Source organism: Myxocyprinus asiaticus, chromosome 42 (genome assembly GCF_019703515.2).
Source record: "Myxocyprinus asiaticus isolate MX2 ecotype Aquarium Trade chromosome 42, UBuf_Myxa_2, whole genome shotgun sequence".
Taxonomy (NCBI): Eukaryota; Metazoa; Chordata; class Actinopteri; order Cypriniformes; family Catostomidae; genus Myxocyprinus; species Myxocyprinus asiaticus.
In genome coordinates this window covers 14098218-14170306 of record NC_059385.1, presented here as the reverse complement: position 1 = coordinate 14170306, position 72089 = coordinate 14098218, and the positions used below count along the sequence as shown (strand labels likewise).

At 39.0% G+C, this 72089-nt stretch overlaps 1 long non-coding RNA gene across 1 annotated transcript; it reads right to left on the bottom strand.

Annotated features, from left to right (window-relative positions):
- Nucleotides 1–18252: 18252 nt before the first annotated feature.
- Nucleotides 18253–71040, bottom strand: LOC127432534 (uncharacterized). Its single transcript, XR_007895761.1, has 3 exons — nt 70913–71040; nt 29808–29868; nt 18253–18274 (listed from the first exon to the last, which is right to left on the bottom strand). It is a non-coding gene; the product is annotated as an uncharacterized LOC127432534 (long non-coding RNA).
- Between the last annotated feature and the right edge of the window lie 1049 nt (nt 71041–72089).

Genomic DNA, 72089 nt, shown 5'->3' with positions numbered 1-72089 from the left:
CAGTGTTTAAACAAAGATTTTGTAAGAACTGTAAGATTAATGACTAATGTCTTTGAAGTTCAACATGGATTAACTGCAAAAGTCCATACAGATGCATTGTCCTTTGTTAGTTGGCTGATGAAGGCTTTTGTTGGCAATTTATTGATAGTCTATGTATTCCATTTTAAGAGTGCAGTCCATAATTAGACCAAGGTGATGCAGACCGAGATCAATGAGGTGCTTCGCAGTTCAACCAGCCGGTTATTTCGGTGAGGTCTATCCTAAATCCAAGGTTCAGGCAATGGCATATGAAGTATCCCATGTCTTATGGTTGGAGTTGGCATCAGTTCATCCTCTGAGGTCCATTGTAATAGACTGAAGTGATGTCTGGCTAGCACCAGCTGCATTTTGTTGTCATCACTCAGAGACATGTAGCAGTGGAGTCCAATACCAAGCAGGAATGTAGCTGGATCTGGCCGGTTCTGGTGACCTCGCTAATATTAGCGTAGATGCCATTACATTTTTTGCAGAGTTATAGATCATGATCAATGTTTCAGGTTCCGGCAGACCTAACTAAAGCAGCCTAATTCACTTCACTTCACTTTTATTGTCACACAACCATATACACAAGTGCAATAGTGGGTGCAGTTCCGAGCAACATAGCAGTCCTGACAGTGATGAGACATAGATGAGACATATACCAATTTACAATAAACAAATTTACACATCACAATTTACATATCTAATATACACATAATTACACACAACACAATATACAAATAATAATATACAATATACAGTATACAATATACACAATATAGAATATTGTACAGTATACAATACACACAATATAGAATACACATTATACAATAAAAAAAGTATATATAGTATAAATAAAATATACAGTAGGTTGTATTGTACTGTATTGACATTCAGGCTGTCGGTTGATAGTCAGTTGCCAGTGTGTTGTTAAGAGAGAATATAATTTAAGACAGTCCAACCTAATTGTGTGGTGAAAAATAAATTAGGTCGATGCCTGGCTAAATAGATGAGTCTTTAGTCTAGACTTAAACTCAGTGAGTGTGTCTGCATCCCGAACAGTGTTAGGGAGACTATTCCATAGTTTAGGAGCCAAATAGGAAAAGGATCTACTTCCTTTTGTGGATTTTGATATTCTAGGAACTATTAACAGGCCCGAGTTTTGCGATCGTAATGAACGTGATGGAATATAGCATGGTTGAAGGTCACTTAAGTACTGTGGAGCTTGACCATTCAAAGCTTTGTATGTAGTTAACGGAATTTTAAAATTAATACGAAATTTAACAGGTAGCCAATGTAACGATGATAAAATGGGGCTAATATGATCATATTGCTTGGTTCTAGTCAGCACTCTGGTAGCTGCATTTTGAACCAGTTGAAGTTTATTTATTGAACTTGCTGGACATCCTCTCAGTAATGCATTACAATAATCTAGTCTTGAGGTCATGAACGCATGAATCAGTTTTTCGGCATCAGCAACAGAGAGCATGTGTCGTAACTTAGCAATATTTCGTAGGTGGAAGAGTGCTGATCTACAATCACTGGAAATTTAATTTTCAAATGACATACTGGTATCAAATAATAATACCTAAGTTCTTTGCTGGTGAAGATGATGTAACAGTACATCCATCGAGATTCAAATTATATTTTAGCGGCTTATTTTTAGAGGTTTTTGGTCACTCTGCTAATTTGGAGAATTGTGAAATTTTGTTGGGTATATAAAGTTGGGTATCGTCGGCATGACAGGGGAAACTTATCCCATGATTCCTGATAATATCTCCTAGGGGAAGCATGTGTAAGGAGAAAAGCAGAGGCCCTAAAACTGATCCCTGTGGCACTCCATACTTAACTTTTGTTTGATTTGACAATTCCTCATACACAGACAAAGTGGTAGCGTTCTGCTAAGTAGGACTGAAACCATACTAATGCAAGTCCACAAATGCCAACATAATTCTCCAGCCTATTCAAAAGAATGTCGTGATCTATTGTGTCAAAGGCAGCACTAAGATCTAAAAGCACTAAAAGAGAAATGCAGCCACGATCAGATGATAAGAGCAAGTCATTAGTAACTCTGATAAGTGAAGACTCTGTACTGCGGTGTGGCCTAAATCCTGACTGAAATTGTTCATATAAAATATTTCTAAGTAGAAATTAACATAATTAAGATGACACAACTTTTCTAGTATTTTTGACATAAACGGGAGATTTGAAATCGATCTATAATTAGCCAATTCTCCAGGATCACGTTGTGGCTTCTTAATAAGCGGTTTGATAACTGTCATTTGTAAGTTTCTTGAGACATGTTCTAAGGATAGCGAGGAGTTAATAATATTAAGAAGAGGTTCTGAGATTACAGGGAATACCTCTTTTAAGAGCTTAGTTATACATGTTGTGGCTTTTGATGTTTCAATAAGTTTTGTTAACTCTTCATGACCTATTACAGCAAAGGATTGAAGTTTCACGTGTGGAAAATTATGAGACATTGTTTTCTGAGGTACTGTGACAGATGATTGCATAATTCCAATTTTATTTCTGATTATTCCAATTTTATCAGTAAAGAAATTCATGAAGTCATTACTATTGTGCTGCGACGGAACATCTGGTTCAGTCGATGCTTTATTCCTAACCAATTTAGCCACAATACTGAATAAACAGCTAGACTTTTTGTGGTTATTTTCTATGAGTTTGCTAAAATATGCTGACCTGGCAGCTTTTAGTGCCTGTCTGTAGCTACAGACACTATCCTTCCATGCACAGCGAAAAACCTCTAATTTTGTATTCTTCCACTTGCGCTCCATTTTCCGAGCTGCTCTCTTGAGAGCATGATTGTGATCATTGTACCAAGGTGCGGGGCTTTTTTCTTTAATTTTCTTTAGTTGAAAGGGGGCAACACTATCAAGAGTGCTGGAGAAGACTGTATTTATATTTTCTGTTATTTCATCAAGTTCTTTGGGGCTTACTGAGTGTATGAGATAGATCTGGAAGATTATTAGTGAAGCTATCTTTAGTGGTCGAAAGAATTGTTCTACCTGAACGATAGCGTGGTGTAGATTGAGTAACATTAGCTGATCGCAGCAAACAAGAAACGAGGTAATGATCTGAGATGTCATCGCTCTGCTCTAGAATTTCTATAGTATCAACATCAACTCCATATGACAGAATTAAATCTAGTGTATGATTATGGCGATGAGTTGGTCCTGTCACATTTTGTCTGATTCCAAGAGAGTTGAGAATATCAATAAATGCTAATCCTAATGTGTCATTTTCATTATCTACACTACTGTTCAAAAGTTTGGGGTCACTTGCCTGATAAGTTTCTCATGATCTTAAAAACATTTTGATCTGAAGGCATGTGCTTAAATGTTTGAAATTTGTTTTGTAGACAAAAATATAATTGTGCCAACATATTAATTTATTTAATTACAAAACTATAATTGTATAAAAAAAAAGTTTTGAAATGGATGACTTGGACCGAATAATTAAGAAAAGCAGCCATTAAGTGCCCAGCATATAGATGGGAACTCCTTCAATACTGTTTAAAAAGCATCCCAGGGTGATACCTCAAGAAGTTGGTTGAGAAAATGCATTACATTTGAGTACTTTTGAGTACATTTCTGCAAAATCTAGGCAAAGGGTGGCCACTTTGAAGATGCTAAACTATAACACAGTTTTGGTTCATTTTGCAGTGATAACTTTACTATTATTCTAAAATGTGTGTTTTTTTTGTTTTTTTTAATTAAAAAAAATAAAAATAAAGAATAAGTAAGTGACCCTAAACTTTTGAACAGTAGTGTATGTGAATGTTGAAGTCACCAACAATTAAAGCTCTATCTACAGTAACTACTAGATCTGATAGAAAATGTGCAAATTCACCACGGAAATCAGAATAAGGCCCGGGTGATCTATATACTGTAGCACGGGCAAAAGACGACAGAGATTTTTTTATTTATATCTGATGGTGTTTCACTAAGCATTATTAGTTCAAAAGATTTAAACTTATATCCTGTCCTCTGAGTAACACAAATAATGTCACTGTAAATTGTAGCAACACCTCCTCCTCGATCCTTCAGAAGAGGCTCATTTTTATAACAATAACCTGGGGGAGTAGATTCATTTAAATTAATATATTCATCCCGTTTAAGCCAGGTTTCAGTCAAACAGACCACATCCAAACTATGATCTATAATAATTTAATTTACAATTAGTGCTTTGGTTGAAAGAGATCTAGTGTTTAGTAGCCCTATCTTTATATGATGTTTATCTTCAGTTATTTAATTTTTTTCAAGTTTGAACTTAATCAATTTTTTTCTAAATGATTTAGTGAAGGGTTTGTATTTAGTAGTTCAAGGAACAGACACAGTCTCTATATGATATCTAGGTGATACAGTCTCTATGTGTTGTAGTTCATGTGACCTGTGTGATGTCTCAAGGCAGCTTGCAGACATTCGGTGCCGGTTTGTCTGCTTCCTGACCTGGGCCTCAGTTAGTCAAATACTATAACTATAAAGATTATGAGCCAAATTAATAGAGAGGAGAGTGGCACCTTCCCTGGAGGGATGGAGTCCATCTCTCTTTAGCAGGTCAGGTCTACCCCAAAAACTCTTCCAATTGTCTATAAATCCTATGCTATTCTCTGGACACCACTCAGACATCCAGCCGTTCAGTGACACTAATCTACTGTAAATCTTGTCTATAAACCTTGTCACCACAACGAGCAGGGAGGGGGGCAGAGCACATTACGGTGTCTGTCATCATTTTTGCAAGTTCACACACCTCTTTAACATTATCTCTAGTGATCTCCGACTGGTGAAGCTGGACATCATTAGTACCGACATGAATAACAATTTTATAAAATCTACATTTAGCATTAGCCAGCACTTGTAAATTTGAACACCGTCTAGTTGAACTCGTCTATTCTAGAATATTTTCATTTCATTTACATAATTAATGCAGAATCTGTATGTATTTCTTTTTCAAATAAGGTAATGACTGATCTCATTGGACAATGTAGTTAGTGTACTGCTTTTCCTGTTCCTACAAAGGTATATAATGCTGTACTGAACAATAAAGTACAAGAAATCTCTGATGCATACTTAAGTGTCTGTGTCATTTCTCCCCTCATGAGGATTCGGATTGAGACAGCGACTGCAGACCTGACTTGATACTTAGGGGCCCATCCTGAAAATTCCTAACAGAAACCCTAACAGGAATGGGAGAGTGGTGTTGCTTAGCTGAGCGAGTATGCCGCCGAGACGTCACCCAATCGCCCTGCTGCGGGGGCTCTTCAGCTGGAACCAAAGTGTGTGTGTTGCTTGCTGTACTACCCACATCCGAAACAGTATCTACCAGGTTCTCTTTCTCACTGACCTCAACTAGCGTTCAGATGCAGGTCTCTAACTCATTAACCTTCTCCATCAGCCTGACTAAATCCTTACATTTATCACATGTGAATCCCTCACTGCTTACGGAAGAAGCTATAGTAAACATGTGGCATGTAATGCAGGAAGCAATAATATGAGCGGATGCCATGACTCACTGCAATTGTTTGTTGTTGTTAGTTGTTCCTGAGCGGCGAGGGTTTGAGATCAATGTGAATCCCTCACACAATTTGGTTGTTCTTGATAAGTGGTGCTTTGAGATTGATGCAATAATATATGTAACATAGAGGAGAAAATGCACGCAGTTTAATCACGATAAAAAATATTAAAAGCTGAAAACAGATAGATAAGCGACGATTAAAAGCTGAAAACAGATAGATAAGCGATGCTAAATAAGCTAGCAGGCTACAAACACAGACTCGAGCTAGATACCAGCAGCAACCAAGATGAGCACACAAATCTACAAATAGGTGGACTCCACCCATCGTTTAGTCAAGCCAATCAGATAACGGTCACATTACTCGGACCAGTCATAGCACATTCTATTTTCAACCAGTCACGTTTCATTTTACTATCAGGGTGGGATCAGAGTCACAGCGCTCTCATGAGATGGAATCAAGCACATAAAGATATGCTCCAAGGCTGCAAAATTTTAAAGAAACTGTGACTTAAGGTTAGTGTAATTTTCTCTCAGTTATAAACGTGTTGTGTCTTGTTAAATGTCGACAGCTGAAAACTGTCCATTTGTAGTGTGTCCTGATCATTAGCTTTATAGCTAACCTGGCTGACTGTAAGAGTCTGCTAATTTAATTCTAACCAAGTTTCTTGACTGAAATGTGTCGTCAAAACCTTTACTCTTAATGTTACATGGCAGATCCAAACAGACACACTACTAGACACTACAAAATATCAGTAGTACAGATAGTGCCTTTAAAAAACATTAATCATATTAGATGATATTAGCAGCACAAACCATAAAATGTATACCCTATATTACACAGTGTACAAAATCTGCTATGGCATTAGTGATGGGAAGATTGGATCATTTTATTGACTTGAATCTTTGAGTCTCATTCAGCAAAATAAACGAATCTTTATTCAAGTCATTTCGTTCATTTGAACAGAATTAAATTAAAATGTTACATTTTCAATAGCCAAATCCAACCCCCCCCCCCCCCCCCAACACGTCTACTTACGCAAACTTTGATTATAGTCCCAATAAGGAAAAACTGATAATGCAGCCAAAGACAAATTATGAGAAACAGAAAACCTCTGGAATCTTCTTGTCCGAGTCGTTTATTCTTTTGTCACATGACAGCCGTATGTGCATAGTGTGTATGGTTGTCACGTGATAAAAGAACGAATGACTCGGACCAGAAGACTCCAGAGGTGAACTAATCATTTCTGTTTCCTGTGTGAGCAATGCATAGCATATACGGCTGTCACGTGACAAAAGAACGAACGACACGGACCAGAAGACTCGAGAGGTGAACTAATCATTTCTGTTTCCTGTGTGAGCAATGCGTATATGGCTGTCATGTGACAAAAGAATGAACAACTCGGACCAAAAGAGTTGAAAGGTGAACTAATCATTTCTGTTTCCTGTACAGCACCTATGCGGTTTTATTTATTTATTTATTAGTTTATTTAACAGGGACAATGCAGAAACATTGCTACAATTTCAAACAGCCGATGCTCCACGTACAGGCTTCTAGCCAAAGGCTAATTTGCAGCCCCAGTCCATGGTTAGGCTTTTTTTTTAACAACAATAAAACAATAATCACTCAAAAAACTAAGCAAAACATTAAAAAATATATCAATAATAAAAGAAAGCTGAGACTGTGCATGACCATCAGTGTTCACAAACCGTTTTTTTTTTAACCACTTTTTTAGATTTCTTTGAAAATTGTTCAACTCTGTTTGCATTTTCAGTTCAGCTGGTAGGCTGTTCCAAAGCAGTGTACCTTGAACTGAAAATGTGGATTATGCAAATTTAGTTTTTCTCCTCAGTACTGTGCAATTCTGATTAGTTGCACCTCTTGTAGTGATCCCCTTACTACTCTGTTTTGATATTAATTGGCATGTAATATCTGGAGCAAGATTATTTACACATTTAAAAACCATTTTAATGAGAGACAAATTTATACAATTTTCAAAACTAAGCAAACTATATTTTTGTAAAATATTACAATGATGCCATCTAATTGGTTTATTGTCCAAATTTTTTAGTGTTTGTTTATATAGAGATCTGACAGGTTTGATGATCAGTTGAGAAACCTGACTCCAGACAGTCACACAATAAGATAAATGTGAGAAGACCATTGCCTGCATGTATAACTTAGCTGCTTTTAGGGATAGATATGGTCTAATCATATCAGAATCAGAATCATGCTTACACATACAAGGAATTTGTCTTGGTGACAGGAGCTTCCAGTACACAACAATACAAAAACAGCAACAAAATTGTATAAAAAATAGATAAATGTTGAAAAGAAAAAAGTATATATAGAATACACAATAGACAATATATATATATATATATATATATATATATATATATATATATATATATATATATATACATATATATAATATAAAAGTCTAAGCTGTGTATTGCACATTAATTATTGCTCAAAGGGGCAGTTTTAACTGTTCATGAGATGGATAGCCTGGGGGAAAAAACTGTTCCTGTGCCTGACGGTTCTGGTGCTCAGAGCTCTGAAGCATCGGCCAGAAGGCAACAGTTCAAAAAGGTAGTGGGCAGGGTGAGTGGGGTCCGTAGTGATTTTTCCAGCCTTTTTCCTCACTCTGGAAGTGTATAGTTCTTGAAGGGGGGGCAACCAATAATCCTCTCAGCAGTCCGAACTGTCCTTTGTAGTCTTCTGATTTCGTAGTTGAACCAAACCAGACAGTTTGGACAGACTCAATGACCACTGAGTAGGACTGTATCAGCAGCGCCTGTGGCAGGTTGAACTTCCTCAACTGGCGAAGGAAGTACTACCTCTGCTGGGCCCTTTTCGCAATGGAGTCAATGTGGGTCTCCCACTTCAGGTCCTGTGAGATGGTAGTGCCCAGGAACCTGAATGACTCCACTGCTGCAACAATGCTGTTTAGAATGGTGAGGGGGGACAGTGTTGGGGGGTTCCTCCTAAAGTCCACAATCATTTCCACCGTTTTGTGCGTGTTCAGCTCAAGGTTGTTTTGACTGCACCAGACAGCCAGCTGTTTAACCTCTCTTCTGTATGCAGACTCATCATCATTTCGGATGAGGCCGATGACAATGGTGTCGTCTGCAAACTTCAGGAGCTTGACAGAGGGGTCCTTGGCAATGCAGTCATTGGTGTAGAGGGAGAAGAGTAGTGGGGAGAGCACACATCCCTGGGGGGCACCCGTGCTGATTGTACAGGTGCTGGAAGTGAATTTCCCCTGTCTCACAAGCTGCTGCCTGTCTGTCAGAAAGCTGGTAATCCACTGACAGATAGATGTGGGAACAGAGAGTTGGCGTAATTTAGTCCGGAGAATAGCTGTGATGATGGAAAGACGAACTGAAGTCCACAAAAAGGATCCTTGCATATGTCCCTGGTCTGTCCAGATGTTGCAGGATATGATGCAATCCCATTTTGACTGCATTATCCACAGACCTGTTTGCTAGATAAGCAAATTGAAGGGGATCTAGAAAGTGTCCAGTGATGTCCTTCAGGTTGCCAACACCAGTCACTCAAATGACTTCATGACCACAGACATCAGGGCGACAGGTCTGTAGTCATTAAGCCCTGTGATTTTTGGTTTCTTTGGGATGGGGATGATAGTGGAATGTTTGAAGCAGCATGGGACTTCACACTGCTCCAGTGATCTATTGATCTAAGACATGCAGGTGAAATGCTATCTGGGCCCTGTGCTTTCCTTATCCTTTGTTTTCGAAAAACGCGGCTCACATCATCTTCACAGATCTTAAGTGCAGGTTGAATAGCAGGAGGGGGGAGGAGGGGGGTTGCAGGAGGTGTTGGTGTTTGTGTGAAGTGAAGGTCAGAGTGGGTGTGGGGTGTGAGATTGGGCCTTTAAAATCTACAGTAGAACACAGTCAGGTCGTCATCCAGTTGTTGGTCCACCACAGGGTTGGGGGTAGGAGTCCTGTAATTCATAAGTTGTTTCATGCCACTCCACACTGATGCAGGGTCGTTAGCTGAAAACTTGTTTTTCAGCTTCTCAGAGTATCTTCTTTTAGCCACTCTGATTCCCTTATTCAATGTGTTCCTGGGCTGATTGTACAAGACTTTATCCCCAACTCTGTAAGCATCCTCTTTGTCCTGACAAAGCTGCCTGAGTTCCGCTGTAAACCACGGTTTATCATTGTTAAATGTTAAATAAGACCTAGTAGGAATACATATATCCTCACATAAATTGATATATGATGTAACAGTATCTGTGAGCTCGTCCAGGTCTGTGGCTGCAGCCTCAAAAACACTCCAATCAGTGCAGTCAAAGCAGACTTGTAGTTCCAGCTCTGCTTCATTGGTTCATCACTTTACAGTCCTTACTACAGGCTTAGCAGATTTTAATTTCTGTCTGTAGGTTGGAAGAAGATGAACCAGACAGTGATCAGATTAAGAACACTTATACACTGTATAAAAACAGTTAAGGTTTGTTCTGATCTACACAGCCTCTTTACATGCACATCAAATTTCAATTGAGAATCTAAAATAACACATAAATATTTAAAATCATCACTGTCTCTGTTGCCTTTTGATTGATCTTAATTATAAAACCATTAATTTCCTTCCTTCTAATTGAAAAACACATTGAGACAGTTTTTAAACAATTCAAGGTCAAACAGTTGTTTTGCAGCCACTGTGACACGCCAGTCATTTCATTTGCTAATATATTTGCAGCTAAGCGTGGAGTCTGTGCTGATACATAAATGACTGTGTCATCTGCATATAACTGACATTTAGTTTCCGTACAACAATTTGGTAAATCATTGACATATAAGGAAAACAACAGTGGACCTAAAACTGACCCCTGAGGGAGACCCATCTCATTGTTTCGTAAAGATGATCTTGAGTTATTTATTTTAACACACTGATCTTGAGATTCTAAATATGATCTAAACCAATTTATTGCCTGCTGTGAGAAACTAAACAGATTTAATTTATGCAGGAGTAATTCATGATTCACAATATCAAATGCCTTTTTGAGGTCTAAAAATACTGCACCTACCACATTACCATTATCTAAAGTTCCCTTAATAAATTCTGTGAGAAAGCAGTTTGCCATTTCTGTTGAATACTTAGGGTTAAAACCAAACTGTTTAGAGTGAAGTAGATCATTTTTTCTAGATAGTTGATAAGTTGTTCAGCTACCAACTTTTCCAGAATTTTAGAAATTGCAGGGATTATAGAAATTGGTCTGTAATTCTGAACCTCATCAACTGATCCTGCCTTAAAAATTGGGGTTATAATAGAAGTTTTCCAATTTGCCGCACAGTCGGTGCTGACCTGTTTGAAGGCATTCAAACAGAAAACAGCGGTTCCACTGAAACTCTTTCAGAGGCTCCTGGGGCATATGGCATCCTCAGCGGTGGCCACTCCACTCGGGTTGATGCATATGAGACCGCTTCAGCACTAGCTTCAGACTCAAGTCCCAAGATGTGCATGACGCCGCGGGACACATCGCGTGGCCATCACGCCGATCTGTCACCGCTTCTTCAGCCCTTGGACCGACCTCACGTTTCTACAGGCAGGTGTTTCCCTAGAGCAGGTCTCCAGGTACGTCGTGGTTACGACAGACGCCTCCAAAACGGGCTGGGGCGCTGTATGCAATGGGCACGCAGCCTCCGGCTTATGGACGGGCCCGCGGCTGCGTTGGCACATTAATTGCCTGGAGTTGCTGGCAATTCTGCTTGCCCTGCGGAGGTTCCGGCCGTTGATCCAGGGCAAGCACGTGTTAGTTCGGACAGACAACACGGCAATGGTAGCATACGTCGGCGGTCTGCGCTCCCATTGCATGTCACAACTTGCCCGCCATCTCCTCCTCTGGAGTCAGCAGCACCTCAAGTCGCTGCGAGCCACTCATCCCGGGCGACCTCAACACTGCAGCGGATGTGCTGTCACGGCAGGTTACCCTCAAGGGAGAGTGGAGACTCCACCCTCAGGTGGTCCAGCTGATCTGGAGTCGATTCGGACAGGCACAGGTAGACCTGTTCGCCTCCCAAGAATACTCCCACTGCCTGCTCTGGTACACCCTGACTGAGGCACCTCTCGGTATAGACGTGCTGGCACACAGCTGGCCCCCTAGACTTCGCAAATACACATTTCCCCCAGTAAGCCTACTTGCACAGACCTTGTGCAAGGTCAGGGAGGACGAGGAGCAGGTCATCCTGGTAGCACCCTACGGGCCCACCCAGACGTGGTTCTTGGACCTCACGCTCCTCGCGACAGCCCCCCCAGGCAAATTCCCCTGAGGAAGGACCTTCTTTCTCAGGGACGGGGCACCATCTGGCACCCATGACCAGACCTCTGGAATCTCCATGTCTGGCCCCTGGACGGGATGCGGAAGACCTAAGCGGTCTACCACCCGCGGTGGTAGACACGATCACTCAGGCTAGGACCCCCTCTACGAGGCGCCTGTATGCCTTTAAGTGGCATCTGTTCCCTAAGTGGTGTTCTTCCCGACGTGAAGACCCCCAGAGAAGCGCAGTCGGATCGATGCTTTCCTTCCTGCAGGAGAGGTTGGAAGGGCGGCTGTCCCCTTCCACCCTGAAGGTGTATGTAGCCGCTATAGCAGCACACCACGAAACAGTGGACACTAAGTCCTTAGGGAAGCATGACCTGATCATCAGGTTCCTGAGAGGCACCAGGAGGTTGAATCCCTTCAGACCGCACCTCGTTCCCTCATGGGACCTCTCTGTAGTTCTTTAGGGTCTACAGAGAGCCCCCTTGAGCCTTTGCAGTCAGCTGAGCTTAAGGCACTCTCCTTGAAGACTGCCCTCCTGACTGCGTTCACTTCCATCAAGAGGGTAGGAGACCTTCAAGTGTTCTCTGTCAGCGAAACGTGCCTGGAGTTCGGTCCGGGCTACTCTCATGTGATCCTGAGACCGGGCTATGTGCCCAAGGTTCCCACAACCCCTTTTAGGGACCAGGTGGTGAACCTGCAAACGCTGCCCCAGGAGGAGGCAGACCCAGCCCTGACGTGGCTGTGTCCGGTGTGCGCTTTACGCATCTATTTGGATCGCACGCAGAGTTTTAGAGTCTCTGATCAGCACTTTGTCTGCTTTGGTGGACAGTGGAAAGGAAGCGCTTTCTCCAAGCAGAGGATCGCCCACTGACACTGACACCATAACTATGGCATATCACGTCCAAGCCGTGCTGCCCCCGGTAGGTCTACGGGCCCATTCTACCAGGGGTGTAGCAGCCTCCTGGGCCTTGACCAGGGGTGCCTCTCTAACAGACATTTGCAGAGCAGCAGGTTGGGCTACACCCAACACCTTTGCGAGGTTCTTCAATCTCCGGGTGGAACCGGTTTCATCCCGTGTACTGGCACGCACAAGCAGGTAAGTCCGGGACAGCTGGCCAGGTATGCTTGCGCATAGTGCCTTTCACCTCCTCTGAGCTGAAGATGTGCGCTGTTAACTCCAGTAGTGTTCACAAACTGTGTTCCCTGATTGATTTCCTCCGAGCCCTGTGGCAGACGAGTTTGCGGAGAGACTCGCTGCCGGCTCAGTATACGTGCTAACTAAGCCCTGTACTGGGGTAGGTGCTCCGCATGTGGTGGTTCCCCGTAGGTAACCCCATGCGACGTATATCTTCCGCTAATTCCCTGTTGGTAAACTGCGTCTTCCTTGGGCAGAGGCCCCTCTGCCCCAGTCACCATGCTTGTAGTAACTCCTCCCCCGTAGGGCAGGACCTACCTTGGGACTCCCCCACATGGCATACTTCTGACATAGCTTGGCAAGACCATGTGACGTATTTCCACTTAAATACCCCCCCCGGGCAGGGTGTGGTCTCCGTGGTGTCTTCCCCTTGGGAGGGACACCCCCCCGACTAGACCTGGTAGGCCCAGTCGGTTAATCCCCCTTTTTTTTGGGAATGGGAAAAAAAAGGGGATAAGAAGCCACCACTGGGCTAGCCCGTCTATATCTTTTGGGTAGTTGACTTGTCTTCAAAGGGCCATTCGACACTCATAACTGTGTTGGGGGAGGTTACGTGTCGGCCTGGTGCGCTGGCTATGAGGCACACAGTGGTCTGCCCGTCACACACCGCCAGTTCACGTAACACAATTCAGCCAGTTGTGGCATTTTTGTATAGGGACCCCTAGTGTCACTACATCGACACAACGTCGAGTGAGTGACAGATAGGGAACGTCCTGGTTACTTGCGTAACCTCCATTCCCTGATGGAGGGAACAAGACGTTGTGTCCCTCCAGGACCTTGTCTCGGCTCCTCAGCACAAAACCTGAATGAATGGTTGCATACCAGCTCCTTTTCTACCCGTATGTCCGGGGGAGTGGTATGCAAATACCACTCACCTATTTTCATTGGCCTTTTATCAAAGACCAGAGGTGTCTCGGGCTCCCAAGAGTGACCCCTAGTGTCACTACATTGACACAATGTCTCGTTCCCTCCATCAGGGAATGAAGGTTATGCAAGTAACCAGGACATTTTCTTTGTATACCTTCTCGTTTAGAAAGTTTGTTAATGCACTTCCAAAGAGATGAGCTATTTCCTGATTCTGCAATCAATTGCTCAAAATATGCAATTTTCACTTTTCTCATTTCACTAACTACTTTATTTCTTAACGATTTAAAGCTTAGAATATCTGCCTGTGTTTTTGTAAGCAAAGATTGTTCAAAGCAAGATCTCTCTTTTTCATTAGTCGATGGATATCTGAATTTAGCCATAGTAAGGATGCACTATTTTGTCTACATTTTAACGGTTGTGTATAATTTTTTCAATGGATCTCATCACAATTTCACAGTTTTTGTCCAGGTCACCAATTTGTAATGCATCATTCCAATTAATATTTTTTTTTATATCATTTTAAAATGTTGTAATTTTACTCTTGGGGATGCCTACTACTCCTGGTTTAAAAGTTTGACGAAAATTACTCTGCAAACATTTCTTTGTCAATTTTCTAACAACCAGGATCATGTTATGATCGGACAAACCTGTCAGCAGATTATATATTTTAATTACCCTTTCAGGTTTATTTGTAAATGCAGGATCAATAAGAGTTTTACTTGTTTTTGTTATCCTTGTTGGACCTTTTATTAACTGGTTGAATTTCTGTTTGGCTGTAATTGATTTCAGTTTTTGCTTACTACGTTTATCTACCCAATTTATGTTAAAATCTCCAAATAAAATAGTTTCAGTATGACAATTTAAAAACTTCAACAATTCCTCTAAATTATAATAAAAAGAAGAATCATGTGAGGGTGGATTATACAAAATCACAACATTAAAATTCATTTTTGGGGACATTATAACATTTAACGGCAAACATTCTAATCCAGCAATATCTAGTTTCACTTCAGAACATTTAAAAGTATCCTTAATATAAATCATGACTCCCCCTCCTCTTTGTGATGGTCTATCCTTTCTGTAACAACTGTAACCAGGAACATCAATCATGCATGTTGGTGTATTGGTAGAAAACCAAGTTTCACTCAGTGTTAAAAAGTCCAGGTTTGAGTTCATAAGCAGATGCTCAACTTGATCCCTCTTTGATATAATACTTCAGATATTCAGGTGCCCCCCTAAAATACTTTGTGGTTTGAGTCTTGAATCCCAAATCACTCTGGCATGGTTTACAATCTGAAATAATTTAAACTGTTTCTGTTTCTGTGCAGCATGGTTGATGGCTCCTTTTGTCTTTGAGTTTTCATAAAGTACCTGTTGTTTGTTTGTTTGCTTTACTCCAGACAACACATTATATTGTTCACAGATAAAGGATGGTTTAGACTCACCAAAACTCTCTGAATCAAGGACAGGACTAATACAGAGCTCTGATGTTTCAAGTATGGGCACATCCTGTAAAATATCCAAGGGGAGTTTGACCAAACACCCAACAGCTCCCAGTTTACACGCAGATGGTCCACTGATCTCTGCACTACAGTTCACACTCCAGCCTGGATTACACTCAGTCGATCCACTTACTTGTTCAGTTATATTCACGTAACAAACGAACGGAGGTTGCGCCATGCACATGCGTGGCCAACACAAAATGAACGAACCACACTTTGAGACTACTCGTTCACATAAAAGATTTGTTCAAAATGAACAAATCGTTCATGAACGACCCATCACTATATGGCATTAATCTGGTTTCATATTATGTTAATGTATTAAAAAAAACATTAATTGAATTCATATTTCAAAGGATTTATATTTTTAGCACTTAGTGGTATGGCAGACCAGTCCAATGTTATTCACAAGAAATAATTATGTTAACCCTGTAAAACAATGCGTGTCACTTATATACTCAGGAAGTATATGGGCTGTGAGATACAGGAGGACAATAATAATAATAATAATAATAATAATAAAAGAGTTGCGAGGATACTGGAGAACTGGTGCTCTCTGCTCCACATCACACAAAGATGTGCTGCTGGTGGTAAGACATCACAAAGCTCCATGGCCCAGTCTTGTTTGTGGAACATGTTATTTTCTGTACAGTAATAGACTTGTTTTTATCATCTAACTGTTATTTTTCCAGTCATTTGTGCAGAATGATCTTACCCTGACTAGGAGTATCCATCCCAGACAACTGATACAACACCATGACGTGGCAATAAGGACGTTCATGTACAACAAACTTGGGCAAAATGCAATCACTCCAGTTGTAATGTTCAATTCCAGTGTTTGTGTGTGTAAATACATGTACTCAGATGTACTGTCTTTTGTAGTAACATGCATGACAACCTGTAATTTGTAACCAAGAAAATCATACCTTTTAGCCAACAGACTTGCTTTAAAGTGTTAAAAAAAAAAAAAAAAAAAAAAACAAACAAAAAAAAACCAGTGTGGCGGAGAGAAAATGTGCCCTCTCACTTTAAGGATCCGCCACCAATCCCAAACCTGAGAGGATAAATTGGCTTCTCATTTGAGTGCACCAGGTGTGTGAGACAGAAGTGTGAGACAAGGTGTGAGACAAGGTGTGAGATAAGTGTGGGGTGAACAGAGTTAGTGCTTGGAGAAAGTTTGCCCAGTGTACGTGTGATATCAGGAGCGCAATTGGAGTGAGAAAAGAACAAAGAGGACTACGAAAAGGTACTAAGTAGTGCTTAACATTGTTTGCCTGGATACAAAGAATGGACCAAACCATCTAACCATTGACTCAATGTTTAAAATGGAGTGGCGTGAGTATCCGAGGACTGCTGATCCGCTGAAGTGCTCTGTAGCAGAATTAAGTTGGATACACGTGTCTGAAGTGCCAGGTGATCACTTAGGTTTGCTGACCTACTCCATACCCTCATTTTTGACTCTCCCTCTGCATCCTTGAAGCCTCAGACCACACCAAGGTACATGTGATGTATTTAACATATTGTGTAACAGGTGGCTTGGAGCTATCCAGGGCCAAATTACACTTGGTGACAGGCCTAAACCTGTCTGGTGCCCAAATGTATTTGTTCAGTTATTATTATTTAATTGAATTATGAGTTACTGTTGTAACGGGGGCCACCACCATTACAACAGATACTATTTAACTCAAAATGCCTTGATAGAACTCAAAAGATTTGTCAACTAAATGATGAAAAATATTTTGTCAAATGAGATGTCATCATTTATACTCATAAAAATGTTGTTCCAAACCCAAACGACTGACTTTCTTCCGTGGGAGGAACTCAAAAGATGTCAGGAATAATGATAAGAACTGACAGCCTTGCTTTCATTTCAGCCTCATTAGAAGCATTTACATTTTACAATGTATTTTCATATTCCACAGAAGAAACTAAATGGTACAGGTTTTAAAAAAACATGAGGGTGAGTGAATGACAGAATTTTCATTTTTAAGTACGTCAACCCAAAGACAGTGTTACGGTTTATTTCAATTTTGTATTGCACTTTCATTTCAAGACATAACATTGTAACTTAAAAGAAATCTGACATAACAGAATATAACATCTCGTATTACACATTTTATAAGGTGTCCTGTATTGGAGCTGGAACCACTGAGTTTTGGAGCAGGTGAGTCAAGTGCTCAAAGTTGATGGGCAGTACACAGGGGAAATATCTGAAAAAGATGGCAATAACCGAGTCAGTTAACACTGTCAGAACATGATGCTGTATTTTATGAAGGGACTCTGTAATAGTACCTCCTAAAACATTCATACAAAAGTGCTAAAATGCAAAATTCTAATAAATATTATCTTACAACTGCTTTTATTAAATACATTAACATAAAGTTAAACCAAATTATTGGCATAGCAGATTTTGTACACTGTGTAACAGGAGCACAAACCATAAATTAATACCCTAAGATCATCTAATATGATTCATGTTTTATAAAGGCACTATCTGTACTACTGATCTTTTGTAGTATCTAATAGTGTGTCTGTTTGGATCTGCCATGTAACATTAAGAGTAAAGGTTTTGATGACACATTTCAGTCAAGAAACTTGGTTAAAATTAAAATGGCAGACTCATACAGTCAGCCACGTTAGCTATAAAGCTAATGATCAGGACACTCTACAAATGGGCAATTTTCAGCTGTTGACATTTAACAAGTCACTACACATGTTTATAAACTGAGAGAAAATGATACGAACCTTAAGTCACAGTATTCCTCTGATGACGTCCATTTCTTTAAAGGTTTGCGGCTTTGGAGCTTATCTTTATGCAACTGATTCCATGTTCATGGGAGCGCTGTGACTCTGGTCCTGCCCTGATAGTAAAATGAAGCATGATTGGTTGAAGATAGAACGTGCTATGACTGGTCTGATTAATGTGGCTGTTATCTGATTGGCTTGGGTAGACGATGGGTGGAGTCCACCTATTTGTAGATTTGTGTGCACGTCTTGACGCTAGATTAGTTTTAAAATCGGCAAATGCGTGTAGTGATCCGCAAATGCACAGGAAACGATTCACAAATGAATGCTGGACAGAGTTGTGTTTGTGAGTTAAAAAATATATTTGTAAAAACAATTTTTTATTAGCAAATCTTTATTTGTGAATTCACTTTATTTTTGTGAAACTCCTTACATTTATTTGTGGATCTCATTCAATTTATTTGTGAACCAACTTTCTAATTGTAAATCTCTTTCCATTTGTATGTTGATATGCAACAATTCTATCTCCATACTAAATCGGTTTCATGTCCAACTGCAGCTGTGAACATGTGCACGTTCAAAATAAACTTCATTCTTGATGAGGGGAATGGACCACATGGCTGAGAAAGTGTTTAGTAATACCCATCTATCATCTACAGAACTCAAGATGATAAAGTCATAAACCAAAGAATACAATGATGGAAACATAACTTATTGGACTAGTTAGAAAGCTGTTGTCAGTGTTTGTGTTTAAAGTGAACCATGTCATCATGTTCAACATCTCAATTAAGTTTATTTGGGATTCACATTTGACATTTTCATTATTGAAGAAGGAAACATTATTCAGCATTTGTGTATGCAAAACTCTAGTAGCTTTATCACTAACAGACAGCTGAACCACCGGAAATGATTTAGTTTGAATTTTTCACAACTAAAGTGTAATATGGGACAATTGAAAACAGAAAAGGCCTCCTTATCTGTCTTCCAGGCATAACGAATGGAAGACTAATTATCTGTCTGGCCTTTGCAGTCTAGTGCCATTCTAAGACCAAGACTTGGCAGCATTTATAATTTATATCCTCTATTTTTAATACAAGATGTGTTTTGGCCCATTCTCAGCATGCATGTTGTCAGACAGCAAGAGTGTCTATCACAAACTTTCAGGATATAAACTTTCTCAGATTAATGCACTTACCAAAAACACTTACCATTTTTTTTGTTTTTAGGAGGTGACATCGGTAACTTGAATGCTTGAATTTTAATGGATAGTTCACCCAAAAGTCATTTACTCACCCTTGTGTCATTCCAATCTGTATGACTTTATTCTGCAGAACATAAAAGCGGATAATTTAATGATCATTTAATCCAGTCAAACTTAATGGTGGTAGACAATGACTCAATTTAACACTTAATAAAGCAACACTTAATAAAAATGTCTTAAAAGTAGTCCATGCATCAAATTCCAAGTGACAAGTCATGCAAGAACCAATAAGATTTGATGTTATTGACTTTGCTGCCATATTGCATTTAGCACTGTTAACGTAGTTTATCAGACAAAGTAAATGTGGCAGAACTCACTTCCTTCCCTACGAAGGAGGAAGCGGGAACCGGGTGAACACTTCACGTAGGACTTTAATTACAAACAGTTCACTCAGACACAACATACAAAGTGCTATCTAGCACACACGCCGGCAGACACACACACAGCTCTGTGTGATGCTCACACAGTTGACCTTCCCGGCCCAATGCAGAATGCACACATTTGCGAGCTGTGTGCAACTCTCTCTCTCTCTCTCTCTCTCTCTCTCTTTCCTGAACTGGCGTCTCTGGCTCCTCTCTATCCCTCTCCCAGCTGATTGAGGTAATTCAGTGCCAGGTGTCCATCCTCACGGACTGGCCATGCCCTCCTTGTCACAGTAAATAAGTAAAATAAGTAAGGTAATGTAAGTAAGGACAGTGAGTTAGTACAATAAGTACATACATAATCAGTATGTTTACATGCACAATTAAAATTGAGCTACAGTGGATTTTTGCATATTTGAGCAATAATCATTGAATTAATTCATTGTGTTCTGCAGAAGAAAGAACGCCATACTGGATTGGAACAAAATAAGGGTGAGTAAATAATTACATAATTGTCATTTTTGGGTGAACTATTCTTTTAGTGATTTAGGCATACAGTTCTCTTTCTAACACTCGTTCGGTATCTCGCTAAGGGAACGCCCCAGGCGTGACCAATTGAGGAAGCACCAATGATGCAACGTCTGTCAATCTTGACAGACCAATCGCTACAGCTTTTAAAGATTCCATATGCTAATTTACAGGTTCATAATTTTATTTTGGGGGTCTACTAGAATATGTTTACATGCTTTAATGTTAAAAAAACATAATTTTTCTCATACTGTACATTGCTGCAGCACCTCTTTTCACCCTCTGTCTGAAACACTCCGTTTTAGCTCCTGTCTCTTTAAAGCCCCCTTTCAGAAAAGCCCAGTCTTCTCTGATTGGTCAGCTGGCCCAGTCTGCTGTGATTGGTCAACTGCATTTCCGTGTGTCGGAAATGTAACGTCCCTTACCATAACCGAATTAGCCCATGGGCAGGCATTATGCAAATGTGTTACATAGTGACATGGCTAAGTCACGGAAGTAATAGCTGGACTGCAAACCAGATGTTTCAGGCAGTTCAGGAGCAGTGTTTTCTGTGGGAGAGAGTAACTCCCTTTGGCATGGACATTGTGCTTTGTAACTTTTCAGACATTTTACATGCATAAACAGCTATATTACACACTTAAGGAAAGGTAAAATCCCAAAAAGCATAATAGGGCCTCTTTAAGGAGTCCCACCTCCCTAAAATAAACCATAGCTACCTGTCGCTGCCTCATTCTTGCTCTCTTCTGCATGGAACATTTTTGGAAGCAGCCCTCAGCAGATGCACTAGGATTTATTGTTCAACGGTTTGATGACAAAACCACTGGCAATGTCCAAACGTAATAAATATTTTTTCTGCGAACTTGTTAGAGTGAACTAACGCGTCACGGCAAGTTTATCTCTGCTTTTGTACTCTCTGCCCTTTTCAGTGTTTTTCCGACTTTTTGCGGTGCTCACTAAGCTTCAAATAGAAGTAAAATAAGAGTTATTCATGGCTCATTGCATTTTCTGTGTACGTTTTCACATTGTGGTGGACTTACCTCAGAAGTATGGCAACCAAAGAGCCAGAGAGTTCAGGTGGGAAAGGCCGCCCTCCTTATGTGCATGCGGCGCATGGATCTCTGTAAAAGATTCTCATCCGTACTGCATCTCGTGCCTGGGGGCTAAACACGCTCTGGCCGCGTTGTCCTGCCTGGAGGGTTGCCACCATTGTTCATCCTTCTTGACCAAGGTTCAGGAGAGAAGACTGAGGGTCATAGTCATGGGCAAGGAGGACGCGTGCCTCTCATCTCAGGCCAGGCGAAATGATGGACAATGTGTCTCCAGTCCTTCTCCTGCTGTTCGAGGACACATTGGTGGGAGAGGAAGATGATGATGGGTATGAAGTTTTGTCTGACATCCTCGAGGAGGACATGGATGACAAAGAAGATGCCATTTTGCCCATCGATCAGTCCTGGCTGCCGAGCAGGCAGGAGGAGTGCTCTCCATCTCCGGTTCTGTCTGAGTTGGATTTGTTTGAGATCTGTCGCAGGGCCGTGGCTAAGCTTTCGATCGGTGGTAGGTGAGAGAGCCCTATGGCTGAATTGTCAGGGCTCTCTGACAAAGAGAAATGGGAGATTTTGGACGCCCCCATAGATCGGAAGGCCATTTTCGGCACCACTTACGGCTATGTGCCAGCAGTGCGACCTGAGGAGAAAGGAGGGAGATGCGTTTGAGGAATGTTTCCCATGAAAGCCATCGGATTGTCCTTATCAGCCAAGTCAGACTGGTTTCATTCCCTCTGGAAAGGGAGGTCAGCCTGATTTACAGCCCCCCCGCCTACGCCGCTCGGAAACACGGTGCAGCAACCCAAGCCAGCCATTCAAAAGATGGGCCAAATCCATCTTTTGCAGCGGCCGCAGTGAGACACCTCTCTTATAACCCCCAGGGGAATAAGGAGAGATGGATGACCTGACGCATTTGTTCACCTCGAGGAGGGGCACAGAGAGAGCACCACAGGTTTCTCTGTCCTGGTCCCTCATATGATTAGCGACTATCTCCCTCCCACAGGGAAATGGATGCTGGAAGTTGGACATTTTCCTGTGTTTAAAACAGATGGTTCAGTTTCATTGCCAAGTGTGTGCGGGGTGATAACACGTGTTCCCCAGTTGCCCCCCGCAAACGTTCTCCTCCCTCCACCCACGGGGTACATTCTGAGGGCGAATGAGACAGTTCACACAAGCATTCATAGTATGTTTCAAATAAAAATTCTCTGGCACATCGAGGCAGAGTGCTGAGGGTGCAGAGTTGTGTGAAGGAAAACGGACTCAAATAAAACAACCATGAATATGACTCCCAGTTCAGAGCCACATTCCCTCTCTTTTTCACTAGAGGGCGTTGTCACACCACTAGTGAGAGAAGGGGGTCAGGGTCCTCTCGATGTTAAGACGGAGCGCTGGCGTGCATGCGCAATTCATCCTTGGGTTCTGAATACTGTAGAAAGGGGTTACAGGCTTCAATTTGCATAAGACCACCTCTTTTCAATGAAGTTTTAATGTCAGCGGCACAAGAGGATTCAGCTCTGATTTTAGAGGAAGAAATATCCTCTTTACTGAGCAAGGGAGTGATAATAACGATACCATTGGAAGAACACCATCAGGGTTTTTATTCCCGGTATTTTGTCATTCCAAAAAGATTTACGTATCCTCAACAAACATCTCAAAGTACAAGTTTAAAATGCTCATGCTCAGAACTTTGTCTCATTCTATTCGTCACGGAGACTGGTACGTCAATAGATCTCCAAGATGCGTATTTTCACAGAGATTATTCCTGCTCACAGAAAATATTTCAGGTTCGCTTATTAGGACAGAGCCTATGAGTATGTGAAAATTCCTGTCGGTCTTTCTCTAGCACCTTTGGTATTTACCAAATGTGTGGAATCGGCTCTGACACTGCTAAGGAATGTGGAGATCTGTATCTGTTTATCTAAATGATCTGCTCATTTGCGTGCATCTCGGCGGCAAGAGGAGAGAGATACGAACACATTAGTGACACATTTGGAGAGCTTGGGATTCAAAATAAACAAAACAAATAGCTGTCTTATTCCCTTGCAAGAGAGAATTTATCTGGGGCTCAGGCTGAACTCCATTCAGCTTCGAGCGTTCCTTTCGAAGGAACTCATAGAGGCGTTTCACACCTGCATCTCCCTTTTTCAACAGGGGAGATTGATTTCTCTCAGGATGCGTCTCTGGCTGTTGGGATTGATTGCTTCAACAGTGGCCGTGATTCCCCTGGGCTTGTTGTGAATGAGGGAATTTAAGAACTGGACAGTGGCACTGCGCTCGGGCCATCAGTGCCATCTCAGTCACAGAGTGACCGTCTCGTCAGAATGCACAAACGCTCTCTGTCATTGGAGAGTCACGTGTTTTCTCAGGACAGAGTGCCCATTGGGCCTGATTTTAATGAGAAAAGTGGTGACGACGGATGCTTCTCTCACAGGCTTGGGCGCTGTGTTCAAGGGCAGAACAGTGAGAGGAGCTTAGACTCCCACACTGAGGGAAAAACAAAACTTTTATGGAGTTCTTAGACATTTTGTGTTTTTTGTCAGGAATCACCACGTGTTGATCAGGACAGACATCACAGCGGTGATAGCCTATATAAATCGGCAAGGGGGAGTTCGCTCGTGCCAGCTTCACAGCTTGGCAGAGAAACTGATTGTGTGGAGCAATGCAAACCTGTTGTCATTGTGAGCAACGCATGTTCCAGGCATAATGAACAACAGTGGATTTGCTGTCCAGAGGCTTCACCCTCAATTGAAGAGCCTCATCTGGCAGAGATTCGGACAGGCAGCCATAGATCTCTTTGCATCGCGAGAAGATGCGCAATGTCCTCTGTTTTTCTCCCTGGTGGGTGATGATGCACTGTTAGGTGTGGATGCACTAGCCCACCCATGGCCTCACACATTACTGTATGAGTTTCCCCCACTGAATCAGATTGGACCGACGCTACAAAGAGTAAGGGAGTTCGGTCAATCTCTTATTTTAATAGCTCCAAACTGGCCAGGGAGGCTGTGTATGGTAGAGAGAGTGCAGCTTCTTTACGACCACCCCTGGCCTCTACCGCTGTGCAGAGATCTCTCAAGCGAGCGGGGAGATTTTCAATCCCTCTCCTCAGAAATTGGCTCTCTGGGCCTGGCCCATAAGAGGCTACATTTAAATAACACCGGTTTGCCCCTGAGAGTGATTGAAATGATGCAGAGAGTGAGGGCAGCCTCGACGCGTTTGTTATATGATCTCAAATGGGGAGCATTTGAATGATGGTGTGCGAACAGACATGTCATTCCAGACTTGTGTTCGGTGACAGAAGTATTGTGCTTTCTGCAAGACGTTTTAGATAAGAATAGAGCCTTTTCTATGGTCAAAGTATATTTGGCCGCTATATCAGCATGTAGTGTGGGTATCGACTCTGGCACTATGGGTCAGCACCCACTGATTTGTCATTTTATGAGAGGTGCTCGGAGGTTACACCCAGTCTCTAGACTGGTTGTTCCACTGTGGGATCTGTCTGTGGTCCTGAATGTGCAGTCTCAGCCCCCGTTTGAATCACTAGAGTAATGTTAAAGCTGCTCTCTTTGAAGACAGCTTTGTCGCTTGCTCTCACGACTGCTAAATGAGTATGTGAACTGCATGCTTTATCAGTTCATTCCTTGTGTATGTGGTTCGCTCAGGGAGGTCAAAAGTAACCCTTAGACCATACCCGGCATTTGTGCGTGAGTGACTCCAAGTGCGTGCCAGTCAGTAGATTTGTTGGCTTTTCACCCACCGCAGCTTTGACGGCATAAGTGCAAAAGATGAGAGCCTGAAGGGAGAGTAGTCAGCTCTTTATTTCATGGTCCTATTTCTCGCCAGCATCTCTCTCAGTGGGTGGTGGACACGATTGTGCTATGCTATAACAGCTCTAATCGGCAACCTCCAGAGGGATTACGGGCTCACTCCACTAGGGGTATGGCAACGTCCTGGGTGCTGTTCAAGGGCATTTCAGTTCAAGAGATTTGTGCTGCAGTGATTTGGTCATCTCCCCACACATTTCTTAGGTTTTACAGACTGGATGTTACAGAACTTTCAGTGACTCACTTTGTCCTTGAGGTGGAAATGCAGCATAATGTACATACTGTAAGCACAGTAGGCTATATAGTAGCAGATCCACATTCGTATGTTTCTGATTTCATTTCTTGTGGTGTCTGCTTCAGCCAGCATATCTGCAATTCGGGAGTTGTCTATATCCCTTAGTGAGATACCGAACAACTGTTAGAGTACTTTAGGTTACTTGCGTAACCCCGGTTATCTGATAACATGAAGCGAGGTATCTCACATCATCGCCCTCCTTGCAGTTCGCACGGAGAAGAGATATGTGGAGAATGAGGCAGCAACATGTAGCTGTGGTTCCCTATCTGTCACTCACTCGATGCTGTGTCGATGTAGTGACACTAGGGGTCACTCTTGGGAGCCCCAAACACCTCTGCTTTTTAAAAAAAAAGGCCAGTGGGAATTGGCAAGTGGAATTTGCATGCCACTCCCCTGGACATACGGGTATAAAAGGAGCTGGTATGCAACCACTCATTCAGATTTTCTCTTCGGAGCCGAGTGGTTGTATTCAGTGTACTGAATTCAATTCCCTCCAAAGACGCACCTCAAAACTGCTGGATTTACGGCGCATTTCAGTGACTTCTCCCCATCTGCACCAGAGGAGTGCAGAGAATGCCCCTGGGCATTTCGGCAGAGCAAAAAAAGAGAGTATATTCTAAAAGAGTATATTTTCATTCACAAAAAGAGCGGCACACACGGAACGTCTTTTTAAAGATGCCTTCCCGTTTGTGTGTTATTCCTGGTTGCGGTCGTTATCTCTCCGCTTCTGACGGCCACGATCACTGTCTTACATGTCTGGGTGCTGCCCACGCAGAGACATTGTTCGTGGATGGGTCATATACTGATTGCGAGAACATGACCATGGCAACATTGTGGTCGCAGCTTGCTTTCGTAATCAGGCCGATGTGGAAATGACGGACATGCTTTCCTGGGCGGCCGTGAGCGTCGGGCTAGAGTGGAACCCTCCACACTCCCCTGAACCCTCGCGGCTCGACGATTGGTTCCTGGGCTCGGGGCGCAGCCCACAGCCACGCCCCAGTTACTTTCTTTCCGGAAGTGCATGAGGAGCTGACAAGATCATGGGAGGCACCTTTTACTGCCCGTTCCTGGTCTTTCAGCTCCCCCGCTCTCATTACCCTCGAGAGTGGAGCCGCCAGGGGTATACGTTGATTCCCCCCCCCCCCCCAGGTGGATAAGGCACTCGTGGTGCACTTGTGTCCGCAGAGCATCGCCACCTGACGTGGGCACCCGAAGCTCCTGTCCAGGGCCTGTAGGTTTACATCGTCCCTGATGACTAGGACCTACGGTGCCGCTGGAAAAGCTGCCTCCTCCCTGCACGCCATGGCTCTCCTGCAAGTACACTAAGCCAAGGCGCTAAAAGAGCTGCACAAGGGTAGTTCTGACCCGGGATTGATGCAGGAACTGCGCTCAGTGACAGACCTCGCTCTCGGGCCACGAAGGTCATGGCGTGGTCTCTCGGGCAGGCGATGTCCACCCTGGTGGTCCAGGAATGCCACCTTTGGCTCAACTTGGTTGAGATGCGAGAGGCTGACAAGGCACTGTTCCTTGACACCCCCATCTCCCAGGTTGGCCTGTTCGGCAACACCTTCGAGGACTTTTCCCAGCAGTTCTCGGTGGTGAAGAAGCAGATGCGGCTCTGCCACAGCCCACCCCCATGGCCCGGCCTCTGTGTGGAGCCCAATGTAGGAAGCAGACGCCACCCATCTCACGGCCGGCCACTAAGAACCCAAGGAAGGCTTTGAAGTGCCCCTGAGATGGGTGACCCAGGGGCGAGGAGACCTGCTTCTCTGGAGCTGGTGAACAGACCACTCCATCCCTCCATCACAACGTCGAGTGAGTGACGGATAGGGAACGTCATGGTTACTTTCGTAACCTCCGTTCCCTGATGGAGGGAATGAGACGTTGTGTCCCTCTTGCCACAACTCTGAGCTATCCGCTGAAATGGCCAGGACCTGGTCTCGGCTCCTCAGCACAAAACCTGAATGAGTGGTTGCATACCAGCTCCTTTTATACCCGTATGTCCGGGGGAGTGGCATGCAAATTCCACTCGCTAATTCCCATTGGCCTATTTTCAAAAAAGCAGAGGTGTTTGGGGCTCCCAAGTATGACCTCTAGTGTCACTACATTGACACAATGTCTCGTTCCCTCCATCAGGGAATGGAGGTTACGAAAGTAACCATGACGTTTATATTAGGGAGGTGGGACTCCTTAAAAGCTGCAGCGATTTGTCTGTCAATCTTGTCAATTTGTGTCATTGCTTCCACAATCGGTCATGCCTGGGGCGTTCCCTTAGTGAGATACCTCACTTCATGTTCTCAGAGAACTGGAGTTACGCAAGATACCTAAGTTTTATGCTTCGTTGTAGAATTACTTCTTTAGGAAAGCATTCAGTTTGAGTGAAGACATTGTGAACTAAAACTGTCACGAAAGCAGGCAAAGTTTTTATAATTTATTAGTTTGTGAAGTAATGCTTTTGAAGTTTCACTCCATGTTCACACCTGCAGAGTAGTAAACTCTCTGCTGTGCTGCGGAGCAGATCTAGAATTTCTTTCATGGGGTGGCAAGGGGGTGGCATGCAGACAATGAGGGGTGGCAACACCAAAGCAAGCACCCATGCGTAGTTCTTATGGATCAAGGTACCAAGCTTCATTGCAACAAGTACTAGTTCATTAATTGGAGTCACTATCAAATTATAAATATCCATGAATTTGCAATACAACTGCATTTCCACAGGAACCACACATAGTAACCATTTTGCTACTGATTTGCCAACATTAAAAAAAAAGATCTCCAGAGTACCAAGACATTGTCTATTAAACACATCAAGAAATTCTAAATGTTCCTTCGCTTGACATAAAACTGGCAATCTGTAATAAACTTCACATTATGCTTGCCAAATTGTTTTTTGTTAAGTGTACCCATGAATGGATAATGCATGCATACCCAATGTTATTCTGCTAATAAAATCCTGTAGGCCTATCAACTTTGTAACAGCTGGAATAAGCCATTTGAAAGGGAACATTAACACAAATTTAGTTCTAAATAAAAATGAACTCTAGGAAAACTGTACTTTGGGTGGCAGTGCTGCGAAACTCAAGAATATAAATGATTTTATGCACAATAAAAGATTCTTTTAAATCACCTATTTAACAGTCATTCTTAATGACCAATTCATGCACTCAAATAGATTTCACATAATATGGTAATTTCACCTCTAAATCTGCCACTATCAGTCTTTGGATTTTGTTAGTCAGTAGATGAACACATAGATCAGCAATTTATTCAAGAACATGACTGATTGGTCTAGTGGTTTTTGCATCTAGTTTTTAGAGGTTCTGGTTTCTAATTCATCCAAATATAGTGTTTTATTGTAATAAACCAAGATTGCATCTGTATGTCAGTGAATGGATATTACACAAATAAAATGCAATAAAAGATGCGGGGAGACGAGAGTACCGTTCTGTATTTGAAATTACAGCTAACTCCGATGTTCAGACAGCGACAACCACAAACTCTCCGCTCCAGCAGCGGGAATCTGCGCGAGAGCATCGGTGATCAAGATGGCACAGCACACGAACACCCGTCTCCCATCGTACAACCCAGCCATGGAACACTCAGTTTATATATGAAGTGCCAGTGCTCCCAATTAACAATCAGCTCTCCTGGTTACCTCACACCTGAGAGTGATTAAGAGAGAGGGAGATAAAGACAAAACACGCGCTTCATACACAAAAAGAATATGGCCGAGAAGGCTATCACAATTGGGGACATATTTTGCTTTTCTATTTCCCAAAAAAAGAGTGTGAGCTGCAGAAAAAACTGCTGACACTAAACAACACTGATAACAGCCACAAAGAACATTTTATCATAAAATTCAAAATAACACATTCCAGTGCTGGATCGCCAATCAAAACATACACAGATCAGATGAAATAGGAACTCCTACTCAAGAACTTGAAATGTTTCATCTGGATTATACACTGTGGCAGACGAGCCTCTTGTCCATCGGAAAGGAGGAAGTGGGAACCGGGTTATCAACAAAAAAGTCTTTTAATAAACAAAACACAACATACAACTGCTTTTCAGCATAACCAAAACACATGTCGACACACAGCTCCGTGTGTATCTCTCTCTCTGGAACTGGCATCTCCGGCTCCTCCTTATCTCTCTCCTGCTGATTGGGGCAACTCGGTGCCAGGTGTCCATCGTCACGGCCCGGCCATGCCCTCCTCCTCATCAGATACACATACCTGACGACAGCTATTTCAAAAGGTGCTGAGGTCTCAACTGACAGCAATTTATCGATTAATCATTCAGTGAAGACTTGGAAAAAAAACCTGAGAAAATAATCTCTTACCTCCATTTTTTTTTCTTCTCCATGTCCATATTGTCATTGTTGTTGTGGTTGAGGAAATAAGCTAAAAAAAAAACAAAACCATGAGTATCCAAACACTGCACATGCGCTGCAGCAGCAAGTACGCGATTGGCTGCTGCTGTAACCTATCATACCATTGGCCGCTTCTTTAGCTTATCACGCAATTGACCACTGATATACTTTTATATGATTGCCTGCCACTGTAATCAATCACACGATCAGTCTGTATAGTCATTTGTGTGTCCGGTGAGTTGAGGCAGTTCGACATGAATAAACCTCTACACAATGTCTGTGTTTATATTTTATACATTTGTATACTTATAGTGGGGTGGCAATGCTTTTTCTTAGGGTGGCATTTGCCACTGTTTGCTGCCCCAGTAGATCCGCACCTGGTTGTGTCTCATTTTCTATTACCTCTTTACTTCCCTTTGGCAAGGACAAACTCAGGCTGGGGCTGCCTTCATAACTACTGATAGGGGTCCATGTTTTTGCTTTTATGTTTTCCAGTGAAGTAAATGTCAGTTAAACACAAGATTGATTGTTATGAATGTGTTGACTCATTTGGCATGGTAGGGAAACCTTGTTGTTGAGGCAGAACAATTGATTTTATTCAAATATTTTGTGGACCTTGCTGTTTGAGTGACAAAGGTGGGTAGTAGACAAGAAAAAAAATGTTTATGCAGCTTTTCTGAGTTTAATCTCTTGTGTTTATGCCACAGTGCCTGGCCTATACTGTATATGTTTTGAATTGAAAAGTGAGAGCAATTTACATTGGAGGGTGAACCATGGGGGCTTATTGAAAATGTAATAGTATATTTTATAATCAAACGAATCATGCTATTCACTGTGAGTTGCAGTTGCTCTATAATTATACCTGCTAGTAAACAAGACTCAAACAGTTATTAGTGATGGTCATACAGGAAACTGAGGAAGACTTTTTGATTTAGTTTTTAAATGGTATTAAAAGTGTGTTTAAAGGTAAAGGTAGCAATTTGGAGCAACTGATTTTAATGGTTAATTTTCATTTAATAAAAAAATAAAAATAAATAAAAACTTTTTAAATTCAAAATTTCCTGTTAGACTTTTAATGGATAACCATTTTTAGTTTTTAACCTCCCAAAGTGACACTGTAATTTTTAGGTGGATTTTAGTAGTTTAATCCATGTCCTCTGAAGTGATCCAATGGGTTTTGGGTGAAAACAGACCAAAATACACCTTTTTTCCACTATAAATCTAGATATCAGCAGTCTCCTTGGTGATCATGATTTCAAGCTCAATTACACTTCCTGCACTCTGTGTATGGGTCAAGCACTAGGAAGTGTTATCAAGCTTGAAATCATGATTGTGCCGAGAGACGATGGCAAGATGTACAGTGAAAAAGGTCTGTTTTCACCCAAAAACCACTTAGATCGCATCTAATGATATGGATTACATTTTTGATGCCTTGATGTGTTTTTTGGAGCTTCAAAGTTCTGGTCACCGTTCACTTGCATTGTATGGGGGGTTGAATAAATGTTTCTTTTTTTTTTCATACAACAACAGTTCATAGTGACCACATGTGTTCAAAGAAGAACCATAAGAGTACCATAAAATTAGTCAATGTGACTATATTTAAATTTAAATATTCGCATATTTCGTTTTCTGTAGTCCTATCATTGCTTAGAAAAGAGCACCTGGCTTTAAAGATCCTTTCAATTCACAAATTGGACTGATCCAGTTCTCGGCTTCAAACTGGTGGCATTTGGGTTTGGAACAACATGAGAGTGTGTAAATGACAGAATTTGCATTTGAGTTAACTGTTCCTTTTTAATAAAAATGGCCTTACATAGTCAGCTTATTAACATTATTTAGTATTATGTAATGGGCACCAGCAAAGTTCAAAGGATCTTTGATATTTCATATTGCCTAATGTGAATGTGATTTTCTTCCCTGATATCCCATCAGTCTGCTGCTCTTACTCTGTTTTGTTTAAGGATGGCTTCTTTCCCAAGTATATTGTGTCTTCCTTTAGATAGTTCTACTGCTGAATGCTGCTCTATATTACCTATTGGATTGGTTTCACTGACCCATTTAAGCCCATTCTAAGAGTATAAAGGATTTTCAATGAAAAACCACCATGTCAAATGCAATTTAACCTGGCTTCTGACACTTAATCTGTGTCCAAGAAACTGACCCCCTTTTTGTGTCAGAACATAACGCTCTCAGAAAAAAACTCATCTAAGGATTCATTGCCATGAGCCTTCATCTAGAAACATTGAATAGCTTGCTCTGGTACTTTCGAAATCTTTTGATTGTATGTTGCCAAAATAATTGGTTGTAATCTCACTAGAGCACAACAAATATTGAAAAACTATACAACTGGCTGCAAACTGTTTGAAATAAAATAATCACATTGTAATGGATTACAGCAAATTGTAATCCATCATTTACATCTATTAAAGTCATTGGACCATTAATTTCATGGCTCGAAGAAATTGCAATGTAGATTTTTCATATGGATTAATTGGATCCATTTTCTAACCATTAATCCAAAATGTTTGATGGATTAATTGAATTTAAGTTTTCAGATTCAGTTTAGAGTTTGTTGCATTGTGTCAACATTTGATCTGATGAATAGCTCTGATTGTTTGTCATGGTTGTATTTTTGGGATTGATTCTTATCAAAACGGAGCAGCTTGGGAAAGAATTGGCTGGGTGATTTTTATAGTGTGGTTGTCAAAAGCCTGAATGCCTTCAATTGTCAGATCCATCTCAGGCTTTCAGCAGGCAATATGAGCATGATTAAAAAATTATGTGTGCAAAGTGCCTCTGAGTGGCCTGCAAGTGGTGCATACAACCATTGTTTACTGTGGGCAACACAGCACACACTATTGAATGACCTGTGCAGTTGCTTGAGCTAGAGATAAAACACATCATCTTCATCAGTACCTTCAATGTGGATTATAAAAGTTCTTTCCATTTCATTTCCCATTACATCCTTAGTGTGAAAACACATTATTGGAGCCATAAAAACATGTACAGATTAAAGGGATAGTTCACCCAAAAATGAAAATTCTCTCATTTACTTGTGATATCCCAGGTGTGTATGACTTTCTTCACCAGAACACATTTGAAAAAAATCTTGGCTTAGTAGGTCTTTTGAAGCTCGAAAAATCACAGACAGTCAGCATAAACGTCATCCATACGAGCCCAGCTGTTAAATTAATGTCTCCTAAAGTGACACGATTGCTTTTGGTGCGAAAAAGATCAATATGTAAGCACTTTGTTTTTTTTTTACTCACTCATCGCTTCCGGTCAGTAGCGGTATGCGTGTGTGATGTAATCGCATTGGCACGTGAGACACGCAAGAACTGAGGCATGTGCGACACACACGGAAGAGCAGCGCTGTTTACAAGTGAGTAGGAGGAATGCTGTACAGAATTTTTGTTGGTTTTGGTTTAGATCTGTATTTATCTGTTTCTTTACTCATAATGGTGCATTTGTGTATTCATTCTGTATGTCTCAACCGAGATGAGAACATGAGATTACGTCCATAACATGGCAACGCGAATATGTCACACGAGAGACCGCGTGATCTCCACTCTCTCGTGAAGCGTACCGGAAGTGCTGGATTATAGTTAAAAAGTACTTAAATATTGATCTTTTACACAACAAAAGCAATTGGTCAGACATATATTTACCTGCTGGAGTCGTATCGATGACGTTTATGCTGACTGTGTGATTTTTGGAGCTTCAAATGTTGGATCACCATTCACTTGTTATTTTAAGAACCCACAGAGCTGAGATATTTTCCTATTTTTCTTCAAATGTGTTCTGGGGAAGAAAAAGTCATGCACACTTGGGATATCATGAGGGCGAGTAAATAATTAGAGAATTTTCATTTTTGGGTGAACTATCCCTTTAATGTGTATTTGCCTGCCACTTGTTCAATCAACTTGTTTTTGATCTAAAAAGGAAAAGTATGCATTTTGATAACTGATAATTCACAGATCATTGTGGCCAATACGATAACCGATAATTTACTTTTTGCATTTTAACCTTTTAAACTGGAGCTGCTTGCTATCTAATTAATAAACCATAACTAATTATTGAAGTAAATATAAATGGTAATTCCACTATTGGTGAAATAATAATTTTTTACATTTTCCCAGTTATCGGCCACCGATATATTGTGCACGCCTAGTGGTGAACTCTGTCTTTTAGATTAAACTAGACTTAAATTTACCAGGGAAACAGTATATACTAATTCTTGCAAGGCAAATTTAGGATAAAAGTTTTGGTTCCATGTAAATTAAATGCGGCATCAGAGCCACATGTAATGACACCCTGTGCGCATCTTGTTTTCTGTCGCTTAATGAGAATCAACAACGCGACTTCCTCATTGCAGTTTAAAAAAAGACCACAATTTCAGTATGCAACTAAATACGTTGAAGATGACAAATCAGCATGAAAATATTACAATGGCATAATTGTTGGTTAGATTTTAAATGCTGAACATTCTATCAATTTAAGCCAATGGGACATTTTCAAACTTAAATTCCTTAAAAATGATTGCGTTTACAAAAAAACAAATAAGGCTGAAATTATCCACAAGACAAAGTTGGAATGGAGTCTGTACATTAAGGGATAGTTCAACCTCATTTTGTTCCAAAACCGTATGACTAACTTTCTTCAATGGAACACTAAAAGAGATGTTAATTAGAATGTTGGCCTTAGTCACCATTTACTTGCATTGTAAGGGGGGGCTTAATAGCTTAATATCTCTTTTTCTGTTCCATGGAAGAAAGAAAATCATACAGGTTTGGAACACATCAGAGTGAGTAAATGATGATGGGATATTGATTTTATTACATTTTTATCTCCTTTAAACGGTTTGGAGTGCATTTATTGCAGAAGTGCAATATTTAGGCTTAGGGATTAAGAACAAACCTTAACTAGATTTTTAAAGGAATATTACTACAGTGCTGCCTTGCAAGCACTATAATAAATTCCATCTGAAATGAACATTTAAATGTTGCTTTTGAAGTTGGACAGTTGAAGCAAGTTTTAGACATGTTGAACATTGGATACCAATGGACCCACTGATCTGTTAGAATAATTTTCTTACATTGGTGCAAAAGTCTCTTGGAAGCAGCAGTGTGGGCTGCTGGCAGAAATAACTGGACGTTAAATGTAATTAAACTGATCAGATCTGCGCTGGGATTATAACGCATTCGCCTGGAACGCTAGTCTTAATATGTTCGCCTGGAACAGACTGACTGAGACTGTCTCCGCTTTAAGGTTAGCATTCAAGAATATCATCACCATTCAAACTCATTACTGATTTTGAGAGACACAAAGAGAATCACAATATCCTTCTTCCACCATAACAAATGTGACTGCATTTGAATTCCTGCATTATCTTTATAGCAAAGCATAAAATCTGTGACTGAACCTCTGTGCTATGTTAATTGACCCTGATTAATGTCATTAATATACTTAACTCAATCACTAACAAGTGTGAACCCACTTAGACGCTCTTATGGCTTTCACCTCTGTCATAAGCATATTAGCAGATAACATTTTTCTTTTGAATTATGTCAAGAGGCTAATTACCGAAATGTCATGAGCTAGTTACTTAAGAGCTTTGAATTTTTAACGCAAGCTTAAAAAAACATGGGGATTCAAAGATCGATTTTCTTTTTCTTTTTTCAAGCACCTGCATTCCGTGAAGCTGCAGGTGCACCCTCCAGGCTCGAGATACTTTGGCACACCTATACAGAATTAGCATACCAGCACCAAGCCAAACTGTGTCCCATACAGACTAAATTTTCAGGGGTACCCTTTGCTGTAAGAAAAAAAGGAGAGAGAGAAAAGAAGGAAGTCAAAAGAAGGCAAACTGGCTCCCATATTTTAAAGGAAAAATTCACCCAAAAATTAGAACTCTGTAATTTACTCACCCATATATCGTTCCAAACCCCTATGGTGGTGTTTTTCAATTGAACAAAAAGGTAGAAATTCCAACCTGATCTCATCAAAACACATTACTACACATACATTTTTCCAAAATGATTTTTGCTCATTGTACATATCACGGCAGTTGCCTGGTCAAATGAACACTAGAGATGCTATAACAATTACTTTTAATCCCTTTCAAAAAAATGAGTAAAATGGCATATTATCAGTTCATAAACACTTACTTTTTGCCCTATTCCTCACACATTGCTATCTGATATGTCAAATCAAAACACTTTTACTATAGGTCATGTATCGGTAAGGCGATACATTAACATTTGCATTACATATCCAACGGCTTTGCAAGGTAGCTTAACTGGTAGAGCGTTGTATTGATGCAGAGGACCAGGATAAGAGTCCCGAAGCGTTGATACGTGAGCAGAAAGTGTCATAGAAGCACCACAAAAATGACATAATTGCTTTAGCAATTCCGTTTTTCATGTCACATTTGCTTTTTATGACACTAGAGGTTAAGTTTAGCACAACAAAAATAGTCCATAGGACACAGGCACTGTTTTCCAAGTATTCTGAAGTGGTGCAATAGATTTGTGTGAGGAACAGACTGAAATTTAAGTTGTTATTCACTGAAATGTGTGTCTAAGTTTTGTTCAGATTTGAAAACGATTCGACAATGGTTCTTCCGTGTGAAGTCAGCCTGATCTCCCAGTGAAATAGGAAAGAGTAGGTCGACTTTTCTTTAGCAAAAATCGGTATATGCTAACCGAAATTTAAAACACTGCACCCAGTGGCCAAAGCGATACGTGCTGTAGGGCGTATAGGCACATGTGAGCTCCATTTACGTTCAGGAGAGGTCGCAAAAAGCTAGTTGTGAAGTGAGTCATTTCAGCTGTACAGGATGACATACATTGAAGAGGAATGCATATTTTATGGACTTGGAGTAAAAATGAAATGCTACGGGGGAAAAGTGCAACCTCCGAATCACGCTTGTCACGATTACTTCCTGATTTTAACATGGATACAAACCTGGGTCTCTCACGCTGCTGATGCAACACGCGGGTAAACACACTGAAACCGAAGCAAAAATGTATGGTGGGAAATGTCGCATGTCAGTGAGTCGGTATACTGTCGCCAATCCTAGGGTACTGGAACTTTCGGAAATGGCATGCCGACTTCCTGTGTGACATGCCATCTTTTAATTCTAAATGCAAACTCAAGCTAGATCAACTAAATTTTGGTCTGTTACACAAAATTTGAAATATGGCACACAAGTCATTTGGACTACTGTTATGCTGCTTTTTTGGTCTTTTTGGAGTTTGACAGCCATGATCACTATGAACCGACAACGTTGTATGGCAAGAGCTGAATAACTTCAAAAAATTCCACTAATAAAAAAGCATACAGAGTTTGGAACAACATGAGTAAATAATGATAGAATTGTTCATTTTTGGGTGAACTTCTCCTTAAAAAACATATACTCATCATCACTGGAGATTTTTAATTTCAATAAAATGATACTGCAACTCTGCATTGTTCCTAAAGTAGAATGATTTGGCATACAGACATCTATCAGCAACAGACAGCAATGCCTGGTTTCCTAGTTTAAACGGAAGATGTGTCTCCCAGACAACAGAGCCCTTCGGATCTGCGCTGCACATTTCCATGTGTGTGGAAAATCTCCAGACTTCACGAATTGCAGCCCAACCCACCTTAAACACTTCAGGTTTGCTCTTTTCAGTATCATGAGCAAAGGGCTGGCAGGTTGGATCCTGACATCTTATGAGGCACAGGTAGGCATAGATTGGCAATAATAAGGGCTTTTTGCCACCTCTGGGGACTCTGCACTTTCCCCAGCAAGACGCGGAAATGCTTAATGAAAAGAGAACCGAAACAGATCCACATCTCTGTTGAAATTTAGCAAAAATGCCACTCTTTTTCTTTTGTGATAACTCCATTTTGCCATTTTATTTTATAAGTGAAATGTTCCAAGCACCCATGTCAAATTTGTAATTTATAGACTGGGAAAAAATAAAGGCAAGAGAAGTTTTGTCTCTTTTTCCTGTTGTGCACATAGAGGGCATTGACTTCAGGGTAACCAGACCAGTTTCATTTTCAGTGACTGATCGGCTGGGTTTTGAATTGTGCTTGCAGTTCTTTGCTTAAGAATTCTGAGCTATATAGAAAAGGATCTCATTATGTCTGCAGGCACTCACAAATTGCACTTGTTTGGCGAGTGGAAAATCAGATGGAGTGTGTGTTTGAAGCAGTTATGATCCCCTGTGGTTGGAAGTTATTACAGCGCTCTAACAAACAATGCCTTTCCTCTTGTCATATAGTGTAATAAACTATATGCCACTGTTGCTCCTACCCACTTGCCATTCATTCGCAGTGATGTTTTATATATGAGATAAGAATGACATGGTGTGACGTGAGCTATGGGATGGATTACATGAATAGATAAACAAATCCTTGCACTTTCAAAACTCAGTGTATTCCAGTATTATAGCTGTGGTAATTTAGTACAACACCCGAATTGCAAGTGTGATACTGCTTTTATACATCAGTTCAATAAGAAGTTAATATTGAGTAACTTAGTGTACATTTTAGACACTATATGGCTATTTTTTATTTTTTATTTTTTTGGTCTAATTTGGCCCCTCTAATGAAAAACATTTCAAATGAAACCACAGCATGATAAAGCTTGCTTTGAGCTTAGGTATTGGTATTGTTTCTGCACTTTCAAAAACTAACATATCCCAAGAAGCATGAAATGATTCAATATCCAATACTGAACCAATCATTTTCCACAGAACAGTATATTGACAGAATAATGCCACTGGCGAATGAAGTTTTAGTGTCAAAATGACCAGTAAGTGCAGCTAGCAGTATAGACACACAGCCATGAAGAACTGTGATATCTGTATAAATGATTCCGATGAGTCATAATGAAGGGTCATTAACTCTGCTAAAGTCTTCATCCTTTAGACAAAACATTCATCTCTAAAAGTCTACTCACCTGCCTCAGTGACTACTTAAAGGGCATGTTTACACTGCAAAGTTTTGGAAGTGACAACCGCATTACCACAGGGATGGCCAGAGCAACTGCAATTGAGAGAGACAGACAATTCATGAATAAGTCAACTGCATTAGCAACTAGCATTTCAGTTTGGTTCTGTACATATAATGTGGATTTACTGTCATAAAAATTTGGGCTGTCACTACCTGAATCTCTTGGATTGGATTCAATCTTTGAGTGAATTTGGTTGTAGAATGCGATTGTCGCTCTTGTAAATAACTGAAATCTCTGTGTACAGAACAAGATTATTTGGCTGATAAAGGCTTTTGTTGGTAATTTATTGGTAATTTATTGTCTATGTATTCCATTTTAAGAGAGGTGATGCAAGCAGTGGTCAGAGAAGTGTAACTCCCTGTTTGATTGCATTGCATTGCAGGTGCCAAGTGGACTCTTGGTCCGTCATTGATTCTTCCCACTAAATGTAGTGCCATACTGTTGCTTTTGTTTTTTTGTTTTTTTTAACAGTTCATTTTTAACAAATTTTCCCCATAAGTTCAAATGCTTTTACCAAGCATATACATAATATTCCATCGCATGTGCATTGGGGTATTCCCCACAGCCTCAATTTTGTACTTGATTATTTTGAGTTATTAATGCATAAAATCTTAATTTAATGGACTTTGAAGCCATAACAATTTAAGGAATGTAGATATTTGAGTTATGATTCCAAAAATTGACATTTCAGGTAATGTTTAGTTAAGTCCATTTGATTGATTTTATTAAAGGAATATTCAATACAAGTTAAGCTCAATCGACAGCATATGTGGCATATTATTAATTACCACAAACATTTATTTGTTTATATAAACTTGTCCCTCCTTTTCATTCAAAAAAAGGAATAAATTAAGGTTACAGTGAGACAAAAACTTGACATTTAGAGCTACATGCTCTTATCCTGATGAAGAGCATGTAGCTTGAAATGTCACGTTTTTGTCTCTAGGTGAGCTTATTAAATTGATTTGGGAGCAACAGTGTGCCTACTGTGGTGTGCATTTTTCTAGAACTATTTTCTGGTCTTGCACCTGCATCAGAACTTTTTTTTTGGAGGTGCGTGTTTTCCACAATTTTAGACAAAGTGAGGTACTTACGATAGAAGTGAATGGGGCCAATCCATAAATGTTAAAATACTCACTGTTGCAAAAGTATAGCCACAAGACTGAAACGATATGTGTGTTAACATGATTTTAGTATCATAGTCACTTAGTACATGGCTCTCTGGAATGCTCGATTTTGAATGGTCAATGGCGCCATCTAGTGGTCTGATATTTCTCTGTAACAACCGCACATCCACTTATCAGACCACTCATCCAGGTATTGCGAGCCATCGTACCTGCTTCTCGGACCACTGTATAAAATAATTCTAAAAACTCAAATCAATGTTTCATGTGCTTTTATTTATTTATTTGGCAAGTAGTCTTGTATTAAGATGCATAATGAGCAGTCAGACATTTATTAATCACAAAATAAACAGCAACAGAACTCCATTGGAAACCGGAGGTGGATTTCAGCTGTTCAGTGATTTATTTATTCTCACATAATTCCATAATTTCAATGCAAATCACTGTTTCATGTCCATTTATTTGGCAAGTAGTCTTGTAATAAACTGTAGAAATCCTCTCAGCAGCCCGAACTGTCATCTGTAGTCTTCTGATGTCCGATTTTGTAGCTGAACCAAACCAGACAGTTATTGATGTGCAGAGGACAGACTTGATGACTGCTGAATAGAACTGTATCAGCAGCGCCTGTGGCAGTTGAACTTCATTAGCTGGCGAAGGAATTACAACCTCTGCTGGGCCTTTTTCACAATGGAGTCAATATGGGTCTCCCACTTCAGGTCCTATGTCTAGGAACCTGAATGACTCCACTGCTGCCACAGTGCTGTTTAGAATGGTGAGCAGGGTCAATGTTGGTGTGTTCCTCCTAAAATCCACTATCATCTCCACTGTTTTGAGTGTGTTCATCTCCAGGTTGTTTTAACTGCACCAGTGAGCCAGCCGTTCAACCTCCCTTCTGTATGCAGACTCATCGTCATCTCGGATGAGGCTGATGACTGTAGTGTCATCTGCAAACTTCAGGAGTTTGACAGAGGGGTCCTTGGCGGTGCAGTCATTGGTATACAGGGAGAAGAGTAGTAGGGAGAGCACACATCCCTGGGGGGGCACCAGTGCTGATCGTACATATGCTGGAAGGGAATTTCCCCCATCTCAATGGCTGCTGCCTGTCCGTCAGAAAGCTGGTAATCCACTGACAGATAGACGTGGGAACAGAGAGTTGGTTTCATTTAGTCTGGAGAATAGCTGGGATGATGGTGTTGAAAGCCGAACTGAAGTCCACAAAAAGGATCCTTGCATATGTCCCTGGTCTGTCCAGATGCTGCAGGATATGATGCAATCCCATGTTGATTGCATCATCCACAGACCTGTTTGCTCTATAAGCAAATTGAAGGGGATCTAGGAATCCCAGGAGATCAATAGTTACAGAAATACTCAGACCAGTCCATCTGGCACCAACAATCATGCCACAGTCCAAATCACCTGAGATCAAATTTTTTCCCCATTCTGATGATTGATGTGAACAGTAACTGAAGCTCCTGACCCATATCTGCATGATTTTATGCACTGCTGCCACCCGATTGGCTGATTAGATAACGCATGGATGATAGTTGGTGCCAGATGGGCTAGTTTGAGTATTTCTGTAACTGCTGATCTCCTGGGATTTTCACGCTCAGTCTCTAGAATTTACTTCGAATGGTGCCAAAAACAAAAAACATCCAGTGAACAGCAGTTCTGTGGACAGAATTGCCTTGTTGATGAGAGAAGTCAACAGAGAATGGCTAAACTGGTTCAAACTGACAAAGTCTACGGTAACTCAGATAACTGCTCTGTACAATTGTGGGTTGGTGCTGTTTTGGTGGCACGACAGGGACCTACACAATATTAGGCAGGTGGTTTTAATGTTGTGGCTGATCGGTGTATGTTGATGTCGCTTTGGATGCGAGTGATTCCGATTCAAAACCCCTTCATGTATACAGCTTTTTAACAAAACTACGCAGAATCACTACTGCATATCAATGGATCTAAGAAATGTGTGAGCAGTTGATTCCATATTACGTGATTTCATTGAAACAGTGATCGGACCACAGCGCGATACAGAAGCGGAAAGCACTCTGGATTAGACTAGAGCGAAGCATTAACTTGAAATATTTTTGAAGTACACTCGCTAAATAGAGACAGAATGTGTCAAATGGATCAAACAAAAAACATATTGGAGAATACAATAAATGCAACGAACTGACAAACAAGGTTTTTTTCTTCTTTTTGGAATTGAAGGTGCCGGAACGCCGTTCCGGACCGTACCGGCCCAATTTAACCCCAGGATAGCAGTGTGAGATTTGGCTAACTGTTTTTACTAACAGCATAAAAACAGAGCTTTATACCAGAGAGTTAGAGTTAGTACAAAAAAAAAAAAAAATTATTAACAGATACACAAAACTAAAGGACAAAAATCTTAGCAGATTGCTAAGGTGATAAGTTAGATCTTGCAAATAGCTGATGGATAAGTGTGAAGTCCTTAACAAGGATCAGCCTCTCATCTCTTTCTCTCTGCTGTCACTATTTAGAATGTCTGAGTTCAGAAGCAAAGCAGTTTGTGATGGAAGAGGTAGTAAGACTGCAGCTCACAGCTGTGTGCTGACTTCCCGTTGGCTGAAGTGCTTTTAAGTGTGTCTCGGATAAAACACCAAGAAAATTCACTACACCAAGGCCTAATTTAGAAAAAAAGCTCCCTGCAGCTGCTATTTGTGGAAAGCGATGCTAATTTAATTAACATTATATTCAGGCCGACTTTAAAGTGATTAATTAAGCTAATTTCCAAGGATTCAGTGACACTGTTGTATTGAACTTGTTAACTGCTGGCACAGACCATGAAGTTAATTGGTGGTAAGGGGAAAAGATTTCGGCTCTTGCATAAGCGTGGAGAAAATAAAGGAATATCCAGGTTCAATACAAGTTAAGCTCAATCGACAGTATTTGTAGCATAATATTGATTACCATAAAAATACATTTCAACTCATCCCTCCTTTTCCTAAAAAAAAAAAAAAAAAAAAAGCATAAATCTGGGTTACAGTGAGGCACTTACAATGGAAGTGAATGGGGCCATTTTTTATGTTAAACTCACCGTTTCAAAGGTTTAACCACAAGATATAAATATGCATGTAAACATGGTTTAAGTGTGAAAAAATCACTTACTAACCTTTTCTAGTTAGTAGTCTAGTTTTGTTAAGTTATGCCAATGTAATGTCAACAAAACCTAAAATCCTAAAACGACGATTCAAACAACTTTGCAGCTCAAATAATACATGAGTTTTAACAGGAGAATTAATGTAAGTGCTTTTATAAAATTATAAGCTTCACATTTCTGCTTTTAACCCCTACACTTCCATTGTTAGTGCCTCAATGTAACCATTTTTTATTTAATTTTTTTTAAGAAAAGGAGGGACGAGTCAAAATAAATTTTTGTGGTAATCGACATTATGCCGCAAATGCTGTCGATTGACCTTAACTTGTATTGAACCAGGACTATACCTTTTAATATTTTCAAGTATGAAAACGTAACATTTTCAAGTACCAACTCTCCCAATGATATCTGCCTAATTAAACGATTGTGTCCATCTTAAATGATCCATCTCCATATTGATAAGTCCAAAATTTTCATGCTAAATAATGCGGATTTATTTGAAGAAAAGAGACTGCTTTACCATGCACAAAACAGTATGTTGGATCAGATGTAACATGGTCGTTGTCTTGCTACATGCACAATATTGATTGTAGTGGGGGAGAATTTATTTCTTTTTTTCCACAATAAATAGCATTTATTAAAGCTAAATAAGAGTAATTTTTTAGGGCTAGTCTGGGATTCCATTAAGTGAAGATATTGAATCACCACACTCCAAAGGAACCTGAAGTTGTGCATATTTGACAAGTTAGGGGAAATAAATGAAGAATTTTTGTGTGAATGTTTGATAAATAATAGATAATTCTTGTAGATGTGTCTATTTTTGCACTGAATAGATGATGAAACATTTTTACAAATAATCTCCAATTAATTAATCCACAAAATGTTTAGATTTAAATAAAGCCCCATTTATAAACATAACGTGCAGGTTTAATAGGCCCATTAAAGTCTTATTAGGCAGCTCATGTGGATGTTTTTAATGTCCCTGTTAGGCAGCTGGTAAATGCCGTAGTGTTTCTTTTTCCTTCTGTGTCTGCAAACGTAATAACTTTATGTGAGACACAAACAGATTCAGAGATGCAATTTTATGCTATGCTTGCACCTTGTCTGATCTGTGTAAAAAAAAAAAAAAAAATGCTATATTCTCCACAAACGTCAGATCCGACTGCATAGGGCCAGAAATGCAGCACTTCATAAAGCAAATATCCCATCAGCTCCAGTGAATTCCTTGCGCATCACTAGCTGCTATATCTGTGAAATATCCTGTCAGTAAAGCAGGTAATCCCTTCGAAGGGTATCTGGCATCGTTATGCCAAAGCTGACATTTATTTAAAGAAGATTAATTCTTGGGTAAGTGTTGGCTCCAAAACAGTAACCAGTGGGCTGTTTGTTTGATGCTGGCCGAGGCACCGCACCATGTTGACGTGGCACTTTAGACCTACGAAGTTCCTTTGCAGCTGTTTTCTTTAGCTAAGTGATACAATAAAACTCTTCATACTTACAGTTTAGAACCTTTCGCAACTTTCCAAATGTGTTCATAAAAGGTCCAAAAGTCTGAGACCATGTGTGAAATGCTTCTGTTTAGTATTTTTCATTTACAAATTATATTATCAGAATAAGAATTTGAATGAAAAGTGAATTTGACATGAATTCCAGAATATTTTAGTATTTAGTATGCACCCCTTTAATGACGGTATGCACTCGAACTGGCATTAACTCTTACAAGTTTGTGCAAAACTTCATAATCCATGTTTTCCAGCATCATTTGAGAATGTCCCAAAGATTATCTTGTGTGCTTCAATGGAAGCAAGGAAACCTGACATTTTATACAAAGGAGTTAAAGGTATAGTTCACCCAAAAATTACAATTATTGTATCATTTGCTCACCCTCATGCCACCCCAGTATGATTTTCTTTCTTCTGCAGAACACTTTTTTTTTTTATAAAAGTAAGATTTTTAGAAGTATTTCTCAGCTCTGTTGGTCTGTTTAATGCAAGTGAATGGTGGCCAGAACTTTGAATCTCCAAAAAGCACATAAAGGCAGCAGAAAAGTAATCCATCTGACTCGAGTGGTTAAATCTATATCTTATCTAGCAATATGTTAGATCAATATTTAAGTCCCTTTAATATTATAAATCTCCATCTTTGATCAGCCCAGACCAGTAGGTGGTGATATGCATAAAGAATACGAATTGCCAAAAGCAAAATAGAAGAATGTGGAAGTGAAAGTGGAGATTTATAGTAAAAAATGACTTGAATATTGATCTGTTTCTCACCCACACCTATCGTATTGCTTTAGAAAATATGGATTTAACCACTGGAGTCTTATGGATTACTTTTATGCTGACTTTACATGATTTTTGGAGACCCACAGAGCTGAGATATTCTTCTAAAAATCTTTGTTTGTGTTCTGCAGAAAAAAGAAAGTCATACACATCTGTGAATGCATGAGGTTGAGTAAATGATGAGAGAATTTAAATTGTTGGATGAATTATCCCTTTAACATGGTCATTGTCAAACATTTGCTTGTGTTTAGTGACCTAGATATAGTGAGGGATCTTACATTTTTCTTATTTTATTTTTGTTTTTAATTTTTCAAAATCCTAAAACTGTTCATTTCTAGGTTTTAATGAAATCTTGAATCTCTGTTTTTCAGTGTGGTCTAAGACTTTTGGACCCCACTGGCACATGGATAAATGGGTGGATTGACTGATTGGATAAACAAGAACATTATAACACAAGGTTGGCATCCTTTTGTTTGCCAACTTCCCTCTGTTATAAAAGTTTAAATACCATTTTGACCTGCAGTGGCTATAGTTTTATTAGTGGAGGTTTCTCAATGGTGTGCCAATCAATAGTTAATTAAAGGTCAACAGACTGAGTAGAAAACAGAGACTTGGCGGGCCAAGCAGGATGCTGTTGGTGAGATTTTCCAGGCCTCTCTGTACAATATGTCTGGCTTCTTCTATCACTTAGTGAACTATTGAGTAGACTCATAATTGCTAGATATTGTTTTGCTCTGGTCAGCACTACAGTAAGTTATTTATTTATTTATTTATTTATTTTTATCTAAGACTTTAAGACTTTTTGTGAGTATGTGAGGTGGAGTGGCTACTTCAGAAGGGCTATTGTTATTTTTCCAAGAAACATCTCGGTTACGTGAAATGCAACCCTGGTTCCCTGAGTGGGAACGAGATGCTGCGTAATGGAAACAGATCAACATTTAAGTCCTTTTTTACTGTAAATCTACACTTTCACATTCAGCCACCTACTGGGATGGGCTGGTCAAAGGGGGAGATTTATAGTAAAATAGGATTTTGACTTTGACTATTAAGGACTATTGATCTGTTTCTCATCCTCACCTATCATATCGCTTCTGAGAACTTGGATTTAACCACTGGAGTTGTATGTATAACTTTTATGTGCTTTTTTTTTTTTTTTACCTTTTGAGTTCTGGTCACCATTCACTTGTGTTGTGAGGACCAACAGAGTTGAGATAATCTTCTAAAATTCTTTGTGTTCTCCAAAAGAAAGTCATACACATCTGGGATGGCATGAGGGTAAGTAAATGAAAATGTACATTTTTGGGTGAACAATCCTTTTAACCGCATTAGCCGAGAAAGAATTTATTGCATATGTTAGCAAAATGGATATAATAACTGAAATATGAATCGGAATCGTATAAAAATTCGAATAGAACCGAGCTTGTAAATCTGAAACTAATCGGAAATCTGTATCAATACCTAGCCCTATAAAAATGTAGAAGTTTATTGAAAATGTAAAAGTTATATAATTATGAAACAATAGATGTAATGTTAAAAATTAAGATTTTTAATTATTTATTTTTTAAAGTTGTCAAACTGAACTTGTTCACAGTTAATGTGATTAACTACCCCTGAGGTTATTCTGCTAGGACACCTGTGTGAAGGGATGAAGGCATCTGACATTCACAAAAGTGACTTTGCAACCAGTTGGTTAAAAGTTATTGCAAAATTGTTTCAGAAATATGAAGTTTGTTCTGTTTTTATTTCAGATACCACTTACTTTGACATTTTCTCTATGCAATGACATTTAGACATTTTAAAGCGTCTCAAGTGTGACTCAAAATAAAAAGCCCCAAAATGTAGAAAAATGTAGAAAAATTATATTTATTTAGAACAGTTACAGCGACAGTATCACAGAATGCACTGGGACATTATTATGCATTCAACGTTGATTAAAATCATCCCACCAACTGCGAAATGTCCCATCTCCCTTGTTTCAGTTTTCCTCCCCATGCTCGCCATTCCAAAGCACTTCATTCCAAACCTTCTAACCCTCCTACAGCGACGCACTCAACTATCAAACCCCCTACTGGCTGTCTAACTCCCTCCCACCTTGGCTGGCTTACACCACCTTGTAGTTGCCTGTTACTCTCATCTCTGGCCTGCTGCCAGCCAGCAGGCAGTTGAATCTCTACCCTTGTTTTCCTGTAATCACAATGGCCCATATTCACAAAGCCTCTTAAAACACCAGCTGTTCCTGGCTCAGGTTCGATTTTTGTTAAATAGCATCTGAAATTAGTAGTGACAGGGTGATACCTGATTCAGGAGCATCACAGCATGAGATACTTCGAAACACACAGAGAGAGTGCTCAGTTGGGCTTATCTGAGAGACACTAGTACAGTTATGGAAACTTTTAAGGGTAAAGAAAGACACCTAGAAATAAAGGAAATCAAACAATAACCTCGGAGACATTAAACTTGAGGCACTAAAACTGTCAATATGCAGCACAATGTTTTTTTCTAGAAACCAGGGAGTGTAAATCTTGTGAGAATGATTTTGATGTAGAAACGCCATGGGTGGTAACTGTTCCGAGCTTTTGGGTTAGTTTTCTTCCAGCTTGACATTTCTGCTGGTCTCAGCATGCTAGCGTTTCATCAGTCATAGAGTGTCATAAAATGTTTAGCTCAGCTAAGCAAAAATGTTTGTATGCTCAGCTCACTAAATCTTAAAACAGCCTAAGCTGTTTGCTGGTCTTAGCTAGTTTAAGATGGCCTTAGCTGGAGTAAACTGGTCTTAAATAGTCTAGTGGTTGGGTTTTTCCATGTCAAATCACCTTCATTTCATAAACTTCCCTGGCTGAAATGTTTTATTTTGTTAATACTTTTTCTTAAGAAAAATAAGCATAAATGATGATTAATGCTAACATATTAAATGCCATGGATCAATATTTACTGAATAATCCATTATTTTGTTGAGGGGGGTCAAAAAGTCATTTTGTGCTTGTGATTTGGAGTAAATCACAGGTAAAAAAAAAAAAAGCAATGTCATTATTATTCTTATTTTTTTAAACATAGCTTGGTCTATTACTAAAATCAGCTGACTTCAGCACCCCTGTTGCATTATATGTCAATGGCGTGCGAGTTCAAAAATGAAAAGAAAAAAAATTAAACACTTTGTTTAATACTCCAGCGTATGAGTACCTTTAACTTCTGAAGTATGAGAGATCTTAATACAAACTTTTTATTTGGTATCTTTATATTGAAGGCACTTTAAGTTGAACTAATTATGGGACTAATTATGAAATCACAGCTGGAAAAATATTAATTACCTTATGTTTTATGTATAATTAAGTCTAAAATAATTTTCCAAAATTAGCTTTCTGTCCATTGACCATTTCTTTTGGGTGCTGTCATTTATAACTGACTTTGTCCCATTAGGGTAAATGTCTTTTGGCAAATTGTCTGAAACTTGACACACCTTCAAATGCATTTTTTGTGTCTAAAATGAAATGGAAAACATGTCTTGGTGTTTCAAAAACTTTATGGACATTCCTTTTAAAACTTTATTGGCATTCTATGTAAATCTTTAAGAACTTCATTGTTGCTCTTGATTTTTTCCCCATCTTTTCATTGGCATTGTGTCAGCTATCTTGTCTGTGTGTGTGGGTCTGCCAGCACATGCGTGTTGTAGAAACTCCATGGATGGACATTTGGAAAACAGTCCAGGTTGCACTTTATTTTACAGTATGTGTACTTACAGTGTACTTACCCAAGAAAGTACTGAGTAATATTAGGTAACTACATCTACTTAATATGGGTTAAGGTTAGGGTTGCGGTTAGGTTTAGGGTTAGTACCTAGTAATTACTGTAGTTGTTGTAATTATGTAGTATGACCTAATATGACCTGAAACTTGTTGGTGGCTGCTCCTGATCATTCTCCTCATTCTCTTCCTCACTGTACTTGCTCTCAGTGCTGCTGTCCTCCCGATACTGAACTTGTGCCTTTCTTACTTTGACCTCATCTTTTGATGCGCTGCTGTCACTGACCTCTAGACTCTGGAATAGATACAGATTTGCCTCTGTTTCTTCCATAATACTTACTAGTATCAGCATAAAGAGACATGAAGACTTCCTCTTATACTGCATACAACATAATTCTGCTGTTCAAGGTAAAATCTATCCCATAATAGGACTTTTTCATTCATACATGACACATACATTTTATGTTGTTTGAGGTGTAGACCTCTTGTGTAGGGCCCTATGAAATCTTTTTATTTTTCCAAATTCCGTTTTATTTTATTTTTTCTGGAATTCAGTGTTTTCCATTTTATTTTTCTGAACTCTTTAAAGTTTAACTAATTTTATAATCAAATAAATGTCCAACCAAATGAATTCATAGAATTTTAATCAAATGAAAACAGAACAAACGACCAAAAATACACAACACACCATTTCATTAATTTTATCAAATGAAATGCTTTAATACAGATCCTCACAGCACTTCTGAATTAAAGAAAACTTTTATTCAGAACAACAGCACTCTTGCTTGTAAGATATTGCTTAAAAATAATGTAATTATTAATGATATATTATTATTATTATTATTATTATTGTTATTATTACTACTACTACATTGAATATTACATTTTACTATACAAAAGTAATATATTTCTGTCTGATTTTTTTCCTTTCAATTTCACACATCTAGTTAAAAAAAGTTTTTCTGTTATTGACAGCAGTTTCACACCTCCGGATAAGCAGTTCACTATATGGCTTAATGTGCTTATTAAATGCAAAAGCTACGATTTAATTATATAAATATACTGTATAGTTTGCATGTGCTTCACAGTGAATGTGCTCTGCTCTTTGTCATGTGTGTACACACACACACACACACACACACAGAGCATGCGTGATGCTCAAGATGCGGTGTTAGTTTATGCAGACCATATATGTATGTATATAATTAAATAACACAGCACATGCAGACTGTTTTTATTTATCTAAATCCAAGCATTATGTGCCAAGCTAGTCTACTATCCTGGGCAGCTGACAAGTGCCAAAAGCCCTTCCAAAACCAGTCAACAGACCCACCAGACCAGGATGAGAGACCAGCTGAGAGATCATTTCTTTTAGCAGGTGTGTTCATTTGAGCGACACTGTTAAGGAAAGTTCTCATGATTTGGGCAGAGAATGTGTATCTTTCAAACACTAACAAGCAGGGAACCAAAAAAAATAAAAAAATAACCGCAGTTCCACAGGCCTTAGTGATCTTAAACAAAAAAACAATAAACAAATAAAAATAAAAAAGGTTCATGTTCACACACACATACTGTACAAACTTCAACAGTAACCCAGATGAAAAAAAAAAAAGGAAAGGTGGTTAGTTGGTCTATGCAAATGGTTAGGCTGGTCTATTTTGCTGGTTTTAGAGAGACTTTGAGCAATTGTCAGCTTGCAGACTAGCTGACCAACCAGCTAACACCTGCTTGGCCAGGCTGGGAGACCAATTAAACCAGCTTTAAACATCAAACCATAATGGGTTAGATTAAGCTATTTTTGTTTTTTTCAGCAGGGAATTCCTGCTGAAATGTATAATTTGCACAAGAAGTATGTATATTTTAGTTGATTGCTATCCCAACCCTTACAGTGGAGTGTCCAGGATAAAATTAAGAAATACATTTAGATGTAAGAAAAATGTATTTAGATCTTTCCAGAAATTAAAAAAAGTTGACTCTAAATATTTTCTATTTAATGAGACAACATCCTGTGCTCAAGTAAATGCCTAGCCAGTTTTTACTTTCGCCCACAGAGAGATCCATATTCTTCTTGTCCTATGTTCCTTCACTTGAATTTGTATCACTGTCTTATTCTCTGGAGCTAGGGGCACAGGTCATGAATTATTAAACCTGCAGCTGTTATTTCCATATTAGCATAATTTTACAATCCAATGAGTGCACTTACATTCTATTCAATGCATTTTTAATCTCCCATATTTCCAACCACATGGCTTGGTAGCAGTGGCTGGAAGGGCCTCTCCTCCCCAATTTCACATCACATTAAATTCATTTAACTCACAGCATTCTGACTGATAGTTCACATCTGATTCTGTAAATGTCATGGTGGCCCACCATGTTGAGATCACATGCCATGACCAGCCAAATATTCATGTTATGCCATTTTCTTATCGCTCTTGTACACCTTTGATGCTAATTCTTTGGGATTTTTTTATTTAAACAATAAAATAGTTTTGATCCAAGTACATTGTTGCACCAATGTGTAATTACAAAGTGTAATTCGTGCCTTGTTGGAATGTGCTTGTCAAAAAAGCAGAGCTTTGGGATGAGAAGAGGTGGTTGATTCTTAGAACGATGAGACTGCTCATGCAACACAAGACATTGGTCTCCGCTTTTAGAGGAAAAAGAGAAGGCAAAGCAATTAAATAAAGTTTGATCCCAGAAAAGGCTGTGGACACTCACCGTAAGCTTCCCCATTACACTAATCCAAAGCGGGAAACTCAATACGGATAAGAAACCCCTGTGACACTTGGGAAACTCTGCTGGCTGCATGGCCTGAAAGCACATTAAATTACCTATCGCCCAGAATGGATGAGAGCCCGAAACTACAGCTCTCTTTAAAAGCCACACAAAGGGATTACCTCCCCGGAGATCTGGCAGGGGGTGGCTGTATGTGCTTTCATGTTTGTTTGCCTGTGTCTGTGTGTGAGGAAGTTCCCTTGGCCAGGAAGAGATGAAAATAGGGTAACTGTCCCAGCATCACTTGATGGCAACACACAAATCAATGATTACCAATCGTACTGGCTGATTGGAGGGCCAGATTCCCTCTCCCACCAGGGAAGGAGATCGGACCATGTAGCAGCACAAACATTTCCTATCTCATTTTATCTTCTCATGTCTGACTCTAGATCTAATATTAGACCATTCGCAGATCCATCAGTGCTGCTCCATGCTCTGCCTTTCAAATCACAGGCTAACGGAGATAATGCAATGTACATTTCAAATGGTTGTTTGCACTTGGTTGGCTTTACTGCTGTCAAATTTTGTTCATTACATCTAGAAGTTATAGCCTTTTGGGGAGGAAGAACATACACTGAATTTTCTTGTGCAATAAGACATTTTTGTTGTTGTTGTTGTTGCTGTTGTTTCAGTGAATCGGGGAAGTAGGACTGAAAAGGATTTGGACAAAATGGGAGATACTGAAATGCCACTGATGTATTTTATGGCTTTAAACATATTGAACTTTTTACTGTTTTGCATCAGGACCCAGACCCAACACAATACCAAAATTGTCTGTAATACAACAGTAACTGTAAAAGTGTTCTTAAAAGGAATATTCCAGGCTCAATGCAAGTTAAACTCAGTCGACAGCAATTGAGGCATAATATTGATTACCACAAAAAATAATTTTGACTTGCCCCTCCTTTACTTTAAAAAAATAAAATAAAATAAAAAAAGCAAAAATCGAGGTTACAGTGAGGCACTTACAATGGAAGTGAATGGGGCCAATCGGTAGATGTTAAAATACTCAGTTTCAAAAATATAGCCACAAGACAAACAAAATGCATGCAAACATGATTTTAGTGTAATAAAATTGCTTTTCTGTGTAACGTTATAGCTAATTTTACAACTTTGTTGCCATGACGATGCAATGTCAACAAACCCTAAAACGACCGTAACAATGATTTAAATAATTTTACTGCTCAAATAATACATGAGTTAACAGAAAAATGTATTTAAGTGCTTTAATAAAAGTATAGGCTTCACAGTTCTGCCTTTTGAACCCTCCAAAATTGGCCCCAAAACTCATTTTGGCCTGCTCAAACCATGAATAGGCCTATCATATTTATTTGGTGCAGTTAACCAGGTGTAGTTTTGTTCATGGTTTTTCAAGAATGAGGGCATATCACGCAACCTGTCCATGTTGCCATCTGCCTAATTTGGCTCGAAGTGATAGATTTTGGGCCAAAATACTGTAGCACTGTGATTGTGATTTGGTGCTGGCCTTTCACGTCAACAACAAAATATGTTGAAAGCATTTTTCTTTTTTAATTAACTTTACCATGAACTACAAAGGCTAATACTTCACCCCACAATGACGCATTGTTGTTGGCACAAACCATCTATAACCTGGTTGCAAGTGAACCTGCAGTTTATGTGTGAGTGTATTTCCTTCTACATTGTGTAAGTTTGTTCATGGTTTTTGAGGATGACGGCACGTTATGTAACTTGTCCATGTTTGCATCTTCCTATTTTAGGTAGATTCTTATTTACTAAGTGAATGAATTTGGGCCAGAATACCACAGAGTTTGATTGGATGCACATGCCTTTGACGTCAACAACTAAAGGTATAGAAAGCATTTTCAACTCTATTTTTAAAGTTGATTATGCCCAATTATATGGGTAGTTGCATCATATAATTTGCATTTAGCTTAGTCTTTTTCCTGCTGTCAGCAACCCATCTGAACAGACCTGTGACCGATTTATGGGTCATAACCCACCATTTGAGGACCACTGCTCTAACACATAGTTGTTGCATGTTCAGTAATATACATCCAAACCTAAGGACGATCTAAGATAATCCTATGATTTACAGTTGAATAGTAGCATGAGCCATTGCTAAGCCTGGTAGATGGTTTTAGTTTGCAGAGATTTGTTCAGGTTTTTCCCAGGGTGTAATGGCAACTTGTAAGAAGGAATAACACTCACTGCAATAGCCTCAAAATATGACTGAGCAAGGTGTTAATTTGCTTTTACACATTTTTGAACTTGTATGGACATCTTGCATTTTCTAACTTCCACTGATTCAAGAGCAGCGTTGTTTTATTTTGTGCTGCACAAAAGAGTATGTTGCACTCAATAATTTTACTCATCAAGTGGTCAAAGTGATCAATATTTTACTCATCTCTTTACAATTTCATTTTGTTGCTCCACATTTATTTTTTATCTTTGGCTTGGTCTGCTCCTGGTGATTCAAGGCAAATTGAGGGGGGAAATGCAATAGAAAACACAGTATAATAATTTTTTTATTGTACAAATTCTTTATTAAAGCGACTTGTATGATATGAAGACCTGCTTACTGTGTACAATTAAAGGTGAAAGAAACTCCTCTGTGTTTTCTGTTAGTGCTGTCCTTTGAAAGATTAGTTCAATTAAAATTCAAACCAACCTTAGTTTTATAATTTATATTTGGCTTCTTTTTTTTATTATTATTTTGCAAAGCCACAGGTAAACTAACTACGAAATGCTAGACAAAATGTAAAATGTCTGTTCCAAAACCTTGTGAGTTGCCTCACTGCCTACTGCCTTCTAAATGCGGTTACACACCAGACGAGAAGCACCATGGCGCGACGCGGCTAGGACATGGCACAGTTATCGAACAACGGGCACATCGATGCAGTTTAGGTGGCAGACAGTACACACAAGTTATCAAGGGGTTTTCCCTTCTTCAAGAATGAACAACGCTAGAGTAAATAATCTGTCCTTTGATAATGATTTGGGTCGAATTTTATGGAAAATATGCAAGTTGTTCTCTGTGGAGCGACAGAAATTTGAGAAGCCTAGCGTCGTAGCTGGGTGCTGCTGACAGACGGCAAGCGGCGGCGGTGGCTGTGTGCGTACCTTCATTGAAAACGGTTGTTTCGAATTTTAGAACGTGCCATGTCATCCGCCAGACAGAACCCTAACAAAAACTTCACATGCAAATGAGCTTTGCGGCAAACTTGGACAAATTGTCCATTGTTGCCAAAGGTTTGCTTTAGGTTCACCAATACCGGTGAAGAGCTGCAAACTTCTGGCATACATTTGCGGCGAAAAACAAGCTCATTTGTGTGTGAAAATAATGAGTGGCAAATTTATGGCAAGTTTGCGGCTAATTTGCCAGAACTCTAGATTTTTGTAAGGGAATTTTTTTACCTAGTGATGCTGAATGAGTGGATTAATCTAATGTTGAAGCTCACAAGGTTTTGAAACCTCAAGTTTTTGAGCATTTGCTAATAAACTACAAGAGCTAAATGTTAAAAGAAATTCCCTTACAAAAAAAGTTATGTTCTGACAAACCTGCCGCATATTTCTCACTCATTATTTTCACATGCAAATGAGCTTGATATTTGCCACATGCTTGCCAGAAGTTAGTAGATTTTCACCCATAGTGCTGAACCTACAGCAAACCTTTGGAGACAATGAAGAGTTATCTGTAAAGCACATTTGCATGTGAAAATTAGTGGTGAATTTGCATTAAATTTGTGGCAAGTTTGCCAGAACTCTTGATTTGTGTAGGGTTAAGATGTGGACTATTAGGCGTAGCATTAAATGACTCTAAGTCAGGCCTAAATTCAATCTGAACATTACCACCAGGCTGAATTAAGAATTTCCCAGTATTTCACTTTAACTAGGTTAAGTCTCAAGACACCCAGCCTGGTTGTGGAGCACAAGCTTTGAGAAGATACATGAGTTTCAGAATTTGGTTGACCCGGTGCGACTTGGTGACCTTGCACAGGTCTGTAAACATCCTATCAGCGAGACCTTTGGGCAGGTGCTTGCGTCCGGTCCGTTGTAACGTTGATCAGCTCCACTGAGCTCAGGAGTGAGCTGATCCGTGGTGCCGATGAGCTGCTCAGAAACCTAATTAACTCTCAACATTAATGGGTCTCACAGAAAGAGAGCTGGAGCACAGATGGGGCAGAAGGGGAAGAGTTATTTCTCAACACTGCTTCTCTCAGAACTCCAGCTGAATGGAGAATCAGCTCTGGTTATTAGTGACCTCTCAGAGCTAGCAAGCACTTCTGGCAGTCATTAACTTGCTGTTAGCTAATTTTCTGTTTTAAATTCCTTCTTATTTCTGTGTTTCCTGGATGTGCAGCACACCCCAAGTCACAAGCTACAGGAAGTTTCTCATTTTACATTTTTGTGGTATGAGAGGTATGAGGCAATGTGTGCCAGTGTAAAGAGCAGGAGCATGGAAATGGCTGGTTTGTCAAGAGTAATCAAGAGTAAAATAAAGTTCACAGTAAACATGTCAAGAGGGTGAGGGGAGATGAAGTGACCCAAACGCAGAGGAGAACAGCTCAAAAGGATTTAATAATAACAAAGGCTTTCTGCAAATAATATCAGACACTGGCTGCAGTGGTGAGAAGAGTCGATGCAATAAACGCTCAGCAGGCTAAGGGATGAGTGTGTTCGTAGGATGAGTGCGTGTATTATGGAAGTTGGGAGCAATCCGAAGAAAGTTCGTTGAAGCTGGTGTGGTGCGAAGCAAAGCCCAGACAAGGTTTTGCCCCAACACGCGGGCAAAGAACAAGGAATCCTCCGAGGGAACTGGGCAACGATAACAGGCGAAGGCGAACTAGAACGTAACCACACTTCTAGATACAGGCAACCAACAGACACACGAGAAATCTCCAACTAAACAAGATAGCACGAATAACACTTGACAGTGCAAACAATAAACTGGCAAAGAAAGAAAGGAAACACAAGGAGTAAGCAGGGAGTGCAATCAGTGTGAAGCAGGTGGAACGAGTGAGTAAATCATTGGCATGATCAGGGTCTCCTGGGAACGATCAGTGTTCCCATGGAAACGCTGATCATGCGTGCTGGCTCCACCTGTGAGACACGAAGGAGAAAGAAAAACAGCAACATGAGCCAGCACACCGTGACAAAACAGCTATGCTTGCTTTTGCATACTGCATAGTGTAGGGGAGACAGAGGCTAGTTGGCACACAGGGTCGTTGTCCTGTATCTAAGGGCTATATCTCCTTAACAATATCTCATAGTCAAAAGTTCATTTGTGCAAATGTGAGTTTTTTTCTAGCAGATGTTTTGTATGTTGGTTTTGAACACCTAATATGTTAAATTATTACCTAATAATTAAAGGTGCACTCAGTAGCTTTTACTCATTAAAAGAGTTTTACTCCTAAAGAAATTCAGTTTTATTTTTAAACAAATGTAAAAAAAAAAATCATGACCACTAACATGAAATGAAGAATTCAGTCATATCAGTAAACTTATTAAAGAGGGTCCCCTCATGGGGGCTGCCATATAAGGATCACATGACCAGTCGAATACAACTTGCTTTATCTCAGTAACCGCCCTGTTATTGGACACTTTCTCTCATGGATTGAATTAATCTGTGAATTTCTACAATGTCATCTGTCACTGAAAACTATTAGGTTTGAATGATGCTGCATCCACACCCCTAGGTGTCATGTATTGTGTGTTTGGCTTTTAGGTGATAGTTAATACTTAATGTGCTTTTGTGATAAATTCTGCTGTAGGAAGGCAGCAAAATACTTTTTTGGTTCATTTTAAACAAATAAATAAAAATACAAAATTAAAAAAAGAAATTGCTGGTATGTGTGTGGTGCAGTGGCGTAACTTGGATCTTGCAGGCACCAGTGCAAATTAACTGTTGGGCCTCCTCCTTGGTGGGGCCTTGGTCATTTTTCATCACCCCTCAGGCCCATAGTCATTTTTATGGTTTCTTTTGGTTGACTGTTGCAGGCCCCCTCTCACCCTGGGCCCTAGGGTGGCTGCCTACCCTGCCCTTCCTCTAGTTACACCCCTGGTGTGGTGTGTATAAGCCCCGTTCACACATGCAACCAGGTAAGTTACAGCAAAATCGTTGGGTTGACTTCACTGGTACCACACATGCTGTTCACACATACCATCAGTATGGAAATTTATAGGTAATGATACAACTTCTCATTATAGGAAATAGCCAGAAATTTTTTTTACCAGTATTTTCAAAAAGGTCGTGTTCAAACATGACCTCTAACCTGAAAAATTCAGTACATTTTCTGGAAAAGGCTGTATGTGTGAAAGGAGCTATTGTCAGTGTAATGTCTCCAGACACATCGCAAAGGTTCTGCCTTACTCCAACCAGTTTTTAGAACTTACACGGAGCTAAATAAAATTTAACAAAATAAAACCATGGCAAACATTTAATCGCATATGTTGAAGCGTTTAATTCGACAATTATAATGTATGTATGTATGTGTGTGTGTGTGTGTGTGTGTGTGTGTGTGTGTGTGTGTGTTTGATTTTTTTATATAATCAGTTTGTCATCAGTATTATAATGACGTTTTAGCTTTTAAAAATATATAAGTGATATAAGCTGTCACTGTTTGAAATAATCTGTACAATTTACAAGTATTTACATTTGAGTTTACATTCATTTGTGTAACAAGCGCATTTGTGTCTTTAAGAATGGTGGCAGTTCAATGAGCGTCACAGAAGTATTCTGGTCCGGCACACGTTAACGAGAGAGTAGTTCGGTTTCTTTCCCGCATCTGTGCTGTGTGCTAAAAATGTGTGTTTCTTTTGACCTTTTTTTTTTTTTTTTACTTTTTGTTTGTGGAAACTCTGTTTACTGGAGTTTGTGGATCTCATCTTTTATGGACACACATTACATGGAAGAAATGTCCCATTTTATTTTCAAGCAAAAAAAAAAATAGAAAGCCATAGAGACATCTTGATGTTGGACGGGTCACTTAATTTATGATCACATGGACTGAAAACCATGTTGCAAATTTAGAAATATTGTATTTTACCTCAATATGGTTTGGTAATTGTGAAATTAGATATACTTCTGTTGGGTTAACAAGCGAATATTAACAAACCACACTGGCATACATTAAGTCAAGAGTTAACTATAGCATGATGGCAGATTTTTACTGAAAGGTTTAAATGTGGTCTTAAATCTTTTTAAGGTATTTTTCTTTTTTCTTTCATAAAAGTCAGGTCAGGAATATTTATCCAAATTGTTTTACATTTTATACAATATATATAGTATTCTAAGATAAATCTCTCAAATGGTGGTATGCTACATGACCAGATTTGGAAATAAAAAGGATTATTTTGCTATTTTCAAAAGAGAAAGTTTGAGTAAAAAACTTTTGTCAGTCCAGTCAAATGAGTCAAAAATATAATATTACTTCTGGTTTATTCATCACACTGGAAATGTAAGGTCATTTTGAGTGCATTACTTTGATGAATACAGAATTATTTTCAGTGTGCTCTGTACTGCACATATCAAACAGATATTTTGCAAGTTTTGTGTATACAATGTTCATTTCACTACAGTTATATTATGTTAGTATGCTATTCCAAACATTGCCTTAAACTCCCTGTGTCAAGAAATAATTTAACTTAACAAAAATTATTTAAATTTACTGAAAATTATTGAAACTTCTGGAATCATAAAACTAATCATGGTTATTTTAATCCATTTACTCTATTTTCTCATATAACAGACAGTGCAACCCAAGAAAAAAATCTAGTGATGTTAGCATCATGGTATGGTTTTCCTTCAAGATTTTTCTCCTTTAAAAGTTAGCCTATATTACACCAACTGTCTTTCTGTGCTCAGACTCTGATAAAAGGGATAATTGGTTGCCAAACTGCTCATTTAACGGGGAAATCTGTTCGATCCTGGCTTTGAAAAATGCAGTCACACTAAGGCAGTCACACTAAGCTAGAAAAAACCCCACACTCCTACATCTAGATGTAAAAATGTGTTTTGCCTCCAAAATTTGGACAAAGCTTTCTGCTCCAAAAGCTGTCGCTTTAAAGACTCTTGTGCTGCATTGCCTTAGCACTATTTCTAAAGGGAACCTCTATCTAGACTTTGCACCCCTAAACGAACAATTACTTTAGTGAGAACACACTATATTGTGTTTATCCCTTACTTTAATACAGTGTCAGCTGTAAAGTTATGGACTTTATTAAAGCTTCTGTATTAAATACACTAAATGGCCAAAAGGATGTGGACTACCGCTTCTTTTTCACATAAAAAGGAAAATCTTGCCATCATTTACTCACTATCATGTAGTTCCAAACCCGTATGCCTTACTTTCTTCATGGAGCACAAAAGGAGATGTTAGACAGAACAACAGCCTCAGTCACTATTCTCTTCCATTGTATGGGAAAAAAAAAAGAAAGTTAAAATACTGACTAACATAAGAAGTTATTACTTGCTTTCCCATTTATCTTTAGTGTGATGTTTCATTGCCATGTGAAGCAGCTTGTGTGTGTGTGTATGTATATATGTATATATATATATATATATATATATTCACAAAAAACAAATGAGAGACCCAGAGCTCTGTAGAGTCTTCTTTACACTGGGTGTCATGGCATGGCAAAACCCCAATTTGTGCCTGCGAACAGCTAATTGACTGTAGTATATTTTTAAACACATTGAAGTTTAACTTGAAAAATAGGAGACATAGCTGCGGGGAAGTGTCTTGTGTGGATTAAAAAAAAAAAAAAAAAAAAAAAAAATTCATTTGTGAAAAGGGATTGAGCTGGAGTGCAAAAAGATTTCATCAAAAGCTCCTTTGTAAGATGGCACAGGGCTCAAAGATAACTGTCTCATCAGGAAGTTACAAACCCATGTAGCTCTGGATGAAAAACATCTGGGGCTCTATTTTTGTGAGTGTGCAAAGTGCAGCGCTATGCATAACGATCCTTATCAAGTTTTCGTGAGCTTGTTAATTTTAAAAGCAATTTTCGTGCCTGCACAAAGTGCAAGTGGGTATGGGTGAGAGTGTTTGTGCTATCTGTGGGTGTATGCACACAAATTGTGGCTGTATTTTATATTAATGAAGCGGCACATAGTGCAATTTTCTTGGGCAATAGGTCATTGTGCTAAGATTTTTAAAAAGCAGGTCTGTTTTCAGCGCAAAGTCTAAACTCAGTTCCTAAATTTGCAGTTTGGAGATTGCACCAGCAGGTGGTAAAGTTCATGTCCAAACTCTGAAAATATTGTAGAACATCAAATTATGTTGCTGACAATCGCTGTTTTATGAAACAAAATTTTGTGTTAACTATTATTTTAATAATTATTTGATTAATTATATTATTATTAATTATTATTAGTATGTTTATATTTACAATTGTATTTATATCTAATTTGTATTGGTATTTTTCCACCTGTTGTCTTCGAGTGATTTTTTAAGTCACTGCAAAAGGGGCAGGTGGAAGTTGTAGAAGAAAAAATGTTTGGATTTGGTATGATTTTTTTTTACTACTTCGTTATTTTGATTAGAGTTTAGTTTCATCTGAAGTGTAATTTTTGAATTTAGAAAAAAAATATTGGTTTCATTTTTTTTGTGTTTCAATAAATGAATGTAATTATTTAAAATCAAAATCGCCTGGTAGATGTGAAGTATGTGCCGATACAATCACTGTTAATACTAGCCATGATTGGTGTGTCAGTAGATGAAAATTATTAATAATAGTTACTTTCTCTATAATTTAACATAATGCACATCCAAATCCTAACTAGAATCATGTTTTCTATGCTTATTTAAGGAGTGTGTCAGTTTCATAAAGATATTTCTATTATTGTAAGTCACTGCATACCAGCATTTACACTACCAGCTTCTTATGAATGTGCTGTCTTTGTTTACAGGTGCATCTCAATAAATTAGAATGTCATGGAAAAGTTCATTTATTTCAGTAATTCAACTCAAATTGTGAAACTTGTGTATTAAATAAATTCAATGCACACAGACTGAAGTAGTTTAAGTCTTTGGTTCTTTTAATTGTGATGATTTTGGCTCACATTTAACAAAAACCCACCAATTCACTATCTCAAAAAATTAGAATATGGTGACATGCCAATCAGCTAATCAGCTCAAAACACCTGCAAAGGTTTCCTGAGCCTTCAAAATGGTCTCTCAGTTTGGTTCACTAGGCTACACAATCATGGGGAAGACTGCTGATCTGACAGTTGTCCAGAAGACAATCATTGACACCCTTCACAAGGAGGGTAAGCCACAAACATTCATTGCCAAAGAAGCTGGCTGTTCACAGAGTGCTGTATCCAAGCATGTTAACAGAAAGTTGAGTGGAAGGAAAAAGTGTGGAAGAAAAAGATGCACAACCAACTGAGAGAACCGCAGCCTTATGATTGTCAAGCAAAATCGATTCAAGAATTTGGGTGAACTTCACAAGGAATGGACTGAGGCTGGGGTCAAGGCATCAAGAGCCACCACACACAGACATGTCAAGGAATTTGGCTACAGTTGTCGTATTCCTCTTGTTAAGCCACTCCTGAACCACAGACAACGTCAGAGGCGTCTTACCTGGGCTAAGGAGAAGAAGAACTTGACTGTTGCCCAGTGGTCCAAAGTCCTCTTTTCAGATGAGAAGTTTTGTATTTCATTTGGAAACCAAGGTCCTAGAGTCTGGAGGAAGGGTGGAGAAGCTCATAGCCCAAGTTGCTTGAAGTCCAGTTTTAAGTTTCCACAGTCTGTGATGATTTGGGGTGCAGTGTCATCTGCTGGTGTTGGTCCATTGTGTTTTTTGAAAAGCAAAGTCACTGCACCCGTTTACCAAGACATTTTGGAGCACTTCATGCTTCCTTCTGCTGACCAGCTTTTTAAAGATGCTGATTTCATTTTCCAGCAGGATTTGGCACCTGCCCACACTGCCAAAAGCACCAAAAGTTGGTTAAATGACCATGGTGTTGGTGTGCTTGACTGGCCAGCAAACTCACCAGACCCCTGAACCTGAACCCCATAGAGAATCTATGGGGTATTGTCAAGAGGAAAATGAGAAACAAGAGACCAAAAAATGCAGATGAGCTGAAGGCCACTGTCAAAGAAACCTGGGCTTCCATACCACCTCGGCAGTGCCACAAACTGATCACCTCCATGCCAAGCCGAATTGAGGCAGTAATTAAAGCAAAAGGAGCCCCTACCAAGTATTGAGTACATATACAGTAAATGAACATACTTTCCAGAAGGCCAACAATTCACTAAAAATGTTTTTTTTATTGGTCTTATGATGTATTCTAATTTTTTGAGATAGTGAATTGGTGGGTTTTTGTTAAATGTGAGCCAAAATCATCACAATTAAAAGAACCAAAGACTTAAACTACTTCAGTCTGTGTGCATTGAGTTTATTTAATACACGAGTTTCACAATTTGAGTTGAATTACTGAAATAAATGAACTTTTCCACGACATTCTAATTTATTGAGATGCACCTGTATATCGTTGGTGATTGGGCAGGGAATAGGCTAAATAATAGGATGCAGCCAGTGCAATAACCAGAGAAGAAACTCAGAATTTAAATGCACTCTGACTTATTACTAAAAGCATAGCGCTGTGCTTAGCACTAGCACTTTTAAAATAGGGCCTCTAGATCCTATATTCCGGTATATGAATGAATGTACAGAAAATGGCTGATGATTCAAGACATGTACTGTAACTGGTGCTATTACAATATAAAAATTCCAGTAGCTGATACTAATACACAGAAATCTCATAGTTTTCGTTACCATTTTGAATATATGTAAATATTAACAATTTAAATGAAAATAAGGGCATGTAGCCTAATAGCTCTGTAAAAATACTGGTTATCTGATTAATTGCAATCTTCATGTGAACAACTGTGATATTGATTCTTAAAATCAGCAGTGCGTCTTCTCAGTGTTGTCACACACAACAGTACCAAAATAGCACCATGAATCAGAATATGACAGTAAACCTGAATGATCTGCTTCAACTGCTACTACACTCTGAGAACGCACAAAATGATTGACAATCAGAAAGCACATCAAAGTCTAATGATCGGCTGATAAAAGAAAATGACGTTGTTTTTTTTGTTTTTGTTTTTGTTTTTGCTATTTGCACAAGTCTGGTGCTGTCACAGAGACCGGGAAGGTATTTTAGTACACTTATTTCAGTGATATTTTTCAGGGAGCAGAAATATTTTCTCCATTCCCTAAAATCGATTATAGCACCTTTAAATAAATAGCAATTGAACTGCATAGTTTGGGGCTGGCTTTTAATATTTTAAATGACTTTAATATACACTACCGGTCAAAAGTTTTGAAACACTTACTCATTCTTTATTATAATATATATATATATATATATATATATATATATATATATATATATATATATATATATATATATATATAATATTACATTTTAGAATAATAAAGTCATCAAAACTATGGAATAACATAAATGGAACTATGGGAATTATGTTGTGACTGAACAAAATCCAAAATAAATCAAAACTGTGTTATATTTTCGCATCTTCATAGTAGTCACCCTTTGCCTAGAATTTGCAGACATGTACTCTTGACATTTTCTCAACCAACTTTGTGCTTTTTAAACAGTACTGAAGGAGTTCCCATCTATGTTGGGCAATTATTGGCTGCTTTTCTGTATTATTTGGTCCAAGTCATCCATTTCAAAAACGTTTTTTTACATTTTTTTTATTACATTTTAGTTTTGTAATGAAATAAATTAATATGGTGGCACAATTATATTTTTGTCTACAAAACTAATTTAAAACATTTAAGCATACGCCTTCAGATCAAAAGATTAAGATCATGAGAAACATTTCAGTCAAGTGGTTCAAAACTTTTGACCGGTAGTGTAAATGAATTTAATTAAATTTAATATATTTTAATTAAATTTTAAAATAAATTTAAAATATGTACTAAGATGGGTCCCTGTATAATTTAAAGCATTAGCTGAGAGAATCACTACCACTATCGCTGCTTTTAAAGTTTGCTTAAAAACGTATTTGTTTTCTTTGGCTTCTTATTCTGATGGTTAGTATGCTGTGATGTTAAGTGTGGTGTTGTTTTATGTTACTTTGTTACTTTTATGTTGATTTTATGCTTGTTCAGCACTTTGGTCTACACTGTAGTTATGAAATGCTATTTAAATAAAAGAGACTAAGACTAAGAATTTCTTTCATATGTAAGCACAATGGACATTATAACCAATATATACCCAAATAAATCACAATCGAATAAATCTAGAAATCTGTATCAATACCCAGACCTATATGGCATTAAAGTATTTTTAAATAAGTAGATATTGCTTCAGAATTGCACCAATTCTCACAACTTTGTATTCTTCCTGGTACAGTTTTAAAATAGTGTGCACATTTTTTATTTTTTTATTTTTATTAAACCATACAAAATTGCAACTGAACTTGACAGCTAGTGATCACCATTCATTTTCACTGTATGAAAAAGATCTGCAGCTTTGACATTTTGTTAATAACTCCTTTTTCATTACACAGGAAAAAAGTAATTTATTGTGTGACATGAGGTAGATAGATGATGACAGAATGTTCAGTTGAAGGCAAATGATCTGCGGAAGATGTGACTCAATTAGACTGAACTATGCGGTCCAGTTAAACCAAATGAGCTCTAAACCGTTGAGCTTTTAATTTGTCGGACAACTGCATGAAGAATTTTTGTGTAACTGATTTCACAACTGCTGTATAATATAGGGTGTATTATTTGTATATCAACTTGTAGAAGCCAAACCCATTTGGAGTTACACAAAAGTGAAATTAAAGTGAATATGGAGCACTTTAATTTTAATTAAACTCTCATAAGCAAACAGAACCAAATTCGAAGCACATCTGTTACTGAGCACAAGATGGAATCATGGAGCACAGAACTGCTCTGAAAACACTATTAATGCACAATATAGACAGGACAAATCAGCGCACATCAACTTTGAAGCGAGCAATGCGAGCAGACTGTTTATTTAATTTATTTAATCGCAGCCTTTTGCAGTTTAAATAATTGCACAAGGTAATATCGCGTTTTTATTTTTTATTTCGATTAACTGTGCAGCCCTATTTGTTTTCGAAAAATATACTTGTCTCATAAATCTGAGGGGGCACACAGGGGCACATTTGAACGGGCATGATCCTTCTGGAAATAACGATTGACATCACATGTATCTGTGGATTTGTTTAGATTCTTTCTTTCAACTCCTGGCTGGCAGAAATACCCGAGAAAAAGCCTTTGCTTACGAGCTGCTTATGACAAAGTCTGAGCATGTTTGAGGCTGGCAGCACAATCTCATCAGTGGGAATTATTCTCAACCTGACATGCTGTTGTAGACATGTTTTGCTAATCAGACGCTAACACGGAGCAGATTTAAGAGGATGTCAGAGCAGCATTATACACCAGTGCACGTATGTCTCCCTGTCTGCTGTCTGTTTTTCTGTTTCCCTGTGTCCCGCCTGTCTGTAATTGGCTGTTATCAGGGCAGGGAGACTTTCGGCAGCCTGTGTGCTGATGTACCGATGTTATCCTGTCTTTATCTCAGAGCTGTCTATGGCCTTCTTTTCCGCTGATGTAGTATTGGTAGCAGCGATTGCAGCTGGTTCACTTGAATGTGGTTGATGTAAAAATGTGTGCATGTATGTTTGTTTGTTTGTGTGTGTATACAGTATACTGTATGTTTGTGTGCAAAGACCATCTGCAAACCCTTCTCAGTCATTCATCTGTGACTACATTTAGTTGTTCCTTAGTATTTTTCCTACCTTGGCTTCCAAGGCGCCATAACGTCTCATTTGATGATCAAGAATACATTTAAATGAGCTTTAAAGGTTGTAAATATTTAAGGACCACAAAGCTTATTTCTCATTAGACATGGAATCATATGTTTTAAAGGATATTGTTTCCACAAAAATGAAATTCTGACTTCATTTATTCACCGTCATGTCATTGCAAACCCACATGACTTACCAAATCAAATATGGTGACACATCAATAACATCAACCTTATTTGTTCTTGCGTGTCTTGTGACCAAACAACATGGCATGATGATACAAGAACCAATGAGGTTTGATGTTATTGACGTGTCGCCATATTTGATTTGTACGCTGTATATGGTTGATCACTGATTTGATTTGAGAGTGAAACATGATGAATTTCGGTCTGTTCATCATCATCAAAGTGATTGTATGCCTTCAGAAGACTTGGAATATGGTTTATGACACTTTTGGGTGATTTTTAAGCTTAAGTGAGTCACTTTCAACTGCTTGTATAGAAACCAGTGATTGCGATATTCTTTAAAATGTCTCTTTTTGTGTTCCACAGAAGAAAAAAGTAATATGGGTTCGAAACAACATAAAGGTGAGTAAATGATGAGAGATTTTATTCTTTGGGTGAACTATGGATAAAACCCACCCCACCCCACATCACCACCAATAAAACTTGTATAAACTGATTTTAATACCAACTTTACTCACATTTCCGATCTTTCATCCCAAACCATATCAACCACTGTTTAAATAATTTGATTCATTGATTCATTGCGGCATTTCAATAGACAGAATGTTTGGATTTGGACTTGCCTTGCTGCCTTTCGAGCTTTTGAAGATTTTTGAAGATTACGTACACAGCCTAAATTTAACCAATCACATCTCATATTCCATTTACCTGACTATTTGCACTATTTCCATTCTCTGTTTTCAACATAAGTGTCCTCAGATTTCTTTTTCAAAAACGACAATCATACCTAAAGCACCTAAATAGAGACCTAAATAATTCCTTTATGGGTTAATTATAAATACAAAAGACAAAAATCAGGTGGCCTAGATGACTATATTGTCAATATCCAGGATGACAAAAGCTTCATTGTAAACCAATGCTTGTTACACACAATCCTTGCAAATTATCCTAATAGAATGTGCTAACACAGTTGAATCAATGCCCACTGACCCCAAATCCTTTTCTGTTCAACACAAATAAATGTGTGTTTCCTGCCGGGTGCTTTCCCATGCATATCTAAACCATTCATTCTGCACTTTCTATGTTTACTCATGAATTTAATTATGCGCTGAAACAACACGCTATTGTTGGGTTTTGAGCTTAATGTTTGTCTCCCTAAAGGGCCCCTGATAGTGAAAATAAGTATTTCAGTAGTCATCTTTGTCCTCAAGTTACAGAAAATATACCCCTCAAAAAACAAAACATTTAAAAAAATAATTACGTTTTCAGAGCTATTTCCTATTCTGAGTGGGTTTCTTGATTCATTTTCCATGCTAATAAAAATTAAAGGTATATAAATAAGAGAGTTGTTGAATATTAATAAATTGTGATTTAAGTGTTTATTGTCTAAAAATGGTTTAGCAAAGGCCATACATCTGCCTTTGTCTGCCAGACATCTAACTTTTAGCTTTTTTTTTTCAGCAGACAACCTTTAAAGACAACCTTTTGTTGTTGTCTTTAAAGGTGCATGCACTTGAGGTGGTTGAAGAATGTATCCTTGCAATCAAAACTAGGCTCTTACATGTCAAAATTTCAAATAAAAGTCACAAATATCTCATTGTGAATAAGGGATAGCACAACATGATCATGCTGAAAGTCAGCATATTGTTTCAGAAAGTACCCTAGGAACGGCCACATTATGCTGACTCACTGACAAGTGTAATTTCCTATCAGGCATTTTTTCATTGGTTCAAATGTGTTCACCTTCCCTTGTGGCATGACCGGGGTTCAGATCCCGTGTTGAAACCAGGAAGTTATCGCGCATGCATAATCAGTGATGAGCACCATGTAGGAGTTACGTTTTTCCCTCCAACATTAAATTTTTACTCCACTGATAGTTAGATTTATGTTTGGGGGTGCAGCTTATAAAATATGCTTTCCTCTTTACTGTATTACAGCCTGTACAGCTGAAAAAACTTGTTTCACAACTCGCTTTTGGCACCCCTCTGTGGACATTACACCCGGAAAATGGAGCTCACGTGTGTCAATACACCTAACAACACTTACCGCTTTGGCCACTGGGGGCAGTGTTTCGAATTTCAGTAAGCACATGCCGATTTTAGGTAAGGAAAAGTCAACCTACTGTTTCCGATTTCACTGTGACATCAGTCTGTATAACTATACTACTATATCTTTCATAGTGAGTGGCATGTGCATCCTTTTGATGTCATACTGCTGGTCATTCTCCAATCTTAAAGAATAAGTCAGGGTGTTTTGTCATCTCCCTGCTTGAAACAGTAATGGATATGCCATCAGCATGTGCTCTCGGCACATCAGAGGGATTCAGGAATCAGTCTAGTTTGCATGTGTTGTTGTGTTCCTGTGGTTTTTGACAGGTGAGAGACAGAACAGGTCACATCCTTTGCCAAAGGTGTGCAGATCTAGAGAGTTATATGTGCGAGATTCCATTTGTATGAACTGAGCATCTGTATTGCCCTCTCCTGAGTTTCATCTTTGTTGCTATGCTCAAGACTCAGCCATGGATTTTAAATTGAACGTCATGGTCTTATTATATGTTCCATTAGGGCATTAATTAGACAAATTATTGAAATGCTTTTCACATATCAGGGCAAAAAGCTCCATTATTCTTGACAGGTATTTCTGATCAACTTCAACAAGAGATATATAATATAATGTACAATCAGCCAGTCATAATCACAAAATAAACCCAGGCCGGTGATTAATGGCCCTAACGCAAAGCAAATAAATAAATGAATAAATAAATGTTGAATATGAGTTGAAAATTGGTAGTTCTTTACAATGAGGTTTTATATGTTAACAACCTTATTTTAAAGCATTTATTAATTTTTGATCTTGGTTAATGTTAATGTATAAGCATAATATTCTTCATTGTTAGTTTATAATGCGTTACATGTGGTTAACTTATAAAACTTTTAATGTTCAAAATGTAGTAGTATTTGCAGAAATTATCAAAAAAAAATGTAGGAAGAAAGAGACTTGAAACTAGCACAGCTACTGTATGTAATAAGTCGCTTGCTTGGGACAGTGGTCAATTGTACAGTTTAGCAGTCAGAATACAGAAATATTTGATGCAGAATGGTGCGACTGACCAATAAGAATGAAGTTTTCTAGAGAGCGTGTAATAAAATGATACATTTAGTCCTTTGAGTTTACTTTTTGACACACTAATAAGAAATTTGCATAGTTAGCATCTGTTTTAATCTGGTCACGAATAACATTTGCATTTTCAACAATGGTTCTCAAATAAAGAGAATTTGCTTTATTTTGTTCTTTTCAGAAATAGCTGGTCTCAGCACAACTCTTAACGTGCGCTGCTAAACAGCACGGAAAAGCAGACTTGATTTATATTCAGCCTGTGATAGAGTAGGGCCTACAAATATATATGAGCCATAAATAGAGTCTCGCCTATGTTCTTCATGTTGTCAGAACTAGTTAGTGCCACATCTTTATCTTCCAGATAAACATTGTTCTTGCCAAACAAAACAGATGCAATTATACAGACAACACATTCTGTAATATTTGCGATTAACAGATTGTAATTCTTTCATTATCATTCCTCATGTGATCTTATTTGTATAACGTATAAAGTTTGTTTGAAATGCAAAACTTCATCACAAATCCTCGTCGCAGGTGTCTGGAACGCTTTTTGTAAATGCTGTTTGTTGTCACCTTTAACAGAACAGTCTTTGGTGATCAGATTTGAATCTTTTCTTTTTTCTCTCCTAAATAGCATTTATTAAAGTTAAATTAGAGTAACGTTGAGTGCTAGAAGCCCAATGTGGCATGATCAGGGACTAATCAGTGACCAGGCATTATCATTTTTATTGGTTTAAACCAAAAAACATATGATGTCCATTCCAATGGACGTAGGGTCTGAAGGGTTTGTGAAGATATTAGATTCCAAAAGATGCACATATTTATATAATGTGTAATGTTTGTTAGAAATGCAAATCTACATGATAGCTCCTCCATGTCACAGGTTTCTAAAACATTTTTGTTGTTGCCTTTACCTGAGCAGACTTTACAGGCCTTGGACAAACCAGAAGCAAGAGGTGAGTGTTGATGCCCAGAGCGGAACTCCCATTGGACATCTGTTCTAATCAGTATGCACCCCACTGAACTGCCTCGAGGGGGCCGGATCTACAACCCAAAGCTCAGCGCTGACCTTGAGCAGCTGCATACTAATTCAGAAGGGAAAGAAATATGCTCTTAGACCTTTAGATGTGAAACCCTTGCATCTGTAATTTGCCTAAATGCTGTTCATTACAACTGGTTGAATGTGACTGTAGAGAGAGAAAGAGTTTGTTTATAGAAACGTCTTGGCACAGCCGGCTCTTAAATGCCTTTGTGTTGCCCACCATGTGATTTGTAATCTTAAGTTTCAATTTATTTAGTGTGATATTTATATAAAGACATCAAACACCCACATTATGAAAGTAACAGCTATTTTTATTTCTGAAGCTGCCTTTAAATATGTCACTGATGGATGTACTTAGCACAAGAAATGAGGCTATAGATGAATTTTAAACTGCTCGTAGTGGAGTTCAGGTTACTACCAGTCAGAAGCAGGGTAGGGCAAAATTTAAGAACTGGCTCTTTTCATTTTGAGGTACTTTTACCCGGATCGATTACTTTTTGCACATGAGGAACCATAGTTCCTCTTAGCCATTAAGGGGGACTTTAGACAGACTTTTTTCCCTACTTCTTAGGTAGAGGGACTGTGGGAAGTGCTGCAGCTTTTGTGATTGGTCAAACATGTATGACGCAAAAAGCAATGAGAAACGTGAAGAGTCTGCAGCCATCGTGAGTAAACCAACTTGTTGATAAATAGGTTTATAGTGAATTTTCAACATGTTGTCCGCTGAGATCAGCATGTGCTGCATGGTTAAAATAGGCACCTCATCTCTCCTCTTACTGCGACTTTAGGGACACCGGACGCACAGCTCTCGTGCCCAGTGTAAAGAAGACACATGCTGCGTCTGAAAATTGGAAAATGCTGCCTTCTGAGGCTGAATAAAGAGGTGGGATGAAAATAAAGTGCTTTTCAAACTGTTCTGAGATCACTTTCCTTAAGAGTTCCATTCATTTAAAAATGCTTTTGGTGAAGCCATTAACTGATTAGGCAGCAAGGTAGCTGCCTACGTTTTCGGATGCAGCCACAGTCCTAACAAAAGTGTAGTTCTGATC